The sequence below is a fragment of the Haemaphysalis longicornis genome, unplaced genomic scaffold, assembly GCF_048455015.1.
Source record: "Haemaphysalis longicornis isolate Haplotype H1 unplaced genomic scaffold, Haemaphysalis longicornis Haplotype H1 scaffold_6, whole genome shotgun sequence".
NCBI classification, from domain to species: domain Eukaryota; kingdom Metazoa; phylum Arthropoda; class Arachnida; order Ixodida; family Ixodidae; genus Haemaphysalis; species Haemaphysalis longicornis.
This window is the reverse complement of record NW_027526407.1, coordinates 137,930,944-138,003,032: the sequence shown is the minus strand read 5'-3', so window position 1 is coordinate 138,003,032 and position 72,089 is coordinate 137,930,944. Positions and strand designations below refer to the sequence as shown.

Below are 72,089 nucleotides of genomic sequence, written 5' to 3'. Positions count from 1 at the left end.
CTTTGCCCGTGCGCGTACGAGCGGTGAGCGGCACGGGTACCCGGGTACTTCGCTGTTAACCCTATCCAAACGTTTGACAAACGCATCGACTGATGAAAGACCACTTACCAGCGAGCTGTCCACACCTGTCGCCGTATCCAAATGCTGTTTGCGGCCGTTCCTCGTGTGACAGGGGCACATGAAAATCTTTCCACCAAATGGCACTACTAGTCCTTCACAAATAAGAAAAAAAGGACGGCCCAAGGCGAGGCTTGAAGCTCCGGCCGCGCCGAGTCACCGGCCGCGCTGCGTTGATAGCACAGAGGCAGAGGTTGTATACATCCGGGCAGCCAGTCGTGCCGCCAGGGCAAGTTGAGTCGCTGCAGTCGGGTGCGTTGGCGCGCTGGCACGGGAATTTAAATCGTCTATGTATGCGCAAGCAAGCGAAGCAGATGAACGTTGCAATTGTTTGCAACGGCGAGAACTGCCTCTTCGTTAGCAGCAGAGTTTGACACCACCTATCGCCAAAATAAACAGATTGAGACAACACGGCCGCGCTCTCTGCCTGTGATCGCGCTGGTTGAAGCATCTATACGGGTATACGTACGGTATTGGTTTTGTAGCTGCGTGCAACCGTTGCGTCCTGCTTACTCGTTCTAATTAGCATTAGGCCACGGTTGAAGTGCTGGTGCACGGAGACAACAGAAGACTAACATGGCGACCGCCCGCTTGAGATGATTACCTCAGATAGGGCGTTTATTGTGGACGTGGTAGTATACAAGGAACCGAACGCCATCTCACAAATGGTGTTAAGTCGTTCTAAATCCTCCCTTTTGCTACCCGGATGGGCAACGGTACTACCGTGGAGGTTCGTCCACTTATTTAGATCATGCCTAGGGAGTACATTTTTTGCTATAGGTACTTTTCAGGGCACATTACTTGATTAAAACTCCATTTCCGGCTAGTTTGCGTTTACAGTGTAGATGTCTTATTTTTCAGGGTCTTCTTGAAACGAACACGAGTCTGCCGTGTAACGTTCAGTTTGTGACAATTGCGGGGGTGCCAATGTTGGTGGGTTTACCTGGAGCGCCTGCCTGCTCCTCTGCTCTTCATGTGGTACTTTTGTGTTACCTTGCATCCTCTTCTGAGTTCCGCTTCCGTTGGCGACTTTTGTACGATGTTTCATAGCTATTTCATATGCAAACTCTTGGGAGTCCATCTCGTTACACATCTTTTATGGAGCCTAAGAGGTCGGGTGATGCTGCTACGGTCTTTTAAATGCAGAGCATTTGTTTAACTCACGATGTCACCCGTTCTTGGCGTCCGTAGTTGTCCGCATCGCTCGCCTCGACATGCCTGGCTCAGACGTTTCGCTATCGGCGGGATCAACATTCGACAGCGCGCCCAGGCACGTTTCAAAGACACTCTCTCCCCTCTCTCGGACTCAACGTGCGCCGAGGCTGCCAATTTTACTGCTGACGAGCGCTCTCTCGTCAGCAGTTGCCTCAAGTGCAACAACATTAACGTAACGTCGTGCGCCCCTGAAAATGCTCTGCATTTGATCATGCCCCTCGCGAGGGGGATGTTTCACTGCGTCGCCACGCGAACAGTTTGCCACGCTTTAGTTTGCCACGCTTTAGTATCTCCCCGTCGCGGACGTGGAGAGAAGGCGGCCGGCCGCGACTCTAGCCACCGCGGCGCTGCGGTTGCGAGCTGCGCTAGGAAAGCGAGTGTCGTCTGCTAGCGGGGAGCAGAACGCGTTCCGCTCGGCATCTCCGGTCTTCGCCACTTCTGGCTGCGCACTGCAAAAGAAATAATTTTTTTAACGATGCTTTTCTTTCTTCCGTTTCTGTTCCTGCCTTGCTTTACTACTATGACACATAACCTAGGCTAACCAACGTTCATAGTCGCAAATACGTATACGCTTTATTGTAAATGATATTTGCAACTTCCGCAATTAAAATTCTCAAATTACTTCTCCTGGCCTATTATCACGTCTCAATTACGGCGTCACTATCCCTTTTATTTTGCGTCGTTTTGATGTCCTATGTTTTCTTTTTCTTCGGCCTTGTAAACCAGATATATGCCATGACAGCGTAGGCGTTCTTTGCCTTTCAACAGGACTTTCAACAGGACTCCCATATAGCACAGTTAAAGGAAAGACCTAAACAGCCGCTGCCACCTCGGACACGTTTAGGTAACAGCTGAAGTTCCAACGCTATAGGAAATGTCGCATCGTATAGCCATTCTGTTTGCGGTTTTGTGGGTGCACGAAAATCATCCGGGAATCAAGGGGAAAATAGTGTTCATTTTTGGACAGACGAACGAAATATTTCCTCACCGCACCATATCAGGACGGTGGGCGATTAGCGTACTAAAATTTTGGACACTTTCAAACTCCTCAATTATATAATAATGTACCATAGCTAACTAAAGATATTGTGTAGATACCCGAAAGCTGAAAGTACGTACAAGCATCGCTTAACGTGCCTCCAGTCAATCGTTAAACCTTCAAAGATCCAAGTCGCAAATAAAAAAGAAATCCACGCAACGCATGTGCAGCTTTCCCACTCATGGCAGTCCTTTCAACAGCGATTATCGTGTAGTTGGGTAGCGTAATTGAAACTTATTTTGCGCTGCTAATATTGGGGGTGAGAACTTGCTTTGCGCAGAGTTTCAAGTCTTGCACCTTTTGCAGCTAGGTTCCTGAGCCATGGAAACTATCCCATACAAATGCATGGGGAGTAAGATTTGACAGCGAATGGCACATAAAATATTCAGAATCCTGGAAAGTTCTAGTGGTTTCATCTCCACGTTGACGTCTTGCTTTGTGACAAATATCATTTTCCTGAAGTGGTTTCCCTAGGTTCCTGAGAGGTCGGAATTTTGAGCGAGAAAGCTGGATATGGATTTCTCGCGCACAATCTATACGCATCTATAGTACACGAACGATATAAACGTATACCCATACGCGGTTTATGAAACACGTGTATACTGTTGCTCTCCTTCTTCATGACCGAAGCGTCTATTGTCTTATCTAGAACCGTTCCTTTTTAGCGATTTTGAAGTAACCGCTTTGACACAATCGAAGCTCGGTTTCACGCACGCGCAGTGTGTCTAGAGGTCTTATCAGAGCTATTCGGTTGACTAAAGGGTGCATGGTGAAATTTATTAGTTTTTTGACAGGACGCTACCGATGCCACTAAAAACATTTCACTTAAAACACTTCTTTTGAGTTGTGGAAGCAAAATCAGTATTGTATAATGGAGAGCATCGGGCCTGGCCGCGGAGCGAGCAAGAATATATATAGGAGATGAAACGGTCTTTTGCGGCAACTGCGGGTGAGCGTCCGGGTAATGTCACAATGTAAACCAACCCTAACTACAAAGCTTTGCAGCTGCGACGTGAACGAGAGGCTAGCAGTACCTGATGGACCAACTTATAGTGGCCTCAATTAATTCCGGGGAAGCGCAGTGACATGGCGCTCGCTACATCAGCGCAGTTTTTTCTCCCGCGACAGATGCCGCCAACTTAATCTAGGCCAAGCACTTGTGATGTTCTCTGGCCCCCCTACAGAGCGTCGTTTCTTCTCTCGTCTTGTTTCTTATTTCATGGGCATGGGGAGGAAGGTTGGGAGAGGAGAACGACTATGTCGGTATCTTGAGCGCTGCCATTCAGTAGAAACGGTCACTGTTTACGCCGATGCACTGCGCCGGAAGACTTGCCGCTCTGGAGATTACCGCGGCATTATGTGAGGGCAGCTCGTACCCGTGTCAACCCCTGCAGTCTTTCTATTGCACACTCAAGCCGGCGGTCAAACCACGTCCTCCCTTTAAACAGACGCGGCGCCACCGCTGGCTTCACGGCTTCCGACGAGGAATGTCTGCGTTGCTGTGCTTTTATTGTCTTACTTCTGAGGAGGGTCCACTTTTACCTTGAGCTCTGCCTAATTGGTGAGCCACATGAGGCCCTTCAAGCAACTCACACAGGGTATAAGAGGGTCCGCGGATAAGCGTCATGGTCGCCTTTTACACCCTCAGCTTACCGATCCGGTCAAACGAGCAAGCCGCCGTAGCAGCCATCCGACAGCGCGCTCCCACATCCCGGCCCAAGATCGAGACGAGGGAATCTCCGCCTCCTGCATTTCCAACCTATGCGAATCAGCGGGTCCTCAGCTGAACTTCTGGGTCGCCTCAAAGGCCCTGCAGAGCACTCGTACCTTGGTACCAGACTTTCGGGCCCTGGCCCAGCAGCGTACGAGCAACTCCCCTCGCACCTTTGCTGAAGTCTTGGGGCCCGCACGGGCCAGCAAGAGTGCGTGCAACCCTTGCAATCCGGCACCAGAACGAGAGGTTCCCAACAGCCGAAGACCACCCGCCTACCACACCCCCTCCTGTCGAATCATAGCATAGTCGGAATCGAATCATAGTCTGGTGAGGCCATATACACCAGCCCAAACTAATTGCTGTTTAAATTGTTTAACCAATTCTGTGTTGCCTCTTTCCCCCTACACTCTCTATGGACCACCTTTGGTAGCGAGACGCTTTTCGGGGCGTAGCACCAGTAACAGATAATGAACGAACATTTGTTTCTCTGTTTTCCTACGCAGCCAGTGATTTTTTTCCTTGTGTATGCTCGGCTTTCTTGCTGTTTCATACATTTTCAAATGTATCAACGGCTCATAGCAACGAAACACAAGAAAGAGTACTCTTTTTCGATGGCAATGAACGAGATACACAGACATGGTTCCACATAAGAACAGTTAAAATATTCCTGTGTCATACAAAAATAAACCTACGAATATGGAAGGTCGCGAGTTGGTGCATTTGTAGAAAAGTGTGAACACCGTGAAACGACGGAACAGAAGAAAGAGAGCACTAACAGCCGTCTGTACACTCTGTCTTCTGCTTTCTTGTTTCTCTTGTTCGAACTAACTCGAACAGTCTTGTTGTTGTCTATAGATTATTCCGTACTTACGAAGCACCGAAAAGAATTTTTCATCTACATTTATACAGTTCGCTCTCAAGTGTGTAGTCTTGATGTTTAGAATACTTGTGTTTGTGAAATACAAAGTAGAAACCTTTCAGCAAAATATGGTAACGAATTCTTTAGGCCGCCTTCTGAAAGAAAGAATAGTACTACGCTACTTTGCTCTCTGGAATACCCTAAGAAGACAGCAATAATTAAACGAATACACACTCTTTCATGCACATAGTGATGGTGCACAAAAGACTTCAAAAACAGCTGCTCAGGCGTACATGTGAATTTAGGATAATTGAACCATGTTTTTTTTTTCACGCGAGGCATTGAGCAGCGTCTAATACTAAGATAAAATCTTCATATTTCAAGTCAAACAGATGCTTTCATGTAAATTAGAGTGAAATCCAACCTAGCCCCAGCAACTTACGGCTGTGAGTGCGGCGTAGGAGTGTAAAACTGCGCTATACCGCCTATTAGGCAGGCATATTAACGTGCTATAAGGGTTTGCAGTAACTCCTCTCAAAGCGTGAGTTCCGGGCATGCTTGCCCGCATCTGCGCATTATACAGAACATAACAGCGGGAAATATTAACAAGGGCTCACAAGAGTATACATTTCTAAACAAAACGTTTTGCCTATATTATACGTTCTTTAGCATATCGACAAGGTTTTAATTTCGCAAAAATTGTGGGGATCCTGGCGCTCGAGCCATTGCCCGATTGCTAGGTTTGTGCCATTGCGCGGCGCTTTTCCCCCTCTATCCTCAAAATGCCGGCTCGTCTCGGCGCCACTGTGTAGAGCCGAGCCGTATTCTCAAGCTCCTGCCTGAAGTGAAGGCTGCAGCGACCGTTGCGGCGATAAAACACTGTCACGCAGCGGGCGCTCCGCCCTGGTGTTGGAGCTAACCTCACCTCATTGGCCCGTTTGAATGGTTCCCGAACCCCACTCTCGCCGGGACGTGGACGCGCGCCCTGCGCGGGGGTCCGTTCGAGAAGACGCTCAGGAGGACAGCCTAAGGTGCGTAACGATTTCCTTCACTGCCCGGTCGCAGCTCTTTGCGACGGCTCTAAGCCCGCAAGCCCTTCCGGCTGCCGGCCCGTGCCTTAGGTTGATCCTTAGTCCCTTCTCCCACATATTAGCCGTACCTGACACTTGATGATCGCGCCGTGCGGTACGTGCCTGCGAACGGAAGGACAGTGTCTTTTCATTGCGAGCCCATCGGCCAGCACCACAGAGTTTGCCCTTATTGCTGAGCCCAGCGGTTCGGCGTTGTTATGACTCACTGGCGCCATGTTTGCGCGGGTCAGTCGCCCGCCGGTCGACCACCCCACCGCTTGTCGACGGAAACGAAAGGAGGCCGACACGACGCCGCGGCAGCCACTGATTGACAGCGGCTTTTGAGCGGTGTTGAGTGTTGTTGCCCCAAAAGGGATTAAGGAGCCGCCGGTTCCCCCGGCCTAAGCAACTGAACGCGTGTGCGCGTGAAGCCCAGACGGCGACGACGGGACAATGGGACCCAGTGGCGGCGGCAGCACAGCGAAGAAGGCAGTGGCAATTGTCACGCCATTAACCCTTCCCGGAGTGATTCCACGAACCTTGGTAATCTGTGCTGTTAGGCTCCCTGGGAACGCAGCGCGCGGCAGACACCAAAAGGATACGCGGCGCCCGCGCGTCTTCCGTTCTTTCCCTCTACTACAGGCTCCTGACGAGTGGCAAGGGGGTGTGTGTGTGCGTGTGCTGTGCATCTGCCGACATACCTGAAAGGCGTGTCCCTACCCGAGGGCGGTGCTTCACAGCGAGGAACGTACACATCACCATTGGTCCGCATTGTTTTGTATGGGGATCCCTAACCTAGGGAACTAGGGATCGGGGGTCAACAAAAAGGGCGTGCTGCGGCCCGCCAAGATCTGTCTTCTGTCTTCATCTCGACATCTCACTGTAAAAATGTAAATAAACCCGTTGAGTTTGCTCTAAGCTCTCCCCTAGTCCTGGCCCGACGAAGCGACGGCGACCGGCCCCGCTACCAGCAGACTGCGGTCGCTACAACTCGAAACAGCGCGCCGATGACGCGCACACTTGCGCGTGGCGCCAGATCGCCCATCGCCCCTTTTCACCCACGAGGATGTTGAAATGTAACTGAAGGGGTTGGCGCGAATAAACGCCTTCTTCTGACGTACACTGGGTATATTCCTTTGTTGCCCCTTATTCCACCTGCCCAACAGAGGCGGTGTTGAGCTGGCGCGACGGCGTCTCAGTTTGCTGAGCGTTCTCAAATAGCTCGAACCCGAGGTGGTTCCTCGCAGTGTGCATGAGTGCATGCCTTGTGCAATGCTAGGGTGGTGCATATTGTGAGGTAGAGATCGCAAAATTCACCCTAACCATAGCCGTAAGTGGAAGATTTTGTGGAGTATTCTGCGGAAGTCAGTCTTGCCGAGAGAGCCCTTCATCGAGCAGCAAAGCAAATGGACTGATGAATGAATTCGTTACACCTGTAGGGCATGTTGTATTCCGAAGAAACTAACTTGAGGTCGCTTTGCACAGCCAGCCCCTTCCCTGTTCCTCTATAAAGATCTGGCCGTAAGTACACAGCACCTTGTAGCCTGCAGTGAAGCCATCTTGTAACACATTTCAGATACGAAGTTTAACTGTTTTGCTTCAGAAAGCACTGTAGCATTGTGTGGTATGCTCAATCATCTGAGTCATGTGATATTCAGAGTGCTCAAAAAGAATTGAGGCACCACTTCGCACATCTGCGTTTCGAAGCAATTCAGGGAAAGAGAGAGAGAGAAAGAGAGAGATAACCACTTTATTAAAATCGGGCCCTGTTAAACGGGGCGCGTGACCAGCAGCCGCAGCTGCTCAGCGACCTTGGCTGCTCTGTCCGTCAGGGCTTGTTGCGTCGTCAGGTCAGAGAAGCTCAGCGCCAAATCCCATCTCCAGGGTGGTGATTGGGGGTAGGGGGTCGTCGGGACAGGACCACATGTGGTGCTGCACGGTATCCTTCAAGCTGCATGATGTGCAGTTGGGAGAGGAGAATAGGAGGGGTGAATAGCGTGAAGGAGAGCTTTGTTGCGTAAAGATTCTGTTTGTAGGAATCTCCAGAGTCGTTCTTCCATGTAGCTCAGGGAAGGGTGGGTGGGGGTACCGGAGGTGAGAGAGGCGGTAATACGTGGTGATGTCGTGATAGCCCAAGAGGCTGTCGTGAGCTGACCTGGCTCCGTGGGAAGCAATGGGGCTGGGGTATACCCGGGAGGTGAGCGCTCGGGCCGTTGCATGAGCCCCCTCATTGCCTCCAAGCCCAGTGTGGGCAGGATCCAGATCAGGTCTACTTGGGTGGTGGGCGGATTTTGTATAAGACGTTTTAGGGCCTGGGGTCAGATGGCACCCACAGCAAAATTTCGAATGGCCGTTTTAGAATGGCCGTTTTAGAATAATATGAATTCAGGGGTTGGCCGGTGCGACAGGGCTAGTGCGATTTCCGCCTCTTCCGTCGTCGCAGGTTCCCAGGTACGAAGTGCGAGGGAGTTGATTTGGGGGGTGTTGGGGGCATTAATGATTTCCAGTCCGAAACAGGTCCTGTGCCGGTACTCGGCGGCATCTACGTACACCGTGGCAGGCCGTATGGGGTAGCGTTCTGCTAAGGCTCTAGCTCGTTGCTGTTTGCGGCGCTGGTGAATATGAGGAAGCATATAGCGGGGTAGGGGACGTACTTTGAGGTAGGAGTGGGTTTCAATAGGTATGGGGAGTCTTGAATCTCTAATAATAGGCGCATTTAGCTGTAGGCGCTGAGGGAGGTGTTTGCAGGGGTTAGTTTTGGCTAGGCGGCTTAGTTCGCTCCTCCGGTGCGCCTCTCAGCTCTTGGGCCATGTTGTACACACCTGTTCCTTCTAGTCTGGCAGTAGGGGTGCCTGGTGGGAGTTGCAGAGCAGCGTTATATATTGTGCGGATAAGGCAATTGATTTTGGCAAGTTCTGAATTAAAGGGGAGGAGGTACGGGAGAGCATAGGTGATCCGGCTAACAACGAATGCTTGAACGAGGCCGAGCCTATCTGCTTCCTTAAGCCCATGTTTTTTGGAAGCGATGCTGCGAAGGAGTCCGATGGTTTGCGAAACATGTGAAGAAAGGCGCTTGATGTATTCTGTGTATGAACGATTACGGTTTATGACTAGGCCGAGGATTTTGTTTTGTGGGGCAACTGGCACAGGCTTTGGATCTATGTAGATTTGGATGTTGGGAGTTGTGCGGATTGCGTGGTTCGGATTGAGGAGAAGTAGTTCTGATTTATATGTGTAGCATTGTAGGCCGGCTATAGTGGCTCCCTCAACCATGGCTGACGCTGCTGCTTGGAGAGTTTCCTCTGCTTGTGCGTCACTACCTCCGCTTGTTCAAAGTGGGAAGTCGTCTGCATAGAGGCTAAAGTGTAGGTTGGGAATGCAATCTAGAGCCTTTGGAATATGAAAGAGGGCTATATTGAAAAGGACAGGGGATAGCGCAGCTCCTTGCGGAGTGCCTACTGAGGGTAGGTGAAGCTCGCCTCATTCTAAGGTGCCTAATCCAGGGATGCGCGGAACGCGTTCATTGCTACAGTTTGCACGATAAAACGGACGTAACTTGTTGAGTATGACGTATATAAGATTTTCACCATAAAAATATGAAAATCCTGACACCATCGACAACATAATAACACCGGCACACGCCCATGGCTGCAACGCTTGACATTTCGCAACTCGGGCATACAGCATCTTAAGCAGACTGCCTCCTAAAAATGAAGGAAGCACACACTAACGCGTTAGACTTGAAGGTAGTGGAGCAGTTCGCAACATTAACGACCATCATGACCGTTTAAGCCCCTGATTGCGTCCGATTTGCTTCTTCTTCGCAGCCTCAACGGCGTTTACTCCGTCATTGTTGCTATAACTGTGAGCTCCCATTTTTTTGAAACCGATAATCATTGGATATCACCTGAGGGGGTTGTTACGCCATTTTTATTGGTGTTTTCTAAGATAGAGATTGTATAACTACATTTTGCCTGATATGCTATGTTTTTATCCTTCCACTCCTGCTTGGGCCTAATTCTGGCCTGCAGTATTGTCTAAATAAAAAAAAATAAAATACACAATGACGTATCTTTCTCGTTCCGAGCAAGTGTTGCGTAGATTACGCCGAACACTGGAGTGTCTTTTTGTCAATCTTGGCCATCTATTTAAGTGGGTATGCTTGGGTTGACAAACGTCCGCAGGAGACTCTGGTCCGTCCTCGCGACGCACGCACGCAGGAAAGCTAGGAATCTTCTTGGTTTTGGTAACTGCCGAGCGGTCGCCGCGAAGACCGCACTCACGTGCGCGCACTGGTCGGTATTGTTAACTGCGAACACGGAAAATTACGATTTGCTAAACAGCTCGGCTGTTAAAAATTTGTTTGCACTATTTAGTTATAGTTTTGTCCCTCTCATTGCACCTTTACGAATTTGATTGTTTGTAAGAGCTTCGATGGATTACTTAACCCTTTTACATTGAAGCGTTCTTATAAGCTGCTCGGAAATAAAAATTATTTCGTCAAATAAATGTGTGGCCGATGTTAGGCGCATGCCAGCCAAAAGGGGCAGTTGGTTCGGAAGGCTTGCGTAAATGAACTATCCTAAGTCGTTTCATTCAGAATTGAAGAAAATTAGAGAATGCAAATTGTACAAAATGAACCACCAACTTTGGCAACATTCCCAACATGGTAGGTGCAGTTCATTATTTGGTGTGAACAATTATCCCAGGCAGAAATAGAAAGGTTTTTTCTGTTTCCTTTCTTCAAACGTTGTTTAATTATTTATTGAGGGGGTTCGGTGTCAAAGTTAGACATATGGAATACGAAGCTCGGCGTAGTTGAGGGCTCCGGATAAATGTTTTCCACCTGGGGATCTCTAGCACGCGTTAAAATCGGGACACACGGGCATTTCTGCTTTATTACCTCCATCAGAAAGGTGGCAGCTACTACTGGAATCGAACCCGCATCTTTGGGCTCAGCAGCACCACGCCTGAGCCACTGAGCCACCGCGGCGGGTATTCCTTCAAATGTAAACACAGCGCTCACATCAAGCGGCAAGCCCTGTGTGGGTTGGCAAGGGCGCCCGCATAGCGCTCACATTCCGGCGGCAGTTGTTTTGGTCGCCGAGGCGTCGGGGCCCATTCTATTCTGGTCTGTCTGTCTGGTGGCTCGGTTCTCAGTTGTGTAACGGATTACTCCCACGGCGCCTGAATGAACGTTTCCGTCTGGGCAAGCCCCTCCGCTGTCGGCCTAAAAATGAGCGGGCTTACGCATGACTTACGTGAGCATGTTTAGCTACTAAAAGCGCGTTGAGTGAACCTGAGTAAAGGTTTTCCCCGAAGCCTGAAATGCGCGCTTCGCGCCTTTCTGTGGTGGCGGAAAGCAAGACAACGTCAACCTCCGCGCCGCGTTGGCGCCAAGGAAGCGCCAATTCGCGCCGCGTCTTCCGTGCGTCACGGGAATATCAAATTTCTCCCGTTCATTTCTCGTAAACGTTTTAATTTCGGTGCCTTTTGGGGATCTTACGGCAGGGGCAGTAACTCTAAACTTTTTCACTGCAGCAGTCTGAAGCTTCAATTTTGAGTTCATGTTTTATTTCTGCGCGCCTGCTTTTGTAGCGTCATTAAACCGGTTACCCCTCCACACAACCTGCTATTGCATAAATAGGGACTGTACTGATTTATAAGTGCAGGGGGAGGTGTGAGAAACACAGTGGTGGCTCACCACACTACACTGAGAGACGACCGGCAATCGTAGGTACATTGTCTTTTAGCGGTTATTGCGAAACACCAAGCACTGCAAACAAGTTGGCTCTAATAATATAAAATCTAGCTGCAATTCCTATGCTATCAACGAGCTCTCGCAAGCGCTTTCCAAATAATATACTACCCTCATAAACGGCACAATTTGTACGTGGACATTGTTGCAGACGCTATCTTTGATGCAGTTGGGGTGCCAATACCCTTCCTCTTGGTCATCAGGCCTGGAGCTTTCTTGAATTGACGCTTCCTCGCAAAATACAAGAATGCTTGGGCCAACACAGAATATTTAAACCGGGGGTAAAAGAATGGATGGAAGTGTAATATTTAGCATTACTCTCAGCAGTTAATTGTGTATAAGCGCTCTTTAGCAATTGCCGGCTCGATCAAAGGAGTCACAGTCGTCTTGGAATAAACATCACGTGATACGCAGCAATCCCGAAGGGGGCGTTTTCGGGTATGGTGTTTATAAGGGTGATGTTCGCTTCTGGATGCGCAAGTCGCAACACAAGCGGAAAAAAGCCAACATGGTTTTGACGGCTCACGGTACGAGGGAGTTGTCTGAGCAGAACGCACACCGCTGACAGCAGGAACGACGCGGTCGCCTCGAATGATGTCAGCCCAGGAGGCCTGCGCAGCAACTGGAATACGTGGCGCGTAATAAAGCGAAAGCTTTCTTAGTGGTACCGACGACGTCCTGTCAAGAAACTAATGCGTTTCCCTTAGACCCGTTGGTCGACCGGAAAGTTCTGATAAGGTATGTGGGCACATGACGCGTGCGTAAAACCGGCTTCCTTTCGGTCACAACGGTTACTTGAAAAACCGCGAAAAAGGTAACGGCTCTGAATTCACTTAGAAACTTTTTTTTTTGTCAGGGAGACAGGAGACTAGACTACAGGCACTGTCTGCCAGACGGAGGTCCTCAGGCCCGTCAGGCAGTTTGTTCCTTAAGCAAAAGCAATGCACACATCGATCATAAAATGGAGTACGAAGTCTAACTTTATATCAGAAACTGCGCAGCGGTATACATTTGAATCTTTCGTAGATACGGTTGCTCACTGCGCAAAAAATCGTCGCATGGGTTCGTTCTTCGTTTCCGATTTGGGGCCTTGAATGTTTGACGATCTATTCAACGCACTTTTAGAGATGGTTTTTACGCACCCTTGACGCAGTTTTGATGTGAGAATAAAGCTTCCTCGCATCTATCAACTTTCTTGAGGAAGGGATGGTAAATGTTTTGAGCAGGTCTTGAAATCGAACACCATAGTTTGCAGCTCCCGAATTTCTCCCTCGGCAATAGAGAGCTTTGAATTCATTGCTACGACGTAGCATTGCGTATCAAAAAAGATTTCCGTGGTAATATTCTCTCCGGGACATCAACTTTGATTTGCGCGTCCGACATCATTATCAATAAAACCTTGCCAGCCACCAACCTTCTTGCCACTTTATCAGGGCCACCGTGATTTCAGCCGTAATCAATGTAGCGTCTTGAAGTATGTTTTGACTGGTCACTGTTTAGGGATAGAAATGATCCCGTGGTAACTCGTTCACTCGGTACCGATCAACCCATGAGATATTTATATTTGCAGGGCGCGAATAGTCATAGGTGCCCTGAGGAGTTTGCTTCTTCTGGCCCTTTTGTTCGTGCTAAAATTACTTTGAAAGCAGCGTTATACATCGCGTCTGCATAAAATAGTAATATCACTGGGCCGTCATTGCATATCCCTGAGTTCTATTCCTGAGCCTTGCAAGATCTTGTGCCTTGATCTTGTGCCAAGATCTTGTGCCACAATCGCCAGCATTCTACCGCTTCTGTAACGCGATGTGCTAGCTCGCGTAAAACACTAGGCATCTGTTTAGAGACGAAGGTTAATTTCCCATACGAACTCAAGTGTGCTTTTAACAGGGAAGCTGTTCTTGGTAGACGACTTCGTGGGATGAAATGCGGTAGCGCGATCACTGCGATGTAGATAGTCCAGCGAGAGTGTCGAAAAGTGAAATGATTAAAATTAGTTACAGCTGCTACACGGGTAGACAGGGCAGGGGATATACGCAACGTGCTACAGAGGAAACGAAGTGAACATCACAAAAGTTCACAAAACACAAGGCCCACCGCACTGAAGTGTTTTTGAAATAATGTCCACGGCACACCATCCACACACCAGAGTTCACGTTGAGAGAGCCAACATAAAAAACTCCCACCTCCCCTCGCGGGAACCCCTGTGTAGATGCGACGTATAGGGGGTTCGCGTTGCAGCGTTGGACAGCGGAGGAACGGCGCTAGAACGATGGAGCGGAGCGGCGCCGGCACCGCGTTTTATAGCGCGCATAACGGTGAGGGGACGCGCCGGCGCCAGTGCGTCTGCCGTGGCTATGACGCAACACAATCCAACACAATCTACTTTAATCCAATCCAATCAAATCCAAGTCAAGCCAAGCCAAGCCAAGCCAATCGAATCCAATCTAATGCCCCTCGCGAGAGAGTGTTCTCTATCGATGAGGAGAGGGGGTGAGCGGCGGAGAGCGAAGCTGACGCGGCGAGGAGAATGGGGGAGGGGTGGACGCCGACAACAACGACGACGACGCCGACGCCAAATGCAGGGACAAGGCGGGTGAATGAGATGCCTTCGCATCTAACAGCCACAACAGTTCACACACATCAGTTCAACTCTGTACTCATGCCTATCTCCATACATAGAGGCATGCTCAGCCAGGCTGCATAATCTGCGCCCTGGCCTCCCTTTCTTGGACAACACGCAAGTGTTACACCTTATGAATAAGGCACGAGAGCAAGCGCCAAGCGCGTTGATTGATGTATTGTAGGGTTTTAACTCGCCGACGCAACGCAACCGATGATACGCGTCGTAGTGGAGGGCACCGAATTAATTTTGACCACCTGGGGATCGTTTACGTGCGCTGAAGTCTCATACACACGGGCGTTTTTGCTTTTCGCCTCCGTCAAAAAGCGGGCGCCGCGGCCGGCAATCGAACCCCTGACCTCGTGCTCAGCAACACAACGCCTTAGCCACTGAGCCTTTCATAAATATTTATTCATGACATATGTACATGATGGTTGATGACTATGGGACCTGGCGGGTGATATTAGCACCCCTTTAAGCGTCCATGTTGCACCGAGAGGGTTGTACTGCCCCCGCAACATGATATGACTATTTACAGCGATACATCCAGGGGGAATTCGCGTGACAGCCTATACTTTGGCTACACTAAAACGTCCCATCCCCCAGAGGCACATTGTGTCTTTCACACACGCACGAGCACCATTGTACAGTGTTGTTTGTTCCTCGCGCACATGCATAACACATTCACGGTTCGTCGCGCACATTTGTTCACGGTTGATCGCCGACACGCATACCGCGCACAACAAGATGCGTTCCTCGCACCCACACGACACCGGGGAAGCGCCACGACTCCTCGAAGGATTCCTTGTCCGTGAGTTCAAGCTGGGTTTTAAGGCACTCACATGGCTCACCATTTGCAAGAGTGGTGCGCGCTTTCCGCGGAAGGAGTCGACGAAGCACCTGTTTTGCCAGAGCTCTTGCCGTCCCAGCGCCGTGTACAGGAGGCGTAGTTTCCCACGCGCTCGTGCACTTGTCTCTTCGTCGTACTTGGAGCTCAGCGGCAGGTGCAGGTTCGTGGTCCACGAGCCACCGCGGCGGGTAAGCGCTAAGTACGCATGCCGCTAGTTATAACAATGGTTTAGCGAGACACTTAGATAGGCAAAGCTTCTTTAAACTACTTAATCCGGTGGCAATGTTTAAACTTCTCGGCATTGTTGAGCAGGGAGATAACATTAACTATATTTGAGGCAAGACACCGGCACATAGTGTTACTTGCATTGTTCTTTTAAATAAATATACATGGCTTTTCGATTTGCCCTATACCAAATAACAAATACGCTGTGAAAACTAAAGCCTTCGCTGTGCCCTTTTGTGTCAGTGTTCTTGGTCCAAAAGTAACAAAAGGTTCGAGTGTATGGCGTGAGCAGCGGAACACTGCAAAAATTAGAAGTTGCTTAGCTCGGCTATGCCAGTATATAGGTAGCGTGAGCTAAGGTTCAGCTGGTTATTCTTAGGTTTTGTGGTTGTCTAGGATTAGCTGATTGTCATGCTTACTGCTGCTAAAACGACTTCCAATCCAGCCCAATCCAATCCAAATTCAATCCAATCCAATCTGATCAAAATCAAATCTCACTTCAATCTCAATCCAATCCCCACCCAATCCAATCCGAATCCAAACCAATACAATCCAATGCTCCTCGCGTTTTCGCAGCACGGCCCTCCAGGAGCCACGCGAAACTGCTCAACCTCGGCCAGGGTAGCCTACGCTACAAAAATGAATAGGCGTTAACGTGAATCGATCTGCTGGCTTTGTGAAGATCTGTGAATCTCAGCCTTGCGACTAGGGAATGCCAGGCAGCTTCGAGGTAAACATAAGCGTTCGGGACGTTAGGTCAGCAAAGCTGGACTAATGGTTTATTTTCTCTTTACAACGCCGAGCGTTTCATGTATCAGAAAACAGGAGCAACTAAAGACAACACCGGTTATTCGCGCAGCGGGGGCATATAAGTTATAACCTCGCTGCCCACGCCGTTTTTAACTCTCATGAAGCGTTAGCGAGAGAGGAAGCATGTATTCAGCCAGCGAAACAAATTTCGCGATGCGGCTGAAACTCTCTGGATCATTCATTTATCATTTCGCAGTAGTTATTGGCTCCCTAGTTTTAGTAAAGACTGCAAACGTGGGCACGCAATTCACACCTTCGAACGATTCGCTGATGATTACCGTCATTCAAAAGGAAATATAAGAAATAATATTTTAATCATTCTAATCAGGCAAAATACCGTGTTTATTGCTCATTTATTGTTTTTCTCGTAATTTAGTGACAGAACTTAAGTGATACTCACAATTAAATTACAGGAGCACTGACACGAAAATTTTATGTTGCACTTTTATTGCCTTTATCGGTGCTTAATGGTCTGGCGAACCTGAAACAGCACTTCAAATACTTCAACGCGCGATAGTTAATTACATTGAACGGCCTGAAATTCGTTTGTTTCAAATTCCCGCGCTTTCATCCCGAACAGCCCATATGACAGAATCCCGGCCTGACCTCACCGCTTTGTGCGGACGTCACCGGCGCCCGCTTGAGAGGGTGTTGCGCCCGATCGCCGCTCGTGGGGCCGCGCGCGTGAAGTGACGTCACGAGTTTTTGACAAGCGCTGTCGCGTCACTTCTTTTGGCTTCACGGGGTGATGTCACGCTGATGTCCATTCGCTGATTGCCGCTCCTCGCGCTGCTCCGTCGGCAAGATAAATGACATTCAACTGAACTATGTTCTCCGCGTCGCAGGCCGCTCATATTTCAGCCAGTGTATTCTGTTGAGTGAAGGAAGCGAAGTCTGCAATATTATTAACCCCGAAAATTGGTGTCAGTGCTCTTTTAAAGGAACGTTGTAATTTCTCGAATAGCCAAGACAACGGTGGCTTCTGTGGGGACGCATAAAAGTTGGCTGGCGCTCGGGGCGACGTTTTAGTGGCGAAGCACCTTAGGTTCTCGCTTTGTCCGTGGCTTTTCCATTGGCGTCCGTGTACACAGTGTTGCGCATGCGCGAGGAGCAGGGTATTGGATTGGATCGGATCGGATTGTAATAAATTGTATTGTATCGGTTTGGATTGAATTGGAATTGTATATACCGTATACACGCGTCGTCACTCACTGCCACGGGGAATTTACGGTAAGAACGGTACCCAGTGCTTCGCCCACTCGTCATATTCACTTCGTAGAGATACGTGAATTCTTATTTTTTTGCTTGGGTTCTACACCACTCGGATGGGTGTAATATCTTAGCCTATTTGGGAGCGCTTTGGTGGTTCCGCCATTGAGGATTCAACAGAAGAAACGGAGTGCGGTCGTCACTCTGGGGGCAGCCATCTTGGACTTCCGCGCAGGAGTGCAAGCTGCGGGGAGGTAGGCGCAATTTTTTTTTACGTTTTTCGGCTTTCGCCGCGTCGTCGGGCGCGCGTCGTCGGCCACCGAAAGGGAATCTCGCGGGCCATTGCATGAGGAGGAATACGCGCATGCGCCGCAAGCCACACATATCGCTGGGTGCTTCACGATTGCCCCCCTTTTTTTTTTATACCTGGAGTCAGGCTGTCTGCTAGTTTATAGCCATGAAACGGGCCGTTGGCGCAGCATATAAGCGTGCTGCAACCACCTGAGGTTTTGTCACGGAAAAGAAGTCTGCCAGGGCCTCTTATATCACAGTATTGAGACTGCCCACCGCATATAAATAGGACGCCATCCGGGACGCGACTAAGAGTGTACGTAAAGTAACTTAATACTTCGTCATTGCGCTAAACTTTGTGTTATGATTCAGCGACTCGTTCAACAACACGTCGAATTAGCGTAATAGTCTAACACGAGTAGGGTAATCCTAGGTGAACAGCCGGAATGGTAAAATCATAAACGTCACGTTCATAAGGTTCCGTGACACAACGATCCCTTTTACGCCAATAAAAATAGTATAACACCCAGCATATGTGCAGTTCGACTCCCCGTTTTTTTTTAAATTTGAAACAATTTAGCCAGGAAAATGAAATACTTTGCTTGGAACTGTATCGAACTCTGACGTAACCGCTTATTCGTACGTGGCCTACTGCGCACAAGGTCACCTACAGTAAGGCATACAATTCCTTGCATAGCAAAGAGAGCCTATAAGCGCCAAGTCGCAAAACAGAGGCGTCCGCAAGCGTTCGTATTGTGCTGCCAAAAAAGAGGGCGAGGGTGAAAGATGGAGAGGCATTCGGATGCGGAGGCGGCCGGACTGAAGGGGCGCGAAGGAACGGACCAAGATAGGGGCAAGATACAAAGAAAAGAGAGCAAGAAAGTTGCTGGCGGGAAGCGCAAGCTCCTCGCGCCGCCGAGAGTGTTAGAAGCGGCCAGATGGTGTTGAGAGCGTCGACGCTGGCCGAGAAATGAGGTCGCTGCTATGGATGTGCGCTCTCCTCGCCGCCTGCGCCAGTGGGGCTGAGTACGAGACGTTCTGTGAGTAGTGCGGCATTCCGACTTGGGTTACCGTAGTGTGGTTGTCATTAGTGTGTTTGTGTGTATGTGCTTGTGTGTGTCCTCGTGTGTACAAGTTTCGTTGACTGCTGTGGTTAATTGATGGCGTAGGGCGTTCCGACTGTTAGCGGTAGCGAACGCGGCTAACGTATGTACATGCGCAGTACGCCTCTAAGGTTATTTGTTTGTTTAAATGCTTAGCTTGGCTATCAAATTTCAGAGCAAGAGCTGCTTCTGTTAGTGTTAACACCTCAGAATTTTTCATCATGAAAATTGAATTTGTCAGTTGATAAACAACATAAGAAAAATACCTCACACTTCGAGCTAGGAGTACATTGCTTAAAAAAATCATTTTGCGCGCCGACGATTCTATTGGAGTAACGCAATTAACGAAACAAACAAAAAAAAACAACTCCGTAAACTTTTAGAGATTCAGAATATGTATATTTAAACTTCCTCTCACGCTTGTTCATCTGCTGGCTATTCTGCCAAAACTCTAAGGGTCGCTCCAATCGTATGGCGTAATAAATACGGCTTAGAATGTTCGAAATAAAATTTCGTGGTTTTACAACGCCGAAGGCATTGATGGTATTTAAGGCACGCCGTACTAAAGTACCCGCTTTAATATACACGGGTGAATCCTACCGTACGTAAAAAAATAGCGTGAAATTAGAAACTATTTTTGATTTTTCCTGCTTATATTCAAGTTTAATTGCAAAGCTCGCCGCATTCCTGAAAAATTTTCGCTGATAGGTAACGGTAGGAAGTATTCAGCATTAAAGTTTGAATTATATGTAGCCAGGGTATTGATACCTATTTATTTATCATTCTTGTAATTTTTAGGACAAAATGCAGTTAGATTGCGCGTTGGGAGAGCAATGCGTGATGGTTACTTTATGACATGTTGTGGTAGGAGTGTCGAACCTACCTGAAACATGGCGTCTCAATTCCCTCCGCAACAGAGCACACAGTCATTTCGCTCAAAATTATAGGTTTTATAGGCACGTATAACACAATCATGAATGGTTCTGAATAATGATGTTTAGGAGATAGCAATTATGGCCATCTGTAATTTAATTCGTGATGCGTTCCCGCAGAAGATAGCAGCCCTTTTTTTGAACGCTTACGTGTTCAGGTGTTTTCGTCCGCATTCTGAAGCAATATCTTTGAATGAGCCATTCGCGATCCATTCGGGTTCACGTCCACTGCGGCGGATGTTTTACTGCTCTAGTTCTCCTGGAATTTCATTAAGTAGAAACTCGAAAGTCAAGCGAAGCTGTCGAAGCGCTTGAAACGTGTTTTCTTTTCCAACGCTAAAATAAAAAAAATCATGCCAAAGAGTGCCAAAGTACAAAATAACATTACCAGTGGAGCTTCCATAACACTCGGAGGAATCAGAGCACAGCCGAAATTTTCCCATAGAAACCAGAGAATTTCGTCATCATCATCACCACCATCATCATCATCATCGTAGTCGTAGTCGTCACAATCATCATCATTATCATCATCATGTACGCATACCAATCCTGGGCTAACTGCGATTAACTTTTCCGCGCAAACTTCGTGATCTCATCTGCCCATCTAATTTCCTGACGCCCCCTTCCACTCCTTCCTGCTCTAGAGATCCAGCGTAATACCCTTAATGGCCAACGGTTATCTAATCTTGCCTTTGCATTACATGCCCTGCCCACGCACATTTTGTCTTCCTAATTTCTGCTAATATGTCTTTTGTACGCGTTTCTTCCCTGACCCACTCTGCTCTCTTTTTGTTCCTTGAAGGGCCTCTGAGGTGGATTTCAAGGTGGTTTTCTTTGTGTCGGAAATCTGCTCTGTAGTTCCTGTAGAGGCATGTCCAAAATAGTAGCATATCCGCTCACGTTACCAGAAGGTCTTACCCCGACGAGAGAGAATTATTTCTTGGCTCAGCGGCTTGCGATGACGCAGAAGTCTGACCTCGTCCGAGGCGGTTCTACCGGCCGGTTCTACCGGCCTTTGTTCACAGCATCGTCGTTACCAAGGTTACTTCACCAAGTTGGTCGCACATAGGACAACGACGCTTGGTAAAGACGATACTCGTTCTTATGCTACCTGAACAGAAATATTTTGGTCTGTCTGTTGGTCTCTCTGTCTGTCTGTCTGTCCGTCACTCCATTCAGCCAGCCGGTCAAAGTGAAACAGATGCTGTGCTTTAGTCTTATATACTCACCTGAAAATCTTACCGTCTAGTTCCGGTGTTAATGTTAAGACTTGTGAACATTGTGGAATAAGAACAAGACACTAACAAATATTAGAAATAAATTCAATACATGAGGGATTTTTGCAGTGTTCTTTTATTAAAAAACTTACGGATGCTTGATTTTAGCAAACAAAATACTACATCCATTGCAGAAAACCATCGCCTGCTGTTGCCCGCGCTACTTGACGCAATTACAAAAAATCAAACGGCAACTGCAACGAAAAATTCCCTGTTGATTCCTTCCGCGTTCCACTTGGAACGCTCGTGGAGTAGGGCAAAGGGGTTCTATGAGTGTTGTAGTCGGGTTGCTCGATTCACGCGCGTCTCCGCCATACGGCCGCGCTGGCATCGATGCACCCGACTTGGAGCAGTGGAACGCAGTAAATTTAAATTGACCTCAGCAAACCTCAGGCGTGTATCTTGGGTGGAACGAGACGGCAGAGGAACAGCGTGACAGGTGAGCGGGAAAGAGAAGGGATCCATTTACTTGCCAGGGGCGGCAGTCGGCTATCGTCTTGCCTCGACATTTGCAACGAAAGGAGCAGATACGCTGCCAGTTTTTTGTAGCTAGCTTCCCAGTCCTTACGGACTTTTAGCGGGAGGTACGTCGTATACCGTGATAGCAAGAGTCGACTTTGCCTGGGCAAGAGTTTTGTCGTCGCTACCTAGTTCCCTGCGCCCAGGAAGTGTACGCTCGTATCGTGATTAGATTACAGCAAACGCGCTCCGCTCAAAGCTTCATACAAGCAGAGTCCCTAAAAAGCATTGAGAAACTCTGATACAAGCAATCTAGTAATCTTAGTTCAGAAAGCGCGCGTGAGTGAATTGCGCAGCCTCATTACTTATTCTCCATTTTCCGTGGCCTAAAATTCCACGCTGCTGGCGCGAGAACTTTGAAAGATGCCTGCGTGGGAACATTTTTCCTCCTCGCAGCAAATAAAGAAGTTCAAGGGAAGGTAAATCTTCTTTTATCTATATTTAAACAACTCTTTATCCGAAGCGCGCTTTTTAACGTCTTGAATTTGGTAAGGATAATCTCTAAAACAAAATAAAGACGCTTTTGTTTTGTTTTTAAACAGAACGCTCTAGCCTTCTATTGCACTTTCGTTGCACGAAGCCATGCGGAACACTTTTCCTGAATTCATGCCAAGTTCATACCTAATCGTGCAACCTGGCTATCTCTAGCTCTTGTCTGCATTTTTGCGTTCGTAGTTCCTTGATTTATTCTTCCTCGCACTTCTCGGTGCCTCAGGTTGTTATCGCTATCCTAAATATTCCAATTTCTTTAGTTCTTTATCTTCGTTTTGTCCCCATTGTAAGCCTCAAAATGGTAGAACTTTGGTTGGGTTTTTATCGGTGTTCTTGTCTATCGTGCAATTTTGTCGATGAAGTTCTATGTTAAATATTAGGCGTGAAATAAAAAACAGCAAACTATTTGGGTACAGCTTTAGGACTCAGTCTTGGATTTGCCAACTTCTATTATAGTGAACATACCAATAAACTGTCAACATTCCTGCCTTGGACACAGACGCGTTGACATCGATATGACATCGATGCTGCTGGCCTTAGGTTATCTCAAGGCCTCTGAAGGGTGGGTCCACAAGCACATCCACCTCTAGCCTACGCACTAGATTTATAATCGATCGAAATCCGTCAGAGCACATAACTTATTTACTTGCACGACGGGGACGATGTTATATAAAACCATTGCATTAAAATATCTGTAGGTAACCAAGTCACAATCTGTTCGCTGCCGTGGTTGGTGAAGACAGCGAAAAAGTCCATGAACTGGTCACACATCCACCATCCACCTAAGTTACCTCCACCTGTCGTAGATGAGCGCTGTAATCTTTTGTGACCATGACTAATCAAAAGGAAAGAAAAGGATTAACAAACACAAACCCTCACATACAAAGTAAGCTCCCGCCATACATGTGACGGGACGCTTTGTCTTGGTTAGAGAGGTAACCGTTCCTCGTCTCAAGGTGGTATGTCATGCCATTATCCTGTACTGTGTCCATTTATACTCTACTGTCTCTGAAGGCGACCTGGATCTCCGATTGTATTCGTCTTCTATCGCCACTTTAAAGGGGCCATGGGGTCAAAATGCAAGTTTGTTTTATTCGAAAGATTTTGTGTTTTATAGTGCTCCGACCGCTTGGCAGGCAGCAAATTATACCGTATTCATTGAGGAATTAATCAATTCAGATTAACATTTTGATTCTCCCACCAAATCGTGCGTTTTCGTGACGTCAGAAAGAAAGTCATAAGCGCACGTATACAGACGAACTTCCACTGCGTGATTCGGCTGCAGCGTTGCTTGCCGTCGGTCTTCCCAGATGGCGCTACCATACTCATCCACGGACCGTTGTCTGGCGTTGCTCTTTTTTTTTTACCGTATTTGCACGTGGCTTGTTTTTGCTACTGTAGAAAGTAATCGTTTCGTAAAACATGGTTTATTCGCGGCAAACAGGGGGCTAACGACTCACGTAAGACACGTTCGCTTAAGCCAATCAGCCAGTGCGTGTAAGACAACTCGAAAGCTGCGGACAGCTGTGCAGCTAACACAAGCATAGTGCGCGAAGTACCAACAACAGTACGCATCGGTACTTCCATGTTTATGTGTTGTTTCCTATCCTCCACTGCTTATTCCCCATTTTTCCTGCTATAAAAAAATATGCCCTCCATTTAGGCGCAAATAAGTCGTTCGGCAAGCTTAAAGGCTCCGCCTAATTTGCGTTTGCTTTCACCGGCCTCCGTCAATCGCAGAGCTGGCTGGTATGACATCATAGATTCTGTTGCGGGAAAGGAGCTAGTGGCTCGCATGGCCAATCCCTCTTCTCCTAATTATATAGCTTTTTGAGCGAAGTGTGTGTTAAAAGTGGTGTCAGTATGATTTTAACGAGGCAATCTTTCGAATGAACCAAACTTGTGTTTTGTCTTAATGGCCCCTTTAAGGGATAGACAACCGTAATAATTGTCTCAGTCTCAGCCTCGCAATATTTGCCCATTGGAAGGATGGATTTTGTGAGAAGGTGAGGATCTGCTCACTGGGCTCAGGGTTTTTAGCAGAGATCAGTATATATGACTGATGGTACATCATTAATCACAATTAATCATCTGCCTGTTACAACGACGTTAGCGATGTACCTGAGGCATTGTCGAGTCTGTCACGTGGTATTGGGAAAGCGAGTTCACGTCTGAATAAAAACGATGAAATGTTGAGCGTAAGTAGCGGCATACCTTCTGGGAAGAATGTGAGTAGGTCGTGTAGGGTGCACGTTTGAGAAATTTATTCAGTAAAAATTAAAATTTTATGTTCAGGTCAACCTGAACCTAAAAACATCTCGTTATTTTGTGATGACATTCAACTAATTGTCAATTTGAACCGGTATTTGGCAGCGTAAGTGTGGGTAGAAACTCTTTCTCAGAAACAACATTTCCTTACTCTCTTCTTTCCGAAAACAAGGCCGAACCAACAATGATGAACGTATCAGTGCCAGCCCATTGAACTTCATCACCAGTACCAATGGGCTCATGATTTTATCAACGCGTACAACAAGCTTTCCTACTTATGTCAAGCAATCCGTTTTTCATAATATTAGCATCAGCAGTTCCATTCTGTGCTTTATCCTCAGATGCAACTCGCAATGTTTTCACCTTATTTTCATTAGAAGAAACTTCAGATTTCTTCTTCTTTGTAAAATAAATCCTTGTAACGGAAGTATTTCAACGCTAAAAATCACTCTGTTGTTGCCTAAACCTAACACCAATTATCCAGGTGCCTATAGCTTCGAAAACATTTGTATCTATTTGCTGCTATTACGTTTTTCTACCATAATACTGTGCACTATAACAACATATTATTCGGTAAAAATAAATTACTGGCCTTGAAATGATCATGTTGTTGTGCATGTTATGTTCTATTGTTTGTGGCCTTGTTTTGTATGTATTTGTATTTACTTACCTATACCCACCCTGCAAAATATCTCGAGAGAGACTGCAGAATTTACAAATAAATAGACAAATAAATAAATAAATAAATAATTAGATAAAAAAAATAAATAAATAAATGCGTGATCACTGTTTATGAAATTTGCAATACAGTTATGGAAAGAAGCCTTGGAGAGTTGGTTAATCATGGGAACATAAAACCAGGCTGAGGTAACGGAGGAGAAAAGGGCAGAGAACACTGGCTCTGACTACAAACCAAAATTTTTTTGCGAGCAATTAAGAAATACGCATCCCATGCTAATGGCACCCAGCAGGAAAAAGACAATGAAGAGGAGCTACTTCTGGCACCACCTATCAAATATAAATAAGGCTTGCTCCTACATTCAAAACAAATTCCTGAATGCCCGCAAAACGCTTTTTAGTTGACCGCCAGCGCCTTTGTTGTACGCTGGTTTCTCGCGCTCGTCGTAGGCGCTGTTTTGTGTCGCCACCCATACAGTTTGTTTGAATACCCGTGTCTGGCTCGTGTTGAGGACCTCTCCTGCCGTCGTTTCTATGTGAGCGTAGGAGGTAGCCTTAAGGCTTCAGCTTTAAGTTCGGCCTATAAACAGCTATGCGGTGATGCTTAGAAAAGCTCCGCCTAAATACAGCGTAACTCTGCTGTCAATGCTTCTAAGCATTGCTTACAACTTCTATGAATAACTTTTAGAGCACCCTGTTGTGAAAAATAGGCAATTTATCGCCACTCGGTCGACTCTATTTCAGCGAGGAACTTGAGTCTTTGCATACCTACGCTGAGCTACCCAAACGTTAATGTGGACAATGTCTGTTTTGCGCTCGCATCATATAGTTTAACTGATGAGATTAAACACAGCCCGAAAGCATTTTCCAAACAACGAGTATTCTTTAAAACCTGAAAAGAAAAATATAAATGGAGATTATAAGACTTTCAGTTGTCGTTATAGTTATCTTATTCACATCCGAACTACGAGAGTTAGAAAACACTTCCGCTCTGAAGCTATCAGAAACTTTACTATGGCATTTACTATGGCATTTTTAACAGATTTTTCGCGGACCCGCCGCGGTGGCTCAGTGGCTAAGACGTTGTGCTGCGGAGCACGAGGACACGGGTTCGATTGTCGGGTGCGGCGGCCGCTTTTCTGATGGAGGCGAAAAGCAAAAACGCCCGTGTGTACGAGATTTTGGCGCATGTTTAGGATCCCCAGGTGGTCAAAATTAATCCGGAGCCCTCCGCTACGGCGTGCCTCATCCCTTGCGTTGCGTCGGCGCATTAAACCCTTCAATCAATCAATCAAGCAATCAATCAATCACAATCAATCAATCAATCAATCAATCAATCAATCAATCAATCAATCAATCAATCAATCAATCAACCAACCAACCAACCAACCAACGAAGCAACTAAGCAATCAATCAATCAATCAATCAATCAATCAATCAATCAATCAATCAATCAATCAATCAATCATCCAACCAACCAACCAACCAACGAAGCAACTAACCAATCAATCAATCAATCAATCAATCAATCAATCAATTAATCACTCAACCAACCAACCAATCAATTCATCCACGAATCAACCAATCAAACAATCCACGAATCAACCAATCAAAGGATCAACCAGACAATCAATTAATCAATCTACCGATAAATCAATCAATCAATCTGATTTTTTACTTGACGAAGTGGGCGGTTGTATGTGAAAAACTTATAAAGGACCCCATATTATTTTTGGTGCGTTCATTTGCCTCATATTATGTATCCCACGCGTGTGACAGGGACACGTGAACTACATCTACATTGCGCAATGGTCTGTAACCAATTACCAAGCAAAACAATATTCTGCTCCCACAAAACCTGCTGACGCTTACGAAACCACCGTAATACCGCAAGAACGTTCACCTCTATCTCACGTGGCTTTTCATTTATAGCGCGACAACTACCACGTCCTATGTTAGCTACCGTGCGCAAGCACGGTGAAAATGGAGCAGAGATAGGCATGAACGTTCCGCTACGGAGAAGGATACTTGAAAAACCCGGGAAAAGCTACGTCACGCGTGAGTGCGTTACACTCAGACGAGAATTTTACGCACCCTGCAACCGCGTCTCAGAAGCGGCGAATGAGTGCGGGCGGATACGCCGTTTACAACCGTCGTGTCGCAATGCCGCGAAACGGAGGCACAGAGCCAGGAGCAAGCGATATCTACGTATTGATAGTCATCGCACGCCCCAGCGCTCGGGTCAGTTATTTTGGCTCCGGGACGTTACGCTCTCTTCTCTCTTGGCACCCGAGGCTGGAGAGACGCTCAGCGGGCCAATAAATTACGGCAAAAATGCGCTGTCGAGTTCCGGGTAGAGGAGCTGCTGCTTCGGTTGCTCCCGGAGTGAAAACAGACGACGCTTTTAAGGAACGCCCGCCACCCACGTGCAGATTCTTTAGGCGTACACCAGTTTTCGTGTATTTGCTTTTACAACCGGATTGCTCCGGAATGTGCAAACATTTTCGAGCCAAGCGATTTGCGTTTTTCACAAGTTTGAGAGGCGACTACCTTAGCTAGGATGCTCCGCGGAAATCTGTACGCGATCGTCTTTTTCCCAGTTTTACGTTTGGTTACTCAGTATGCTTGCCGTTCCAGTTCCTTGGAAGCGATTCGGAGAAGATAATGTACGTGGAAAGTAACGGTGACAATATCTACCATAATTATCCGAGAAAGACAAGAGGGCGTTGATTCCAGGCGGTCGACTTCGTGTTTTTATTTGTTGCACCCGCTAGGTAATTTATATCTGATGATGTGGCACTAATGGTTCACTGTAGGCCGGAGTAGCCTCAAGTTTGTAATTGTAAGTTTCCTTCGAATGCTATCTTGTTTAACGAGAACTGGGAATTTAGTGGAACGCCGAATAGTAATTGAGTGCTGTTCTGAAGTTTTATAGGAGAAAAACCACTAAATCGGTGAAAAGATCCCCTGTTGGCCATAAAGCAGACACATTTACGATGCCTAAGTCAGCCCCCGCATTTGGTCATTAGGTCTAATATAATTTTCTATAAACTTTAGATGGGGTTCAACGATTCCCGAGAACATCCTGCGTCATTAGGAGTGCTCTCAGAGGAAATATACGATAGTATTACACACTGTCGTTACAGCAACCCGCTTCTCCAATGAATTACACTGCCACTTCAGTATTCCAGTGAAAATCCACTGCTTTTGTATGCTTCATTTTGTATAAAAAGCAGAAAATAACAAGGTGTATGGCAAAATAATGTCACAGACAAGGTCTTACTTTTTGCCGAATGTTTATTTCACTTCTAACGTCTAAAACAGTTACAGATGTTCCAGAGTGCTTGTTTTCGCATTGTGTGGGTTACGTTTTTTTTATACCTATGCTGATAAGCCGGCTCGCAATCATCATAGCGAAGTAAATGATGCAAACGCGAGTTAGGCTTCCTACCGACAATAATTGGACAAACTACGTATGCAGAAAATAGGCCTCCCGCCGACATTGGATATGTACCTTCCAGATCCACAGATAACTGCTATTAAGCACATCAAGTCGTGGTGTACAGTTTTATTCATGCTCTTTATTTACTTAGATTCCTCTATTTCCTTTCCTTATTTTGCGACTCATCTCTTCAAATGTGCCTCTTAGACCACTCTTCGTTATTTTTTTAAAGTGAAATGTTTAGCTTTTTAGCGACCTCATTTGGCTGGGCAATACTACTACTACTACTACTACGACTACTACTACTACTACTACTACTACCACCTCTATTACCTCTTCTACTGCTACTACTTCTACTACTACTACTACCGCTACTACTACTACTCTTACACCACTCTTCCTTATTTTTTTAACTCTTTGAGGGTCACGGCCGTACATGTACAGCATTGGCAAACACTTTCAAAATGGTCAATGACGTACATGTACGTCATTGCTATTATGTTTAAAAAGCGCACCTTTTTCGCCAAGTTCTCTTGCTTGGCATGTGCTTCCACACTTCGGAAATACGTAAAAAAATTTTCTTGCGCCGATGGCTCTTGTTTTTATTTTTTTATGATTTACTTCAGCGGCGCGCCGGCTATGGCTTGCGTATCCGGTAACGAGGGGGCGCGGTCGGTATCGCCCAACGGGTGCCTGGGCGCCTCTCACTTGTTGCGCCTGCCACAGACCAAGGTCGCCTGCAAAACTGATGAGGCTCTTTTCTCCATTTTTTGTATTTTATAGGAGTGGTGCGCCGTCTGTCACTCGCGCATTCGGCCGCACGCGCGGGCGCGTGTGCCGCGGCTGGTTTCTGTAATGTCCTTTGGGCGCTTCCCGCCTTTAGCGGCCGCGAAACTGATGTCTATCTGATTTCGATCCACTCAAAAGGTGCCGGCTTGTTACTCTCTCGTTTTTATTTAAAATTTTTCTTGTCTTACTCACGAATAAAGCACATGTATGCAACAACACAAACAATTTTTTTTGTCACTTTATGGTCACCCTAAGAAAATTATGATATTTTTTTCTCGAAATAGATTCATCCGAAGAATTTAAATCAACAGTAACAAAAAGCGACCCTCGGGGGTCGCATTTGGTGAAAAAAGTCGACCCACAAAGGGTTAAAGTAAAATGTTTAGCTTTTTAGCGACCTGATTTGGCTGGGCAATACTACTACTACTACTACTACTACTACTACTACTGCTACTACTACTACTACTACAACCTATACTACTACTATACTACCACTACTACTACCTCGACTACTACTACTACCTCTCTTACTAGTGCTACTACCACTAATAACAATATTTATTAGTCAAAGAGAAATGAAGTACAAAATAAGGCCTCCGTAAGCCGCGTCGTGCTTGCCTGGGAGAACCTGGCCGGGGAAAAGCGGTTTTGTACATTCTAATAAAACATACTACGACATAGTATCAACCAACAACAAATTGCCATCCGGCATTCACGAAATATTTGCAGATCTGTAGCGCATGCGCATTAACGCCTTTTTCAGTTTTTGTTTGGAACCATACGAGAGAAAGTAGGGAGGCAAAGTGTTAAGTATAGCTGGCACATAATAACGGCGTCTTCTTTTCCTGCACCTTGCGGAACAGAAAGAAATTGCGTAGCGTTGCTTTCGCTTCTGTCTCAGGGACCGGGCAGGAGGGCAAAAGGTTTTGAACGTATTCATCCAAAAGTATTTAAAAAAAAACAGTTTCGTTGAGGAGCCGGGTAAAATTGGGCAACGTCAATGTTTTTAACACATTGTCGTCTTTGATGATACACAAGTCGTATACGCCGCAAAAAAGGCAAAACGGAATTACCTCAGTCAACTTAACGTAAAGCTCAGTGGCCATATGCCTTAATACCGTACCTAATGACACCATAATAAAGGGAATGTACAATGGCTTTTTTTAACAAAAACGGAAGAAATATTCTTAATTTATACAACAAACATGATACAGAAGGAATTTTGTACACGCATAAGCTAGGTGGGAATTCCAAGAAATGTATCTATCCAAATACCAACATAAATACTTGACTGCCGAAACATAATTTACAGGCATACAAGAACAATAAGACAGGCCGTTGAGTGTAGAAAAAAAAGATTGAGTTAAAGCAAGATTTTTCCAAGGGATTACGAAAGAAAATGAACTGCGTATTTTCGTATTCACATCAATGGAATTGGCAGTAAACCAATTTGTAGTTTCCACTGCGGAAACTTGATGTTACTTTATGACATTAGAATAATGAGATGAATAAGAAACAGGAAGGGTGTCATCAGCGTATTGAAATATTATAGAGGATACACCAGAGACGAGGTCGTTAACAAACAAGTTGAACATCAGTGGACTAAGTAAAATCCCCTCAGGCACACTTATCCTTATAAAAAGAAACATTACTTGAAAATTACAAACACAAATAACGTGAGTTCTGTTTAGCAAGACGTTTTCAAGTGTAAATCTAGAAAGTTGCCCCGAAATCCAAGTCTTTGTAGTTTGGTTAGCAGGCGGGTACGGCACACGCCGTCAACGGTTTGCTGACTTCAGAAATAGTCCACATGCAATCTCGTTGGGATCCAAAGTATAGTTTGATAATTAAAAAAAATCCTCCAGAAAAGTGTGCGTTACTTGGCCTCACGTAAACCCATGCAAAAGTGGGGAGAAATCATCGCAAGTTCAAATAAACTGTCATAACATTTAAAGCGGTACTGGCAAAAATTTTTCTTACGTTTTTTTCGAGACTGTACGTGCCTACAAGCCCACAAATCATTGAACAGCACAATAGATTGTCGAGCGCAGCATATATAATTGCTTACAGCTCCGTTTACTCGTGTCAGTTTCGGTTTCGCTCAAGTGGACACCCAGACAGCTGCCATGACGGAAAGGCCTATTTGACGTCACTGTTCTCGTCGCACCCCAGCCGATTCCGGTCTGGTGCGCGCGGGCGCGCGCCCTGCCTGCCAGACTGTTTCAGGCGCACGCGACGTCAGTCCCAAAAACTGTGACGTGTGCAAGAGATGCAAAAGCGCGCGTCAACAGCACTGCAGCCACTTCGATAGGTCAAGGGAGGCCTGACGTCGGCCATTTGGGTCGAAGCGCAGATGACGCCATGAGCTCGCTCGATGACGCAGATGAGCTTTGTGATGCGCACAAGGATTAAAATTGATTTTAAATATGTTCTGCTAAACAGTTACGGTGTAAATTTCCGAGTGATTATCTTTATATAAAAATAAATCTTTTTGCATAGTTACCTTAGTTTTGACATTTTGTGTCAGTACTCCTTTAACACGTGTTTCTGCAATATCTGCGAAAACAAAGCGAAAACAAAGACAGATCTGTAGTTTCTAATTTTATTGCGATAGCCTGACAAAACAAAGAAAAAACTATTGCCCTCTTCAAGTGTAAGGGGGTGACGCCGCTCGCAATGATATGGTTTAAATGCGAAAGAACAGCTTTAATGTGGTCACACTTTCTACGAAGCACTTTTATCGAAATACCAACATGTCCAAGCGACGTGTTGGCCTTTAGCGTAAATAAAATTGACTTGAGGTCACCTTCACTGAGCGGTAGCGGATAAGCCGAATCGCCAACGCTTTTCTGCAACATACAAATGCCGGGGATTTCCCGGGAAGCACCTGTGACCCGCGGACAAAAATCTTTTGAAACCATTGGTAATACTGGGTCCATCACCACAAAAACGTCAAAAAAGTATTCGTCCTTGCTAGACGGTACATTGAGCGTCTCGTGCCGTTAACTAAGGACCAAGTTTTCCTAGAATCAAAGCGCCCTTGTTCAAACTTATTCTGCATGTGGTTGCGTTTAGCTAGACGTACTATCAGATTTATGATTTGACTTTGTTTAAAACTTGTCCTGAGCATTGCATTTTGTGGGGCACTTTTCGCTCGAGCCCAAAGCATTTTTTCTTTATTGGCGACAAGTATTTGTTTTGCCATTCATTTTATGTTATTGTTTCTTTGCCTCACCTGAGAATACTATTCGTGTTGCAGTTTTCTTCAATTCATCGAGTAAGATTCAGAACGTTTCGTGCATGTTACAGGGAGATATGTTATTTTGGCGGTCAAACTTCGGCGAACACAGAAGAACGTGGCGCGAGCAACTGCTAGGGCATCCCAACGCCGCCTTGCGGAAACAGCGCGCATGCGCGTTGCGTGTCCCGCGCATCGCGTCTTCAGGCGGCAGCGCGTCGTCGGGTGCTTGCGAGCGGCCGGCGCTCACGGAGCAGTCCACGTAGCCAGTAGCTGCCGTGAACGCCAAAAAGAAATGCTGTGGCGTGAAAAAGAGATCAGATATTTCTTTTACACGCAGAAAAAACGGTTGATGCAGGGAAGCAAGAATGAATCGCGGTCTTTTCCTACGAAGCGCCTTGTGATTCTGCAGCCGTCAATATCGCTAGCGCGAGCAAACACTGGGGGCTGAGAGAGAAGTCGCAGCCGCAGAGGCGTAGCAATTACTTTAACCAACGTGGGTGAAGAAACTACAGCTCAGTTTCTTGAAGGTCCTATTGGGAGCAAATAAAGCATCCCTACAGCCGTCGTCACTGGCTCAAGGGCATTTTGATTTGTCCGAATAGTTCCTGTAACTCACGCATGTAGCGACGAACGGGCCCACGATTTGCTGCTAGCGTAGAGTGTTGTGCCCTAACCCGAGTTCTGAAATGGACCCCCGTCTTTTGTTTTATTCTTCCCGCTGTAGAACGCGCTACGCTGTACGTGGGCCGAATGTTGGTACCACACTACGTACGCGATATCGCCTGCCACAATACGTCTGTTGCGTTATTATAGAGCGCTACTGCTCTCCTCGGCAGTATATAAACAGCGCAAAAATATTTAGACCTGAAGCTAAGCGGAAAACATGAGATTTATTCTGAGCTGCCATGCCGCCCCTCTCAACGCATTTTACGGGTGAGAGCGGTAAGCGTTCTGGTTGGCTTCACTCCACAACTTATATTACTCTAACTGCCACCCAGACGAGGAAGTTGCATGTGTGTTTTACCAGAGGACCAAGAACGGGACACTACAACTTATTCGGTGTTGTTTCCTGATATAAGCTGTGCTGGGCTGTGAAATAAAAAAAATTCCCCGCATTTCCCCGAGGGGAAGAATGTGAAAGTGCGAATGCAGGAGTTTAATTTGCGCGGTTCGGTAATGTTCGCGAAAGAGAGATCACACACACACACACACAACTACAAAGAAAGAAAGATGCATTTATTCACAGACACCTATTTGTGTTGTCGTTGTACTTGATTGCTAGAGCGGATCTCAGCTTTGAAATTTCGTGTCAGTACTCCTTTAAGCGGGTGCATTAGCCCTTCTCACGCCCGATTCCTGGTCAATCCCCCACGTGGGTATGTGCCATGCACAGACACCTATTTGTGTTGTCTTTGTACTTGATTGCTAGAGCGGATCTCAGCTTTGAAATTTCGTGTCAGTACTCCTTTAAGCGGGTGCATTAGCCCTTCTCACGCCCGATTCCTGGCCAATCCCCCACGTGGGTATGTGCCATGTCAGCGGCCAGGCAGCGCGCGCCCATCTCCCCCCGTTGCCAAGGAAGACGAGGAGCGCGCGCACCCGCAGCTGTTGCTATGTGGACGGCGGCGGAATGCGGACGGCGGTGGACGCTTCAGGCTCGCTTAAGAAGTGCATTCGCAATTAAAATTCTTTGAAATAGAGAAGCTAGTTTCCCCGTAATGCTCCCTGCTGGGGGGCTTAACTGCACAACTTCACATTGCGGGTTTTAAGAAAGCCAAAGTAAAGCTAGTTATGCAGCGATACATAGCTAGCAGACGACAGAAAATACACAAATTAAGAAGCAAAGTAGGAACTACTCTTATTGACAACCTTGCACAAAACGCACGAAGATACAAAAAAAAAATCTTAAAGGGGCCTGAAAGGCATTTCGAGCACACTAAATGCACTAGCGCAACCGTTAGATTGGGTCGTCAACGTCCTCTGTGCCAAGTATTACTCTTTTACGCGCAGCGGAAAGCTCACACTTTTGTTGCAAAGTTTGTCGTTTTTTTCTCACCCTTTCCTTCGTGTTTTTGGACGCCGCCATCTTCACATGTCTACATCATCGATTCCCAGATGTTCGTCATGAGCTAGACATCCTGCTATTGGGCGGCTTTTTCACGCACTTCCGGCAAAGAGATGAGTCGTCTGCTCAGCGTCGGCTCGCCGGCTGATCTGCCAGCGGAGTGCCGGAGTGCTTGGGCATTTTACGACAACCGAAACAAGTGTAAAACAAATGCTTAACCGTTTGTATTGAATGCAACACGGCCATAACACGACATGGATATTCTCTTACCTGAGTACGTTCCATAAAGAAAGCGTTCAAGCCCCGTGGCACTTCTTTCGTGCAATCGCAGAGAACGCCCTGAGCTGAATGCCCGGGTTTGACGCATACATTTTATTCAGCTTCAAAACAATCCAGAGAGGCGTTTCTAACGAATACAACGTCACAACATGCGTTGAAAGTCTGAACCACGATTGACAGAGGATGGGTTGCCTCCTGCCCGTCGTAAATTCGGTACTCACCTCGCGCGCGGTTTGCGGGGACGAACAGCAAGTCACTTAACTCTGGCGCACAAGCCGATGGCTTTTAGCCACGCACACTGCACATACGCCATGCGAGGTTGAGTCGTACGTCGCTCGAGAAAGGTTATCCAGACCATGGGAAGAAGTATCCACCCGCAGAAGCACAACGTCGCATTTCATCGCGAAACAAAGGCGTCCACAACACACACACCATTGCCTCCTGTTATGCCAAATGCATCTCGCACTTCCCAATAGGAGTGGGTGGTACGCCTGCAGTGCCCACATGTCGCGAGGTGGTGCCCCAAGCTGAACCGGGATCACGGAACCGTAACTGACTTCTGGAGCGGTTTGTGCCTTGTTGCCAAGACAACCGATGTTTGAGATTGTCAAAGAGATGGCGCTCGCTCCAGCGCTAGAAGCTCAGAGCCGCGGCGTAGAATGTTTTGCCAACGTTGCCGCTCTCCACCACGCGTCGCCCCAAGCTGAACTGGTCACATGATTGAAGCGTTTTGTGCACGGGTTCTGTATCGGTTCAAAATGTCTTTTTCACATGCCGCCGGCAGGAATTACCACCGCCGCAAAATAAGACCCGGCACCAGCGGGGCCACATCTGATACGGCGCTTTTCGGATAAACAGTGCGCGGTGCATCAAGGGAACGAGCGCACGACCCTCCCCGTGCGGCTGCGAATTCGCCGCCGATAAAAAGTCATGTGCCGCCAGCAACGTACACCGCGAAAGGGCAAGGCCAGGCAGCCGCATACATGCGGCCAGATTTTTCGTTCGCTTTTCGAGCCTTGAGTGGAGTGCGGGATTCATGGTGTCAACAAAGCTTGCCCGTAGCAGACGACAGTCTGTGCAGCGCAATAGCGGAAGTACGTCACCGCTGCGGAGCGCAGCATCATAAGAGGCAAGGCACGCGAGCCGTCAACAGCGGAGAGTAAGTCGAAAGGAGGAGGAAACTCGGAGCGGCGATAATGCGCGGTTTTTGATTTACGATTTCTCAGCTAATACTCATCGCTTTAACAAAATTCTTGCGGGAGGATATTGCAAATACATTGCTTTATTTGGGTGCATGTACATCCGTGCATCGGCGGAAGGTATTTCAGGACCCCTTTAAAAAACCTAATCATCGTAACGCCGATACTCGCATGGTCACAAAGGAGGTTCATAATCAAGAGAGATTCGCGCTTATTTACGCCCACCGAGATGAAAGTTCTGTAGATTGCGATGTCCGCTGAAGACAATGCGAGTGGTGGTCGCACATCGTCAGGCCTTTCGAGAGTCGAAAACGTTCGACAGCTCGCGGTGACGGCCTGTGCTAGGGATCTTCACGGGTGCAATAGGAAAAGACCGCGTATCCTTCTTGCGTCCCTACATTCACCGTCTTGTCGGGGTTTAAAAGAAATTCGTGATGTTTTTTTCAGCGCCGCAGTATTTATTTTCACCGCTCACGGCGGCCGCTGGCAACGTCGACTGCTTCGTTAGCGCCGGGAGCTCGCAGGTACTAGACGACGCGCAGCCGCCTTACGACGCGATGACCGCGACGAGATCTATTGTCTTTGCCCCGCCAACGAGCATGCGTGCTGTTTGCGCGAGGCGCCGTCAGTATGCACTAGTAGTAACTCTCGCCACGCTGTCCCGTGTTCACCCTAAGCATGCATGAAATAGGGTGCCCGATTCACGCGTCCGCCGTACAGGGTGGAGACACGTAAGAAAAGGGTAGGAGAAGCCATAAAGTCATGTTTGTAAAGCCGCACCCGCCAGGTCAATAAGCTCATTCAGCCCACGCCCTTTAACATTCTCTTGTGCTGTTTCCGGGTTGATAACAGCTTCGCACGGCGGGCGGCTCCGGAAAACGATAGCCGACGACGGGAGCAGTGTTTGAGCACGTACAGCACGGCGGTCTTAGTGCGCCACGTCTCAGCTGCGATGAATTTCACTTCAGGTGAATAAGTTGCCGCAGTGGTTTGCAAGACGCCTCACTGTTGCGTGCCGGGTTGCCGAGTTTCCAAAACTTGCCGATGCTGCCAACGGGCATTTTCTCACTGGCAGACCGACAAGGATGGAAAACCACTTCGCGCAATCTACGAGATATCGCCGCAGGAGAGCGGCAACTCTGTTCGCCGACGACGCCAATTATTAACCATCGTATGTTGCCTTCGAAGGAACATTAGGCCACAAAGAAAGCGGTGGTAGAAGAAACGCTGCTAAATCAGCTATAGGCTCTATGCTATAGGGCACAGACTGCGGTCGACGATGACGCCGTGGCGACTGCGCTGTGTTGCCAGTTTAGCGAGGCAGCCACAGTTAAAGCAACGCAAAAAACGTTTTCCTAGATTTAGCCGCCGCAGCCGTAAAAAACTAGGCAACACTGTCTAAGGGCTCATTAGAAATGACGTCACTTTTTTCTTGCACACCTTTTGTAATACATTCCGATGCTAGGGGCCTCTCCCCGGTATTCTTTCCTCCATGACCCTAAATGTGACCACCATACTGCATACAAAGTTGTGCCAGTCGTAAAGGGCGATTTGCTTACCAGGTGCCTTTGAATCAACGACTGAAATAGTTGTTTTGCTGTCGGCTCTGCCCTTGGGGGAAGACTTTGGTAACAAAGAGCATGCAACAAAATAATGGTCCGCAAGTTCAGATTCAATTATAGCAGAGCGGGTTTTCAAGTCGGGAACACGTACGTTGATGTGGTCTAAGCAAGCCGTTACGAGCTTACGGGACAAAAATCATAATTCCTGTAATACATGTTCAACGGTTTGAATGCAATACATATCTGCCTCAGCATAAATACCACTGCGTTATTAGATCTTCCTGCGATGTTGAGGGCGCAGACCACCTTCTGTGTAGATACCGGGCACCAAAAACACGAGTTGCTCTTAATTTGCAATTGCGTGTTGATATTTTCGCTAATTCTCAGCGCAATTTGGGGAGAAAAGGTTTCTGCTGGCTTGATGCAAATCGCTCCTGTTCGCACAATAATGACGTTGACAGTAATGTGATTGTGCAGTTTAGAGTGTGGTAAGGTTTAGCCGAAACAGCAAATTATCGAATCGGAAGCGCACGCCCGAACCGAAAAATACCGATCTGGAAGTACACGCCCGGTACATGGTAGGGCCAATGGGTTGCAGACAATTCATCGAACGCCGTTACATCAAAATCCTCTTCATTAGAGCCGTTTTTCTGAACACCGCTTCAGAGAACGCAGTGTGGTTAGAGGACGTTTCATCCAGGACATTCCATCGATTTATGTCACGCACATAGAAGAAGGGCCTTTAGTGTGCTCAGATAAAAATAAATTAAATTGTTGACCCCCCCCCCCCCGCTATCGTCACGATGACTGTTTTTATGTGTTCTTGTGAAGCAAAAAAAAGCATTTTTTTCAAAGAAACTCACTCCACCGTGGGTATTTTGCCTATGACTGGTCGATTATGTTTTCTTTTCGGTGTTCGAGCATGTATTTGCCTCAAACTGTTTCTAAGTACACCCGAATGAGCAGGATGCAATACTTTATCGAAGCGACTCTAATTTTTCCATCTGCGGCCGGCAACTGTGCGCTTGAGCCTTCCTGCCTTCCACACCTTCACCCCTCCCCACCCCTCCCCCCCCTCCCCCCCCTCCCCCCCCCCTTCGTGCACCCGAAAGAACTCGACGGGTGCGTAAACTGACCAGAGTTACTTTCCGAATTTCTACAAATATGTGGGCTCACAAAGGTTCGACTAAATGAATGCAGAAGAGTTCCCACCGGCCACCTCGAGGCTGGTGTGCGTGTCCGAAAAGACCTACGTCGTGGAAAGTCGCGCCAGCTTCCTTGTGCACTGCTGATACGCGCGTCACCTTGATTTCCCCCACGTTCTGGTCCATTCAGTATTCACACAAGATGGGCGGCCAGGAGAAAATAAATAGGTAGAAAGCTAGCACAGCTGGCTTTCTAACGTTGTGTGAATCGCACGCCCCAGCATTTGACGCGGTTTTTTTTTTTTGCGGCATGAAAGAGCAGCGAAAATCTTAGACGACTGGCTGGAAACACTTCTGCGAGGCCAGCAGCCGCTAAAGCAGATAAATGTTTTACTGGTCAAACAAGAGGCCCTCAAGCGCGTCTCCAATGACCGGCAAAACGTGCAGGTAAAATACTTTTTGAGGGCGATTGCTAACCATCTAAAACAGTGAGTGCGTTCTTGTACGCTTTTATGGCATTGTACGATGTAGCTACGTATACAGCTCATTTCTATCTTGCAAAATAAACTTGTACATTTCTGTACCTAGGTTGATTAATTTGCAGTGCGCACCAAAAATTTGTGCCTTCTGGCAATCTGTGCTGTCAAACACTTGGTAGAAACAGGATTTCAGAATACCGAAAAGAGGGTAATAGAAGGCAAACTTTTGTAAAGATAATACAAAAGGTCGCGCCACCCGAAGCGCGTTCCTTCTGTTGCTCATTGCCGACAATCGCCGCAGAAATGGTCAGTCACGATGACTTCTGGTTGAAAAGGCACGGTTTTTCTATGCAATACTAATGCTACGGAATATGTGGCGCTTTATGTAGTTCTGGTTCATTGAACAATATTAAAATTTTCTAGCAGCAATTGAATCGCTCCCGAAGCTTCCAAACAGCATTCGATGAAACGGTCGACGTCACTTTGACGAAACGGGGTTCGATGAATCAGCTTAGATGAAATGAACATGCCTTTGATGAATCGGTGTTCGAGGAAACGTTGTTCCGTGAATTGTCGCGTATTCAGAATCAATGGAGGTCACACGGGATACCTCGACGCAATTGTTTGCAGCGAGGCGTGAAACAAAAAGCATAGATACCGTTTTGTTTGTTAACGATCGCTCTGTTCACCCCGTGGTCAAGCAAACAACGACAGAAAACAGGAAAATAACGAAACGCTGATCCGCCCACCTCAAAAGTAACTGTAGGCTGAACGCCCAAGTAAATATGTTGGGAATTCGAAAGAAATATTGTCTAACTTGAAGCCGCTCATTGGTGCTTCGTGTTTTGCGATGCAACGAATGCTTTGAATTTTTCTGCGCTCGATATTCGCTAGTTTTGCAGTTACATTGATGTGTGTAATATTGCAGAGTTTCTAGTCACGAAGTTGGTGGTAGATTGGAATTATTAGGGTGATATTGCTGAGATCCTATTGCCTTCGTGAGTGGCCTACCTATGAGGTGACTGCTGCGGCGCTAGGTGAGGCCAGTGGGCCGCATGCGCGTCGTTTTACGTTCGCCGGACGGAAAAGTGGGGCCGGCGCTACCGCCACATTCTTCAAGTGTTTTGTTTCTCTGAAGGCCAAAATACGTGTCCTTTTCTTATGGTCTAGTAAGGCTCAGTCTGCGCTATGAAACTTACAGTGTCGCGTGTGTATAGAGGCCATTTAGATTTTAGAGACGCCGCGTACTCTAATGCCGGATCCTTCGCTCCATAAGTCATTTATAACTTTCGTATTAATTTTAAAAGGCTCCGTTCGGACAATGGGGAGGTCACCTTGACTGCAGTGCAACTTAGCCTGCAGTCGCGGTGCACTTTGTATTCCCAGTGACTCTTGTGCCCCTACAGTGGACAGGTGGTTGCTTCATGGAAACTGTGAAAAAATAAGAACACATGTGTCGCCTCGTTCACTTTTGTTGTGCGGTCTTACGCTAGCATTCTTTTGTTAGGAGCACTCTTGCTGCTTCGGAGACACCTTTTCATGACTTTCGGTCGCTGCTTCGGGTCTTGTGATTCTATTGTTTGAACATAAACGGGCTAAAGCATGTGTACCATATGCTACTTGAACAGACAAGGATGCTAAGCAAACAGGACTATCGAAGGAATAGTGTTTCGGCAGTAGGGCTGATGCCCGCGCTGTTCTTGTCGCACGAAGTTAAACGTACCAGGTGAACTAGCTACTTACACTATTAAAATATGTTCTCCGTTGGACCCCACTACCGTCGGGTAGGATTGGCAGGAGGAAATAAAGTACCAAGTCACGAACAGTGCAGATGCGGATGGGTTTGGTGCGGAAGATGAATCAATATTTAGGACGAAAAAAAAGGAGGCAACGAACTGGCGAACACGCGTGGCGACTTCAATTAGTTGGCACTATTTCTTGCAGTTCCCACCATTTTTTAAAAGTTGGATGCGCCTTGCTAACTATCTCTGCCGTGAAGATGTATACAAATGACGTGAAAGGTGACGCAGGAAACACGTGTATTGTTTGCACCTGCTGCTGTAGTAGTTAGCCGCTACGCGTGACAGCTGCTTATTCATTTACGTGTGCTTCCGATGACCTTGTCCTTTTTAGTTTTAGTAATTGCAGCGTTTCTTAGATTGATTTTGTTTAATGACGCATTTTTGGTTATTAAAAATACGGTTAACAAAGAAGGGAGTATGGCGCTAGATTGGAACATTTTAAAACCGGTACAAAAAAGAACATAGACCACCATTTAAAATAAAAATGGCTGAAGTCGAAGCATTCGATTACAAGAAGATAATGTAATGCCAGTCATGTTTTTCTGATCGAGGTGACGCTCGATGCTGGGCTGCTTCTCCGAGTTCTCTTTTCGGCGTTCTGCTCCCAGTAGTTGAGAAATTATATTGTTACTGAAGTCGACAAGCAGCCCAGCTACGAGGAAGCTAACGAGATAAGATGGAGCCGGCGGCCAGTGAATGGGTGGTAACAAGGGAGTGGAGCGGCTTGATTCACAAGTGATGTGCTGATTATTGAAGGTTCCAAGCCCTGACCTGAGTTCACCCGTGTGTAAAGGGGTGTTTGTAGGCTGGCTTATATTTTTGCTTTTGAACCATATCCTTTAATTGGGGGAGTGTAACAGCCGCCTGAAGCTCACTGTGGCAGGTATGTTTCCGAGAGCCGCTGATGAGACTAAAGGTGGAGGAGATGGGGGCGGGGGATAGGAAGGTCCGTGAGGGGAATTAAGCTCATAAGGTAGTGCATCTACGTAATGTCCGCGATAGCAACTCAGGAGCTAGAAGCGGCCTTTTATCGAAGTGCGGCTTTCCTTTCTCTTCAAACATCCCCCCCCAACCACACACACACAGACACAGACACACATGTTGATCATGGAGAATACAAATATGCTTGTAAATGTTGGCACCGAATGCAGGCCGCTACCGTTTCGAGAAATGTGCCTCTAGGTTGAACACCATTTTGTAAGTATCATAATTGAAGAAATTATATATATATATATATATATATATATATATATATATATATATATATATATATATATATATATATATACACTATATGTGTGTGTGTGTGTGCTAGGCTGTACGAGAATTGTTATTTATGGTATTGTATTCTTTTTATCGTTGTATTGTAGTATTCTTGTACTCTTTTGTAATCTTAAGTACTCCCTTCGAGATGTTTTAACCTTGCGTGCGGATATCTATGCGTACACGTTTAGGCTCTTCCTTTACAAGCCATCAGTTGATAGTGAGAGCGGCGTTTACTGCCTTTTTTAAAACGCGTCCTTTGATTTGTTGGCAGTTTGCTCTGTGGAAAAGGTCCTTTTAAGTGATGCTGAACTGTTTTGATTGATTGATTGATTGATTGATTGATTGATTGATCGATTGATTGATTGATTGATTGATTGGTTGATTGATTGATTGATTGATTGATTGATTGATTGATTGATTGATTGATTGATTGATTGATTGATTGATTGATTGATTGATTGATTGTGGCGTTTAACGCTTAAACACCTGTGCTAAGTGGCGAGCCATAGTCGAGGGCTCCGGATTTTTTTTTTGACCGCCCGGGTATTTTTAACCTGTTGCGAAGTCGCAACATACAGGCTTTCTCGCTTTCACCTGCATCACAAAAGCAGCCACCGCAGTCTAGACCAACCCGTGTGCATGGGATCAGCAGCACAACGCCTTAGCCACTGGTCCACCGCTGCGGGTAAATGATGCTGATCTCGAATGAGTCCTTGCTGTGGAAGTATTTGGCTCAAAATAAATCGCACAGTGTAATTCGCGTAGCCTTTGCACCACATGTAGGCTGTTTGCCACGATGTGTTTTCACGCATTTGACCTTTTTTGCAGGGGGACCACGGAACCCACACCAAAAATGCTACACCAACCTGGGTTATCAGCCGTGCCGATTGGCACATTCTGGCCAGCGTTGGCACTTCGACATCATCACCAAAACTTGTGTGAAGACCGGCGCCTGCGCTGAAAATCGCAATAATTTTCTTTCGAAAGAAGAATGCGAATACGCTTGCCCTGGCTGTGTGTATATGATTTATGCTTTTTCTTCGGTTTTGTAAAGACCAAACAGAGCGCATTGTGAAGTGCGCTCGGTTTTCGCTAGAGAAATATTTCCCAAATAGGTAATGCAGTAGTAGATCATTGCTTTGCACAGCGCCCATCTTCGACCGTGTACTAGAAGAGGAAGTGGGGGTTTCAAAAGCGCCGTAAGAGAAGCCGCAGACATTTCTCCGACTCAGTTCAAAATGCGGACTATACCATTTGGTTCCCATAAGTCGACGAGTAGGTATTAGGGAAAACGACATCATACGACGCCATGTGGAGAAAAACTAAATGCTATTCTCGCTCGAGCAGTATTACGAATTGGACTGAATATAAGAAACGTTTCTGACATTCAATTTGTTCACGTGTTAATGAAAGCTTTATTGCGTACAATACAGGTTGTTCAAGCCGTATAGAATTGATGTTACTCCAGGCTTTAGACTTTTCTTACGACTACTGACGGGTGTCGTCTGTAGTCGCATCTGGAACTACTATAAGACATTTAGTTTTTGCACTGGAGTAGATAAGGAGCGCTACGAATTGACAGTTCATATCTTGGGGGTAACTCCTGCTAACTAATTTTTTCGAGGAAGTGCCCTAAAATACAAAACAAATGGGTGGAGCTTGGCAGTCCGTTGCGACCGTGCATATTAGGATCACGTGTGGTTCGAAGTAGGCTGATATTTGTGACTGTCTCTAATTTTGCTGAGACTGTAGACGTCCAGGCGAACCGATAAAGAATTAAAGGGGTGGGTTTTCTTCGGGCTATTCTGAAAGTTTAATCCAATCGTGACACGTTGTAAATGCAAGGTAGCCAATTTTTGCCAACTTACATGACCTAAACGTGGTCCAGATGAGCCAGTTCTGTAATGCTGACCACTAAAATAGGCGAAAACAAAAATTCTTTTCACTCAGTTGAACGCATCACACCAGAGGAATGCGAGCGAACATGCTGGGGGAGTTTAAGAGTTTAAGAAGCTTTGTTTTTCGTTTCTTAGACTTCTAAGAATAGTGTGTTTGAATCGTTTCTAAATTTTATGTGCAAAGTAAAACTAAAATGCACTCCGAGCGCCACCTGTTTTAACTACGCAAAATTAGAATGCCCCCCCCCCTCCCTTCCCCCCCAAATTCAGGGACTACCAAAAATGACGTGCTCTGCACGGAGTATACATAGGGAGTATAGAAAGCCCATTAAGGCGCTCAGAAGCAGAATAGTGCCAAATTCTCGCCATTAAAATTTATTGTGCATTCTCATTTGTTAGTAACGTAAATGTTCACTGTATTTGGGAGTTCGGTAAAGAACAAGTAAAACTGAATGGTACATATAACAGTGAAAGTGTATCCCCTATCCCCCATTTTTTTGTCGGGGAAAAATTTGTGCTTGAATGTGCAAGAATGTCGAGATAACACCTATACAATACTCGTTAAAATTAGCCTTACGGAGCCAAATTTAAGTCGGCCTAACGAATTATAGCAGCATTAGAACGAGCGCTCCACATGAAGAATATGAACGTCAGAATTATAATTCATTATATCTGGAAGGAACGCTAAATACACAGATTACAAACTGGTACGTGCGTTTTTGTATAAAGGGATCTTATAATGCCGATGCGGAACGGTTGTTGTATTACTCTCATTTATTCTGGCTCAGACATGTAATTGGCATTCTGCTAATAAAGCGCTGAAGTGAAAATACAAAAACATCAGTCACCACAATTTCCGTTGATCCTTATTGATGACATTTTTACAAAAAAAAAATTATATGCCTGTACTTAAATCGAGGAAATGACTGACTTTAATGATTGTATTTGTACTACATCAACGATTACCATTTTATCTGAACGACGCTTGCATGGGAAATCTGGCTTGGTTTTTACCTTATTTCAGATTCGTTTTGCCTCTTTCCTGTGAAAGAAGGACCCTGCAAAAATACGACTGTCAAACAGCAGTGGTACTTTGACCCGTACTCTCATCACTGCAAGAAGTCGCATCATTGTGTATTCGGAGAGAATGCTTTTCAAAGACGGGAGGAATGTGTATCCACGTGCCGAGCAGGTAACTACAAAACTGAATTTTTACGTTCTAGATGTTATCAACTTGGCTTTCGATACCGTTATTTCCTGCCCTGAAAAGTTGAGCTTTGGGCAAGTGTTAAAACAGTGCGCAAAAGGATCATTGAGTGAAATATTTGAGGATTTTAGAGGAGGGAATGGCGAACATGTACGCTCCAAGAAATGTTGCAATAATATGCTGCACAAGGCAAAGCATTACATAAAAGTATAGTTCGTTGAAAGTAAAAAAGGTTGATATGCCATTAGAAACAGTTAGAAATTTTGACTGACGATTAGGATACTCCGAATGCGAAATTAGTGCGGAGGACGAACTTCAGTCTTCTGGGTGACGCTGTGTATAGCAGCTGGGTCTGACGAAGTGATCGCCGCATCGGCAAACGCGTGGGGGCGCGCGATATACTCTGGCGTTGCCTCGGAGTACTTCGCCGCGGGGGACCGCATTTCGCCATAATTTCGCCCCGCGTTTCGCCATACTTTTATCCTTAGCCTTCCTGATTACTCTATCTTTGCTGGGCTCTTCGTGTTGTCGGTTATCTTATAGCACGTGGCCGCTGAGAAATATCTCGCGCGGTTTCGGCATACCGCCGTCCGCCTAATACTTTCGCCATACATTCTCCCGCTTTAATGCTCGTTCTGGCTCGTTTGCCTTCGGTGTCCCCATCGTTCACTCGGTTACGAGGGACGATTGCGCCGTGAAACCATAGAAGCGGGCCCTTCAGTGCTGCGCAATAGAAGAACATGGCCCTGTTATAATTGCAGTGACTATTCCCATCCTATAGACGAAAGTTCGCTATTGTCGTGCACTTGCGCATTTCCCGTGGTCCCAGTGAATGATTCTGGTGCTTCCTTGGAAGTTCCGAGTTTAGAACTGCAATGAATGGTCACTGCAGAGTTTGTAATATCAAAAAACACCGGTTTTATGGGTAGTGAAAGACTCAACAGAAAAAAAAAACGGAAGAGAAGTGTGGGGAAGCAAATATTTGAGAAGATGTTTTCGCAATGAAACATCGTAAATAACAAACAACGAAAACGTCTGCTCCGCGTTCAAAAACACCGTGAATATGATTTTAACCCCAAATGCTCGTTTCAAAGTTTTGGGCACAATTAAATGTGACTTTGTGCGTTGATAGATTAGAATTTACATTTTGAGAGATGCGGTTTTCGCAACAGAAGCCCGCGAAATACGTTGCCACAGTTAAGCAGCATAGCTTCATTAAGCAGCATAGCTTCATAGCTTCATAGCAGCATAGTTTCATTCCCGTTTATTTTTCCGTAAATACGCTTTTCAGTATAAACGCTTTCAGATGATCTCTAGTTTAAAGTAACCGCGTTGAAGTTTTAAATTCCAACAATGAGCCTGAGAAGGCTGAGATGATGTACCTTTCGAACAAAAACATCGCGAAAAATGTTCGGTTATAATTAAAACCTAGTCTAAGATAATAGATGTGAAGCAAAGGAAGTCAGCTCTTATCCACGAAAACAGTTATTGTGGTTGTATACTCGAGAGAAAGTAGATCATAGTTACCGATGTATTTAGTCTTTGGTTAGAAATGAACGGTAGCCATGTCAACCTTAGGTACGCGCGATGAGAAACGTTCATTAATAGACTTGTAACACTGGCATCTTCATTGAGGGTTAATATTGATTAACGTTGCTTCTAACATTGGCCTCGTTTTAAAGAGTATATCCACTACCGATGGTCTCCAAAGACGTCAGCAAAATATTTGATGTCCAGCTTACAGGAAAACAAAATATTGAGTGGTCATAACTTTAATTTTATTTTATAACAGGAAAGCTGCTTGGCAAATCGTCATTTTTCGTGTCTGCAGTTACAAATACCAAGAAATTGCAGAGCGTGCGCACGTGATCGCGGGCTTCGCGGTGACTGCCCGGCAGTTAAGAAAACGAAGAAAATGCCTAGACTAGTGTGCGCGTGCACGTCGCGACGGCTGCCCAGTGTCCTCTGTGCACGTTCGTCAATCCAAGCACACCCACTTATGAAGATGGGCCAAGATGGCGGCGACCGCACGGCAGTTATAAAAACCAAAAAAATGCCAAGCGCTCGTATATTCGCGATTTGCGGCGATTACCTAGCATCCCCTGAGCCCGTTTGTCAAGCCAAGTATACCCACTTAGGGAGATTTGACCTAGATTGAAAAAAAAAAAATCGAGCGTTCCCCATAATCGTGGCAAGACTAGCACGGAACGAGAATGACATGTTAGAGCGTACGCCTCTCCGAGGTGACGTCCAATGACTGTCACCTCCAAAAAAGAAAGCAAACTGACATTTATAGCAACAATGATAGATTAAAGGTCGTTGCGACAGTGAAGAAGCAAATTGGCTGAAATCGTGGACTTCCAACCTTCGTGAGCGTCGTGAAGGCTGCCTACAGCAAGCTTCTAAATAAATAAATAAATAAATAAATAAATAAATAAATAAACCTTCATTAAACTTCTGTTTCTATTGTTTTACAGTGGACGTTTGCGACGCACCACGGCCATCGGAACTGTGCCAGAGCGGTCAGAGGGCCGTGTGGTTCTACGATCCAGTGTCTATGACCTGCCGTTCCGATGTCAACTGCCACAACAGAGGGAACAACTTTCCAAGCATGCAAGAATGCTTGAAGGTGTGCGTAAGAAGTGAGTATTGATCGTATCCGTTCTCCTACTTGTTCAATTTTAAACGTTACCTCAGTGTGTGGAGACCGAGAACCGAGGGAGAAATGAAATATAAACCGTTTCTTTGCGGTGGGCGGAAATGCAGGAGTATACTTACAAAACCCACCATCAAATCGGTAGCGACTCGGTTAATATGAAGAGCTCATATGTTCTTTAATTGTTTGGTAAGGCTGATACAGTCAAACCCGGCTATAACGAACCCGGATAGAGTGAATTATGCTATATATCGAACAAAAATAATTCAGTTACGGAAATACATGGGAAACATATTCCTTATAACGAAGTTCACATCCGATATATCGAACTCTGGGCGCCTAGAATGGCCGCCGAAATGCATGATCTCGGAGCGGCGCTTGAGATGTGGATTGGCCGCGACTACGGAGCAAGATCCGCAACTGAGACATTGCATCTCGCACGGAGCGACGTGACGCCCAATACTTTCCGTAACTGTTTCCAACGCGCGGGACTCGCGACGGAACCCACCCAGTCAGCCAGTCAAGACCAAGACAGCAGCATCGGTGAACTGTGGGAAGAGCTCGCCAGCGTTCCCGATGATATCGCGAGTGAAATCCGTCCGACGCTCATAATGAACCGCTATCGGCTGTCGATGAGCTCCGCCAATCCTTCTTAGATGTTTCAGGACGCGGACTCTAACTGGTGCAAACAATGTTTCGTGTAGAGAATGCTATGCTAGTTGAAGCCGCCAAAACGAAAGTGAAAACAAAAATAACCGCTTTTTTGCAACGTAGGCATTTAAGGCGGAAAGTAGCTTTATTAGTTGCAAAAAATGAATTATTTTGGTATTGTAATGGCTACTGAACTGTGTTCGTTTCTGCATACGCGGATGGTGGATTTGGTGAGGGGGGGGGGGGGGGTCCCGCGGATTGCGAACTCGCAATAGGCTCGTTATAGGCGGGTTCGGCTATATCGAACTATTGGATATATCGAACTAATCACGGTACATATTGCAGTTCGCTATAAACGGGTTTGACTGTAGTCACCATTTCTTTCAGACAAGGTGGTATTGATGTAATAAAATATGTTATTAGGTGTAATTCTTATGGCTCAAATAAAAGAAAGCCTATGTGCTGCTTCCGCACTTTGTTCATTATTAAACGGTTTTATAATTTTAGTGACAAAATTTATTGACACATCCGTTCCCGTCCTTCACACCTTCACCAAAAAAATAGACCTTACTTTGGATCATGTCCGCATTAGTACAGAAGTACTGTTTGTTCAATTGTTATTTAGAAGCATAATTCGTGCTCCCTTAAGAGTATCTTGAAAAGCTTGTTATTTCACATGAGCTGCACAGAAAAGAAACGCGTCCATGATATCGCCACGAACCATTCATTGGGTTTGTTTGTTTATGTTTTGTTTTTACTGCCCGGCTGCGCCCGTCTGTGCTATGTCTCCCAAGTGAAGAGCGTGTTCCATTCTTTATTTTTATGCCGCACCGGTTATCTCGTTCTGACACGGGGAGCGATTCGCCCTAACGTCACTAGCCTAAAATAATCTTCTTGATCTCCAATGTTCTGGATGTAAATCGACGGTTCTACAAGCACTCGCGCCGAAAGATAAAAGCCTGCATGCAGAGCAGACCCAGCGGTACTCGATTCGCCGACACCAGTCTGCGCACGTCGCTTTGTTGACTGCTGTTTCGCCGCCTGTGTATTTGAGTTGTTAGGGGAGCACAAGTTTTTGACTGATTGTAGGGTTTAACGCGCCGACGCAACGCAGGCGATGAGGCGCGACGTAGGGGAGGGCTCCGGATTAACTTTGACCACCTGCGGATCTTTACCGTGCGGCGAAATCGGAGCACAAGTTCGCTCCAATAAACTTGTTTTTCCTTCAAGACAGCTGCGTCGTCCTTGGCTACGTGACAATATACGATACGCTTTGTAGCTACTGGTATTTGGAAATTTAAGTGAAAATGAAGTCGAATATTTTAGTTAAGATTATTCACAATTCAAATGCTGATGTTACGGCTAAGATATTAAGCTGGGGTGTATGCGAAAATTCTTCCTATCCTCTTTCTTAGTTCAATTGTTATCAGTTGCCAGTTAAAAACTAAAATTGTGACATATTTGTTTTTGTAACCAAAATAGGAATTGTTACGTAAGCCACCCGCCGCGCTGGCTCAGTGGCTAAGGCGTTGTGCTGCTGGGCACGAGGTCGCGGTTTCGATTCCCGGCCGCGGCAGCCGCTTTTCTGATGGAGGCGAAAAGCAAAAACGCCCGTGTGTACGAGATTTCTGCGCACGTTAAAGATCTTCAGGTGGTCAAAATTAATCAGGAGCCCTCCACTACGGCGCGAATCATCGCCTGCGTTGCGTAAGCGCGTTAAACCTACAATCAATCAATTGTTACTTAAGTATGCACACTTTCCACAAATCATCACCTTCAATGAGGAGAAACCCTTACATCACGTAGCTCCCTATAATGAATAACAGACTGCATTTCAATCATTCACAAAACCTATAATTCTTGCTTGTGGATGCAAAGAAAACAGCTAAAAAGTACACAATTGTAAGAAAGTACTTGCACTGTGAGCCACAATTTGCATTTCGACGTTTACATATTTTGTTAGACACAAAAGCATACCTATTTCTGCTGGTGGCGTGGATTAGGAAGATTCTTGGACTTCTAGATGAACCCAGTACTGAAATTTGAGCCCTACAGAGCTGTTCTTCACTAGGGGCAGCATTGAGTGATCCTAAACCAAGCAATGTTTTTAATTCCTGGCATCAATAAAAAATTTTGTGTGCCTGTTACGCAAAAAAAGGCAAGAAGGGCTTGCCCACGAAGTCGGTAAGACTGTGAGTCGGCGCGCCGAATTACAGGCTGAATCGGCTGTTGTTCTGCCGTAGCTACTGCTCGAGCATCCGGGGAACACGCCTGTATGTCGCTGTAAAGGAAGCTGGTAGAGCGACAAAGAACTAAAATGTTGAATCCTTCGAAAAATAAACATTTTCATTGTGTACGTGGAGAGGCTGTAACAGATTCTTTTAATGCGTACTTGTTTCTAAGTACGTCAAACATTCAATATAAAATTGCAAAACGTTGGAAGCTCTCCAAAACCCACGGCACTAAAGTTTTGCTTTTCCTGCACTAGGAGTGGTGGCACCGCTTACAATCAGCCCGGTGTGCTTGACGCCTCCTCCGATCCACGGATGTGCCCCTGTCACCGAAAGGTGGGTCTACAACGTGCACCTCAAAAGGTGCGAGAGAAGATTCGCCTGTGCAGTCGCTGGGAACAGCTTCAAGACGAGAAACGACTGCGAACACAGCTGTCCGACGGGTGAGCAGATGTAGGGTGTCGGGAATAATGTTTGTTCAACTCTCTGGGCGATGTCTGGCAAAGTGTGGGCATGTCCACACTAGGTGTTGAAGATCTGGTTTGGCATCAGTGTTGCAGTAGGGACATCGTGGGCGCGTGTTGGGGAATTTCGTCATTTTCTGGGTAATGTGAGCACTGTAGGCAGCATCCATCTGCGTATAGCTTGTTGATGAATACTTCCTCGGGCTGCTGCAGGAGGCAATGTTGGCAAGATACCCAGCGAATGTAACCTGTTGGTAAAGTTACGTCTCTTTAGTCGGAAAGTTATTTTGATGCAACAGTTCAAAAGATGAATCTGAATGAATATGAATTGAGTATCGGCAAGGAGAAAATAGGAAGGAAGACGTCCACGCAGATATTTTCAGTTAAAAAGTGTTGACAAAAGTCCTCACGCGGAAGAAATGTGCGTTTGTGAACTGCGCAAAAAGATATAACGGTGCGAAAGCACCGGCTGGGACGAGTTTGATGAGGACCTAGTTCGCGCAAAGGCACAGCACTGGTTAATGCTTCGATATAGGTTCTTCTTTTACAAGTTAAACACACCTGCCGTTATAGTTTTCTGTGAGAGGAGGTAAAGTTTCGATGATCCTGTGATTTTAACGGTTTATACTCAATTTAAGAGTGCTATAAGCTGGCAGGGGACAAACAGAAAAAATACAACGAACAAAACGAGTGAACGGAAAAACTATCGCAAATGAACTTTATACGTTACCAACGCCTCACTCATTTGGCACTTCTATCTTTTTACTGTACATTGTCAGTTACAAGCGCGCTTCCTTTGAGTATGAACAACGGTCTGAATAGTGTTGCATCATGGCGGCCATGGGAGCAGTCATAGTTGATTTCACCCAACTGGCCAAACCGATTCCGCTCACTGACTAGCAAGAATCGCCGTTTATAATTGATAGTGATTCTGGCTATTATGTGAGGGGAAGCCTTTTAGCCGATTGGGTAAAAATCAATTGATTGATTGATTGTGGGGTTTAACGCGTCAACGCAACGCAGGCGATGAGGCGCGCCGTAGTGGAGGGCTCCGGATTAATTTTGACCACCTGGGGATCTTTATCGTGCGCCGAAATCTCGTACACACGGGCGTTTTTGCTTTTCGCCTCCATCAGAAAAGCGGCCGCCGCGGCCGGGAATCGAACCCGCGACCTCGTGCTCAGCAGCGCAACGCCTTAGCCACTGAGCCACCGCGGCGGGTTGGGTAAAAATCAAGACAAACTGCTTCCATGCAGTACGGTAATCTTCTCTGGTGTCCTTCCACATCTGCAAGTGATCAGCCTGTCTTGATTTTCCCCAACCGGCCAAAGCGCTTCCGCTCACTGATGAACCTCAGTCATTAACAATAATTACAGTGACTCTGGATAATCAGCTAGAAAGGTAGTCTAAATAGTGTTGCATCATGACGGCCGTGGTAGCAGTCGTAGTTGATTTTGCCCAACCGGCTAAATCGGTTCCGCACACTGACTAGCCGGAGTCACTGCTAAGTATTGATAGTGACTGTGACCAGCCAATTAACGTGAGAGTTTGGGCGAGTTGGTAATCCATCGAATTAATTCTAACAGCGCGAACCATTAGACGAAGCTCGAAGGAGTGTGGCTACGCGGGCAAGCGCTTACTTCCAACTGATGACTTCTTTAGGAAAACACACGTATATATAAGTATTCACACATTATTCGGGTTCCGCAAAAAAACATGGGAACCGGACATGCACTGCGTATTACAAATACAACCATAGTATCTATACAAAAACAGCAAACAAAAAGGCGTGATTAGCGCATGGAGAGCAACTCCGTGGAGAACAGATAACCCGCTTCTTTCTCTGAAAGACTAAGAGACGGCATACTAACGCATGCGTCGCAAAGACCTGCCATTTCGGCGGCTTCTGCTGTCTGTCTTTTTAATTTATTGTTGTTCCTAAAATGATGTACAGTCATTTTACAGAGGGGCGCAGTCCTTACGCAGGACACAATCCTACGTAGGACACACTCCTTGAAATGGGCACTCAGGTGTGCAGTGTGAGCACTGTGAACATTCCTAAGGTGTTCACGAAGGCGAACGTTAGGCACCTTGAAGTGTGGACGACGTACTTTTTTTTAGCAGGAGAATGGAATGACGTAGACGACGTTTTGAACTGAAGGTGCAAACTTAGTTTTATTTTTTATCTGGCGGCCTTGCTTGTTTGAGTTGGCAGGACATGTTTCCTTGCAAAGTTTTGACAGTTTTTGGGGCACTGGAAAAACTTTGTTAACTTGGAAACTCGCCCCTATGCGCTTGTCCGTGTTGCCACTCGCTTTCTTCTTTCGTCTAATTGTTCGCGCTGTTAGCATTAATTCTGGATGAACAGTGAGTAGAAGCGGTTGATTCCAACCAGCCCAACATGAAGCCTTCCTAAACGCAAAGGTTGATGCTTCGAAATGTACATGCATACCTAAATTGTCTTCGCAGTAGTAATTTTACTTCGTTTCCCTCGTTTTTCAGAGGCCTTCTGTTACTTGCCGAGACCTCACGAGGATCCATCATGTGTCCATCATGGCCCGCTAAAGCACACGTGGTTCTACGATCGGTTTACACGTGAATGCAGGATCGGCGTCACATGCGCTCATGCAAGTGGCAACACGTTTCCAACTAGAGAGCTCTGCAGTGACATTTGCAGAAGCAGTGAGTAGTGCTCATTTTCTCACGTGTTCATTTAATCATCACGATTACTATCCTAATGGGTTAATGGAAGGAATCATGCCAGCTAGACATACAATTATTCTTCTTTCTGCCAGCGCTTCAATTCTCTGCAGAAAGAGAAGCAAAGGTAAAGTGACAATATGGTTTCACTGGAGTGTAGTTAGGTTTGCCCGAAACAAAGCTCGGCAGCTTGTAATTTGGGATTGAGCGTGCTTCGTGGTTGATTTGCTTAATTAATTGTGGGAGGAATGGAAATGCATTCCAGAAGACGAACACCGGACTCTCCCTTCGGCTCAAATAAAAGCACCTATGTTGATAACAGAATGAAATTCCAGCTCATTTACCACTTCCCTTTGAACTGTGTATTTTTTGAAATTTAGAAGAAACGTAGAAATACGGTACAGCTGTTATAGCAGCTAATTGTCATTATATTCGTGGCGGTATAGCTACAATAAAACAGGAGTAACATTCGTTTACCTTATCTATACTCCCTGCGCAAATAGCCGTGTATTGACTGTATACTTTAACAACTTTTTTGCAAAGTAATTGTTGGAACCAAATAAAGCACGGCATGATGATGGAGTGTCTCAACGGCAAATTTCTGTATAGTCCCGTAAAGATGACTAAAAAATAATGGATACAGAGAATCACGCGAGAAAGGGGAAACAACATTTTGTTCGTGTCGACGCGAAGGGTACACCTAGAGTTGTCGATTTTCGGTAAGATAGCTTTGTACAGATTCCACGAAAGAAAATAAACGAGAAGCTCAAGGTGCTTCTCATTTAGGAGGCACGTCGTTTTTGATCACCGAGATGCATTTAAGGCGAATAGGAACGTTTGATTGCGCTTGAATATCGAACGCGAACGCAATCTTGCTCGGCTTTTTCGTAAAAAAATCGCACCAGTGCATGGAGTCAAACTGTGCACTTCGAACCGAAAAGTGCTATACCTGTGCTGGCTAGCCAAAACGCTGTTTCTCTCAGTAGCCTGCATTAAGAGATATTACGTAAATTTCAGCACGTTTAAAGAGGGTTGCCAAGGGGCCTGTATGATAATTACCGTTTGTGCAAAACTTAGTAACATATAGCGTATTGCAACAGAAAAAATCACATCGGAACACCAGTTGTTTTCCAAATAGAAAAAAAGTATCCTTATTTATGTGATGCAATTAATTTGCTTCTAATTAAAGTAACGCATGCCTAACGACTAGAATAGAAGTCCCTACTGGAGACGTTTTCCCATGCTGTGTACTGCGCGTGAAAAGATGATGACGCTGATGAATTTTCTTGAAACGGTTTAAATATTGTTCTTTCTTCCAAACATTACTGCTTTAACGCGGTTAATAAAAACCATGCATTTTCTTTACCCTATTTTTCTAGGGGACGTTTGCACACAGCCTCCGCTCTTGTCTTCTTCTTGCGGTGAGAAACACCGCACTGTTTGGCACTACAGTCGTAAGTCGAGGAAATGCGTAAAGGCAACAAACTGCCACACGAGAGGAAACAACTTCCCTTCATCGCACGAATGTCACAAAACCTGCGACCGGCGTAAGTAACCAACTGCATGAACTAAACTTCTGTCTTCAATACGCTAACCTATTATTGAAAAAATGCCTTTTGAAACGTAAGCGATGAACGCACAGAAAGGGAAAGCAATTCCGGTTTTAATTTCTTACAAATTTTCTCCCCTCTTCAGATGAGGGGGCTGTAGAAGTTTTCGGTAATTGTATATTAGTTGACGTGCAAAACGATTTTGTGGAACTGCGAAAGCTGCAAATTTTAGCAACGCATTCTTTGTGGTAACCTTGGCCATAAATTATGTTGCCTTGCATCAAACGCAGAGGCGTCGCTGAAGTGAACCAGACTGTATGGGTAACATTTTTTGCTGAGCGCCAATGTATTTCAGGTTGAATTAATTGAATTTCAATTATGACCGGGGGGTTCTGACAGAGGAAGTTTGAGGTCACATTACAGGGTTTATTTACTCTTTCTACGCGTAAAATAAAAAAGAATAAAACAAGCAAAGATTTTCGAATATTGACAGTGAGTATGCTTGAGTAGGCTTGAGTATGCTTGAGAGCACGTGATAAGCGGATTCCGATCCTATGCTTCCTGTTTTATTTTGAAACGACTTAGCGTTACGGTCGTTGGAAGTTCGACGAAGAATTGCAATCATCCGGAATAGGTACACAGGCATTCTGTCAGATTTGAGAAACATTGCCGTGCACCTTGGTTTTGGAATCACGGGATAATGGTACTTTTGGTAGCGTTTGTTACCAAAGTAGTTAAGAACCTAAATAAAAGCTATTGTTCCGCAATTAGTTTGTGCATGGACTACTGTAATAGAAGAGCACATAGGGTGTGATATGAGAAGCGTTTTTTTTGGTCCCAGTCTGCCTGCGCATATTTCTAAGAAAATGAAATCTTTGAGTCTGAATCTTTCAGCTCGATGATGCTGCAGCCATGCTTTCTGCCTAGTCTAAAGTGAGAAAAGGAATTTACAGGCACATTTGTTCAACAGAAACCGTCTTCCTTTAAACCATAATATTCTATAACTTTAATGTTTAATGTTAATAGTATTCTATAACTTTAATTGGAGGCCTTAGATTTAAGCATTGCTGGAAACGTGTTTGAGAAACTTCGTGAAGCTTGAAAAGGGCTTTTGTCACCCCAATAACGCATGCTTTAAAACGCAAAGACTGCTTCGCGAGAGAAAGAGAAAGACCCTTATTGGTACTGGCGAGATTAACCTTGGAAAGGCGCCTAAGTCAGCACTATAAAAAAAAAAGAATTTGATGAACCCAATTATGATGGATGAAAATAACGAAGGTACGCGTGTTTGCGTGAGACACTGATTTGTAGTTCGCATTAAAGTCCATACAACGTTTATCCAAATGGTTGTTTAAAAACTCTGCTATCGGTTGGTTAAAATGTCCGAAGGAGAGTGAGATTGGCGTGAAATTATTGATTTGCACTAATTTGAGAGCGTTGTCTCCTGTATTTTTTTCTAGTTATTCAGCTTTTAAAAATTAGCTTGGGGCTTCTAAATCACAATATGTTGAAGTACTTCTTGAGAGCAGAACATGACACCCAATTTCCAGGACGGAATAAGGAGGACTGCCTTCACTGGCCGAACCGAGGTCCCTGCTACGCCCTTTCTTTCAAGTGGTACTATGACCATTATCACAAGGACTGCTTCCAGTTTCTGTACGGTGGTTGCAATGGTGGACCAAATTTGTTCGATTCTAAGGAAGAGTGCAGAGAAGTGTGCATTCGTGAGTATGCTTAAATTATGCTTCACATTAGGTGCGTAGCTGAGAGCCACCAAAATGTAATGCCATTCTTGTTTTGAAGCACAGTAAACTCTTCTTATTAAGAACTTTTCTATGGACACTTTTGTCGTTATAATAAATGCTTCATTACAACATAAATTATTCGTTGTAATTTGCAACTGGGGCTAAGAAACACTTTTATAAAAGCTATATTCTGAATAAAGTAATTCGGTTTGTTGTATGGGGTTTGATTACCTGCGACTCGCCGGAACTGTGCTGAGTGTAGCGCAATAAGTATTGCTTTTCAGGTAGAAATCAAGTTTGTAGAAATACGATAAAATATTGGGCGAGGACGGGGTGTTTTGCACTCGTTTCCCCACAACAAACCAGCGGAAAGTCAAGGCATTATACTTAAGTAGGGTTGTCGACACGTTGAAGCTAAGTTTTTTGTATGTTATATGATAGGATACTGTATTCATGAAACACGCACGTTGATTTGAGGAAAAAACTCGGCCTACTTTAACCTGAAAATTATTTAGTTTGTTTGGTACTTTATGTTTTGATGGTTTCTGCCAAACAAGGCCTATGCAGTTGAATAGTGAGGATAATCGGAGATGATAATAACTAGTCGAACGTTATTGCGTTTGGTTCAGTGGTCCGAGGGCGATGTAAATGTGTGTATCACCGATGATTTTGTTTTTGCCGCTTTTAAAATGCTGCACTGGAAGGCAGCGCCCGGATTTTGGTGTATTCTTGAAATTTCTTGTGTGCTGTAGTAGCATAAATGGCGGAATAACTAGTGTAATATAATAGAGAACGGTAATACTGCGATCAAGAACGTATGCTAAATGAGGCAGAGACTGAATTATGATTTATTTTGTTGGAGAATACAAATACTAAAAAGATTACAATTATAAATTTTACCAAGTGCTTTTTCGCTGTAATTTTCGAACAAAGCAATCGTATGTTTTTTATTTCTGATGCCTCATTTTTCTCGTTGAGTTTGAGTACACTAGGTTGTATAGCGATCCCTAATTTGAAATTGAAAATATGAATTGCAAAAGCCAACTACATTAAGTTTCAAAAAGTAGAGTTCAAAAGCCTTTCACAAGTAGACAGATGCAACGGTTTGTTTTGATATTTTTTGCATGGAACAAACCAGTAAATACCTTTCGCGGTGGTCATCGCTTCTTTAAACACAAACCTGTTTTTGGGCGTTATTGCTAGGACGTATAAATAATAATTGTACGCACTAATAAAACCTCTCGTTTAGCGTTGCGTTTAGAGCAATCTTGCAATAAAATGCCCGAAAATAGGGGCAAAATTTCCCTACCACGCAGAATTTAAATAAACTACTGTGAACTCTTTTTTTGGTGTGTACAGTTTGAAAGATTTAATCATTTGTTTTGTAAAAAGAAGTAAAAAAATATTATACGGCCAGAAGTAAGTCGTAATTTGGAAACACTGGCAGCAATTGTCAGTCAAACCACCCATGTGCTAGTGGTCCTAATAGCAAACGTTGGATCATAACCACATTGGCCTAGTTGAATTCATTGGTAAAAAAATCAGAGACACACTTAAGACTGCCTCCACTGCGCAAATCCAGGCATTATATTTTATTTCGAGCCGCACGATCCTTATCATCTGCAGATATACCCGGCGTGAATATGTGCGTTTCTCGTGTTATAAAATCTGCGTCAGAAGAAAGAATTCTGGCATGTATTCTTCGCGTCGCAATGGTTTTGGTAGTATTGGATTATGGTGGCTTTGGCCTAAGCGAGCAATTGCCCCTGTTATCGCCATGCAGCATTTTTAATACCTTATGATCGTCCTTTTTTGTTTTACATCTCTACCTTACCACATTTTGTAACAATCGCCGAGGTAGACGCATCGGATGTCAGCGCGGTACAGAAAGACGCGGCAGTAGAAACGTGTCGCGTGGTGCGATGGTGTGTTGCCCATACCTCCGCCATGGTCATTTTATAGTGCCCCGTTTTTTTCGCTCCATAACTATGGTCAGAGGCTTGGCCAATCGCCTTGTTAGGCCTACTTATGGGCTATCAGTGGAAGATTTCCGTGCTTCTTCAATACTTTGTGCGCAACTGAGTCCTGCAGGGTTCACTACACGTCTCGAGCACGTATTTTTAAGTCGCGGGACCCAACCTAGGCTCATTTTTACTTAGGTTCATTTACTAGGCTCATTTTTACTCTATATCAGCCGTTGTAAGGAGGATGCGTCATTTGCCCGCACTTGGTAGACCGTAAGGTCGAATATCAGACCACGAATGTCACCCAACTTCTCTTTATTTACTTTTAAGTTTTTATGTCTTCGGTAATTTTTGAACCGTGGCGGCGTGCCTCGCCGACGGCAGATTTTGCGTAGTGGGGCGTTTATTATTTTAGCATTGTAATGCTGTAGCGGACGTTTGAGGGCCCACTCAAGTGGTGAGCCGAACAGTGTGGTTGTGAAATAAGAGCTATTCAATGACGCTCGAAATATATTGTTTTTGGCAGTATTTCAAGCACGTTGCAAAGGTAGCTGTTAGGGCAACCTATAATGAGAGTGTTTTGTAGCCGTATGCCAAGAGTTGTTACTGGAATGCACGTCATCGTACTCTACGGCTTGAATTACGAGAGGCCGTTATCATTCTATAGCTGAGCTGACTGTAGAGGCGCACAAGGTTTCCGCCATCGGCTACAGTTACTCTAAAAGCGTCATGCTGACGCGAAGAACATATTCGATCAGTTTGGTTCCTTCTGAAGTGTTTAGTTTCTGTTGCAGCTTTCAGCGCACATAATTGTATTCCTGAGGATTGCGGTTAATAAAATTCGGTAAATAATAGTATTTTGGTTCATTTTATTACACGCTGAATTTTAAAATACGTCGTATTTCTTGACATGCAAGTGGATGTAACCTAACTTTTGCCAGAATATTTCAGTTCCGTTGCTTTAAGCGCATTGCTTCATTTATGCCTTACTTTCTTCAGTTCCCCTTCAGTTTCTGGCTAGTTTAGTTCTCTTCATAATACTGAAGTATTTTGCGATGGAAGATTTTCTTACCCTGAACCATTTATCGTAAATCTCCTCTTGGGAATAGTTGTCGTAAGATGCACGTAAAATATTCGTGTTGTCGTTAATGCCCAATTTTTAAGTATGGTGGTGAGGTTTTCTCTCAACGTAATAGCCTAGCTGGAGCTAAACAATATTTTCTTGCTCATACTGAGGAACATTTCACGGCTAAATTTGGCAACGTGTTTTTTCCAAGTATACGTTGGAGCAAATTCACGATGTGCAGTTACCAACTGGCGCTCAGGCACTAAAAGAAAGAAAGTAAAAGAAACAAGATTCTTTCTGGAAAAATCAGTCTTTTGGAAAATTCACAAATATCAGTCGTAATTGTCAAATCTGCCCGCCGGTTGAAGTGATTAACCAGTATTTAGCACAGTACTCAGGCAGTTAAGTATTTATTGTATTTAAATATATTTATGCGAGAAAACACAATACAAAATATAGGGTGTTTCAGCGAACACTTTCAAAAATTCTTAAAAATAGGCTCTTCGAGAAAAAAAGAAACCCTCTTCAGAAGGAGATTGCTGGCTGCGGCGGACGCCAGATAGTATCAAGGATGTGCACATTAGTTAGGTGGGTAATTAAACTCTACTAATGAACTTCTTAATTACCGAAGTTTGGTGGTTATTGTAAATGGTGATTTTGTAGCCCCGGAGAAGGCAATTTCATATTAGTTTTTAAAACAACGAAAAAGTCGGTGTTTAAATCCCTGTAGCGCGAGGAAACCTGCCGATGTTTTTCACTCAAAAACGAAACTCGGCGCTCGAAGAGCGCTGGAAGTCTTGAGCGAACGCAACGTCGGCTGGTGGCGTGTTTCAATGAATGTGGCGGCCAATTCCAAATGTAAGTTCAATTTTCCCTAGCTAGGAAGCCTCAGCATGCAGCCACAACCGCGAAAGCCCTCCTCGCCCAGCAAACAAACCTTTCCATTGTCTGATGCGCTTTCTAACACGCAGCCATTATAAACGAACAGCAGATAAACCTCACGAAAAAAAATGAACGGATGGTGACGTTTCACATCTTGCACGTCTGGTAGCCACGTCAGATGTGGCCGAGACAATCATAAAAAAGAAAAGAGAAACTATCACAACGCGCACTAGGGATGTTGAAACGGGCGACCATGTTGTGGGCAATGGCTAGCCTCTTTCTTGCGCCTACCAACGAAAGAAAAGATAACGCTAGCCGTGGTGTAAGGTGATCGTTGATCATTGAAAAAATACAGGAGGCGATGGCGTTGATATCAGCGGATTCCCTAGCGTGGGGAATCACCAGAGCCTTCTTGAATTGGGCGGCACAGTCACTGCAACACGTCATCAGCGGATGTTGCGTTTGCACTAGACTTCTGGCGCACCATGTGCGCTGCGTTTCGGTTTCATGGGGGAAAAATATTTGATTTTCGCGGGCTGCAGGGCTCTACAGAGTGTATTTTCCTTTGCTTTAAAAACTGATCGGTTATCGTTGTCTCCGGGGCTACAAACTCGCCATTGGCAATAACCACCAAACTTCGCTAATTAAAAAGTTCGTTAGACAGTTTTAGTTTATTAACTACTTAATTCGCATGTTTCTCATAACTGCTGACGTCCGCCGAACGTGAGAATTCTTATTTTTCTTGAAAAGCCTACCTTCAGGAATTTTTGAAAGTGTTCCCTAAAACACCCTGTATAAAACAGGGAGTGTCAACAGTGGGTTGAATGCGTTGTGTGTAATGCGAATATAATGCAAGATTTTTGTATTCTATAGCAGACCGCATCGAGAAGTTTGAACCTTGACCTCCTGGATAAAGTTCGTGCGGTAAGGTGGTCGACTTCATTGTGCTGCAGCCAGCCTGCTGACCAAAAAAAACTAACAAACCGCAACAAAACTTGGCTGCACAACTTAGCAGAGCTAACCAACCATTTCTGTGCCTCCTGCTTCCGCCTAAGTATGCTTCGATGAAAAAAAAAATACCAACCGGCTGCAATATTGCGTAGCTACTTACTCTTCAAGAGGTGATTCGAAGTGAGCTTTGTAGAGGGTATATATTCTGCTAAACATATGAGGCTAGGATACGCTTGGAAACTGCCAGCGGTGTGTCGCAATGCACTTTTTTTTATTCACATATATCATTTTCCTTTTCTTACAGGACCCTCTCTAAATATTCCTGGCTGCTAGGTCATCTGCCAAGCGATTCCCGCATCACAATAATAAAATTGCAACTTTACCTGGTTTACAAGACTGCCTGTTTGTGTATAACACCGTGACAACTACAAATAATATGTCGACAGCTTTTTCTTATAGGCTATATCAAGGTGCCAAGAAAAACACAATGCTTTCATGTGATAATGAGTAAAACCAGTAGAATTTTCAGTACTGTAGGGAGAGAAATATGTTAGTGACATCAGTTAATATTTTATCTGAACAAGATCATCTGCTGATTTGTGACAAAATATTTGGATTCTGTAACCATAGGCATATACAAGTTCAGACTGGCTCAATGGCATAAAAATTGCTATATATCTAACTGACTCATGAAAACATGCAAAAAATTTGTTCTTTCGTTTTGATAAGTTTCCGGAATCACTACTCAGTGACCAAACTCTCACTTTTCATTGGGTATATGTAATTCCTTTAGAGCATAGACACACAAGCACCTCTTTAGGGATGTCAGTGACTATTTTCGCAAGTGCTCTTGTAAAGACTGAGTTTGGGAGGGTAAGCTAGACGCGTCGCCATTTCAGTTTCACTGTGCACTTACCAGAGGAATCATAGCCCACTGGCTTATTTCCTTTATTTGAGTGCAGGCAAATTTTTCGTAGCAACCAAATAGAAGTGATACTTCTCACATTGAGGTCATTTTTGAATATGCAACAGGAATGCAACCCTTTATGTAACACGTTGAGCTCTCATAAACACAGACGATACTAGAGTGCAGTCGTATAAACTTTAATTTTTGTTTTGTTTAGGTTAACAAGACCTACGTGATAAATTTTGCAATTATTCTTCTTGCATGTTGAGAAACGGCTTTTTCTTGTCTTGGAAGTAAAGTTAAAAATTGCCGTCACTGAATAAGCAAAGTGATTGGTCCCCACACTTGTACTGCTGCGCACGTGCCCATGAATAAATATTTGCAGCTTTTTACACGAGCGCGATGCTTCTTTAAAATGATTTGTTGTTACCCCGTAATGGCTGCAAACACTCATATGACCTAATGTTAGACCGCGTAATAAGACAAGGTAGTTTCCATTCAATTCAACCGCCTTTATTTGAGCCATCGCCGTTGTCATCCCATCGGAAAGGTAAGTACAGCGAAAACACAAGGGTGAGGACATTGGTTGAATTGAGGGAAACAATTAGCTCTTATCATATTTAAATTTTCAAAGCCATCTTTTTAACGAAACATTTTGGCCTAACGTGTCTATACGCAGGGTGCAATTCCCAGATACTACTTTTATAGACGTGATCCTGGGAGTGATGCGAGTCAATTATTGGGGTCCTCTGGCTGTTACACTAAAATAACATGTCAAAAAAACTCCGGAAGGTTTTACTGAAGTCCTTACCTTTCTAGTGCAAAAGCGGCAACGGCGATCGATAAAACGTATTTTAAACTAGCGGATGTTATTCAGAGATTGCGTGCGTTTCCACGAGAACTGCAGTTAATGTTCATATACCCTGCTTTCTAGCTCAAAATTTTGACCTCGCAGTAGCCTAGCAAAACCACATCAGGAAAGTGATATTTGGCAGATAGGAAAAAGTCGGCGTGAAGATGAAAACACTAAGAGCAGTTTCCAGGATTCTGAATTTTGTTTGTGCAATTCCCTGTCAAATCTTACTTCCCATGCATTTTAAATGCAGAGCATTTCTTTAACTCACGATGTCACCCGGCATTGTCAGCGTGCCTCGGCGTCCGCAACAGCCGTTCCAGGTGCACCCTCTCCCCCACTTCTCCTCTCCCGCATCACGCTACCCTCCTCGCTCTCAACAACAGGTCCGCACCCCTCCCCCTACACTATAAAAAAAATAATACTTACCGGCGCCTGGTTTCGATCCCACGACCCTGCGGGCGGAACGCAAGGTACATGGTGCTCTACCCACTGCGCCACAAAGCCGACACAGAATGGAAGGCTACGAACGCGCCTTATATCCTTGACTCATTCAAACTACGTCAAGAAGCTGCTGATACAACGCATTCACTACCTGTGGGCGGAACGCGAGGTACATGGTGCTCTTCCCACTGCGCCACAAAACCGACACAGAATGAAAGGCTACGAACGCGCCTTATATCCTTGACTCATTCAAACTACGTCAAGAAGCTGCTGATACAACGCATTCACTACCACTAACTCCCCAAACACTAAACGTTAACGCAATACACCCACCCCCTATGCGACGCATTTACTCGAGTCCCCCTCGCGGGGAGATGGTTAAATTTTTTTATGAGATAGTTTTCATGGCTCAAGAAATGATTCGCTCCACGTACAAGACTTGAAACTGCGCACAAAGCACGTTTTTACCCCCAGTATTAGCTGCGCGAAAGCACGTTAGATTTATCTAAATAACTACAGAATAATCACTGTTTAAAGGACTGCCATGAGCGGGAAAGCTGCACATGCGTAGTATTTTATCGCATCAGGCATAGGCGTAACTTGCTTTGTACTGCTAACTGAAGTTCCTCGCCAAAGAAATGGAAATAATCTGTTTCGTATTCTCACCGAAAACTAATAATTTTATTCCAGACTATTCGCGAAAATTATTTTTCCTAGCTGGCTTGGAGCGCCAGTGTGTATTCGCACAGACGCATGCTTGAGGGTTTTGCTGGATGGCATTATTTCCAAAGAAGGCAAAATAAAGGACTCAAAACTTGCGTAAAAACATGTCGAGATTCTTCGTTTGGCCTTTTTGAATGCGTGGGCGTCTCATCCGTCACCCTTACGAACACGACGCTCAGCCCCGTGTGCACGCCTTGTTACATTCTGGAGCCCACAACACGGCGTTGAAGGGGACGTCTCAAAGAAGTACTTCGCACAATTACACTAACCAACTGTGTGTGGCGATTGACGCTTTACTTTGCTACTAGAGGAGCTGTTGAATCTTGGAAGCAACAAGAAGCAAGATTTTGCTAAAATAGAGTGTGCTCACTCCTAGACACAAAAAATAACATTAGGCATCAAATGAAATAGAAAAAAGTGCGAAAGAATGTTTCTATACCAGCCTGTTCGCTGGCAACTGTAGGCCATAGGACAATAGTGAGCCTACAGACTCTGCTTGCGAGGTCCCGGTAATAACTACTGAGGAAGTGGCCAAGGTACACATGCAACCAAAGAGAAAATGTTGCTGATGATGATGGTGTAACCGTGGATCACATAAAAGAGGTGCGGGATATTACACTAAAAAATTCGCTAAAGTATTTTAAGAACTCCTTAGTAAAGGGTACCCATTGCATCTGAAAATGCAAACATAATTTTGATTTAGGAGAAGTGAGATCGCGGACGGCTGGAGAATTAGGGACCACTAACCTACACGGACTGCCTACAAACTCCTTAGCCAGGTACTGGAAAAGCTGCTTTTGCAAGGGTTAAAATTTGAAAGTTTGAAAGTGTGAAGAACATGATACGGTGGGTTGACTGTGTGGGCAGTGTCACCTACCATATTCGGTTGTCGTATGGACGCTCTGAAATTGGCCCGACGGCTCGCTGCCTGTTTTATCTGCATAACAGCACGCCTGGACGTTAGGTCGTTAAAACATAGCAGAGGGTAAAAGCTTCGCTTCTCTGCGGGTGCGATACAGTGCTCAATGACTTTGCGATCGTTACGCGATATCCTGGCGGGAGAAGCTGTAAAAGTGTTGAAGCTCTTAACGTTAAGAAAAAAACGCTTGCGTTTGAGAACCATTGGTTACACTTGTTACTGCTAGTTAACCATGTATCAACACATGGTGGTTGAGACGAAGTTGAGGTCTGCGAAAAACATTTCTTGATCAAATGTATTGTATCTCATTTCTTCAGCGCTAGAGCAAAACCTGTTGAGCCCAGTACCAACCCCGAAAATGTCTCGTTCCATCAATGGATGTTCAAGCGAAGCTAAACTAAAAAAAACGCCTCATGCTGTTGCGGGTTGAAAGTGTTTAATCGCTCGATCGTTCCACTGGTGAATAGGTTGCGGAGGAGAGATAGGGGAGCAGATTAAGAAGAGATCCCATTAAAACTATTACAAGGAGGCGTTGGCTACATTCAAGTCGACCTGGCATTTGCCCAAGACCATGGGCTGCATCGAGCAGGGCATTTTTTTCGGTGTTGCGGTGCAGTGGTGCGCCCGTTCACAACGCGATCTCACACGGAAATCCGTGCTGTCACCCAACAAATTTGGTTTAGCTGGATTTATCAGCGGGTAATTGCTTACATATAATTTTTAGCAGCAATAAACCGTGCTCAGTTGTGTGTATCACTTGTGTGGTGTGAATCGCTTCTTTTTTGGTGCCTTTCTTTTTCACATTTTTTTCGAGGAATTATGTGCCAACTAAATCATCAACAAATGCCTCGGCATTATCCGAGAGATCTTTCTAAATAATAATATGTTGCATGTTATTTTGTTATGGGCCACTGGAGTCGGAACTAAATGGTAGGTCATGCAACAAAATGGAAGAAAAACAAACTGCCTTCCGTCGGAGGTTTTGGGGTGGAGCAAACGTGCAAAAGTCACACACAAGAAGCACATTCACAAAACGCGACTGTGTGCAGATAACGGTCGGCTCAACGCTTTCAGCTCGGTTAGAATAGGAAAGGAAACAATACAGAAAACATTTATATACTGAAAGTAATACAAGGAACAAGCATTCATAGAAGCATGACTAATATTTGAAGAAAGATGCAAGAGATGGGTAGCGTGCATTGCGGTGCTCTTAGCTACGCGGTGAGCGTACGTGTGACGTAACTTGTTATGTGACGAGTAGCGTTCATTAATGTTGACGTTTAAAATCACGGCCTTGTCAATGTTTTCTAGACCACAGTAAAACATCTACACTGCCTAACTATTCATGAGAGAGAAAAAGTGTCTGTGCTGTTTACTTTCACGAACCAGATTTAAAGACCTTGGTGAGTTGAAGATAAGATTAGAAATATCGGGACAGGTATTGCAAAACAACTAAAGTGGCTGATTCATGGGATTTCACTCCAAACAATTTGACCATGGTGTGTGGCGCGTATGTAACTGCCAAACTTTGAATTTATTTTCCGGGAAAGGATCGACAGTGATCACACCACTGCCTGATCGATGGCCTATGTAGTTGTGCAACAGGCGGAGCACACACAAAGAGGCATATCGTTCAAACCAATTCCGCAGTACCTCGAATGGTTAAATTAACGCGAAAAAGTAAACTCGCAATAACTTGAACTTACCAAGAAAAAATTAATCGACCAATTAGGCATTCTTACGTGGCTTAATGGAAATAACCTGGTAGCATGTATTCCTTGTTACTGCTCCATCGTATCTGCGTCTATTTCTTCCCTTTCGTTTGTCCGTTTTACGGCGCGAATTGTGTCAGAAAGCTTACTGGCGCATACAACAGGTTCCCTAGAATAAGGCTTTTGCGCAGATGGCGTTGTGCACCTTTTTCACTCATGTGCCATCATATTCAGGTATCCCGCGGCATGTTCTATTCCACAAAATTTAAAATTCCAGTTCTTAGTTTTGTATTTAATTTTGTGAAGATTAGCTCGCAATGCTACTGCTTTCTCCCGAATTGCCAAGATGGAGCCGCCTTGAAGAAAAAAACAGCTTTCCTTCGAGTGCTGAGAACCTGCGGATTTGGATTTTAGCCTAGAAACCAGGGTTGAATTACGATCGTATCGCAGGCGTATTTTTTGTTTACTCTTTACTTTCGCAGCCAATATTTTGACCGGAAAACTACAACACTGATTTTTCTCCGAAAAATAGGGCAATGAAGGCTTTCGGCTTGCAATCAACGGAACGTGCCATAATCTTTGTCACATTGAGTTCGACATATGGTGCTTATTGAATTAATGGCGCCAGCGAGTGTATCTTAAATGCCATGAGTGCCCCAAAAAGTTAAGGCAGCAGTTTTTCTGTTTTCTGTCCGCGAGGATCGATGGCACAGTTCTTACTGTGCTGTCTGCGCTGTTCCTTGTTATTTTTGAAGAAACGTATGTGCTACAGGAAAGCATTGACATTCTCTGGCACCGCACAGTTAAATCTCCACTTGCTGGAACAATCAGTCTTTGTACCTTTTCTGCATTCCCAGCAACGCCTTGAAACGTCATGACGCGTCACTGGCTCTTTTGAAAGGTGATGTAATATTTACCTGTTTCATTCCCCGGAGGTACATCTGTCTTTATTTTGAGTCGCGATCTCTGCCCTCATGAGTACCCCACGTTAGCTTGGAATGACATGACACTCTGTATCAACAAAGCCCTGATTATAATGCTCACTTTAAGAAGTGAAATGTCGCAACCATGGCAACAATGAGGCATCGGGGGAACATAGCCCTGGCATTTATGCTGTAGTTTAGCAAGCTACGAATAAACGGAAGGAAGTTCCTGCCTGCTTGGCAAAAACCTTGTGATGCTGACAACATGGTGGAGCTGCTTTCTTTACTACAGAAGGGTGCATCACATTATTTTTGGGGTTCTTTTCACTGGAACAGCCTCTGTATGAGGTACACTTTCAAGGTTTCGCTACAAAATGCCAACAAAGAGCTCGTAATACCGCCATTTATTTTTATTTCGTTCTTATCTTTATTATAATTTTATCTGAGTTCTCAAAAAGGACCTCATTGAATGCTGTGTCGGGTGTAAGAGTGCATTGTGTTTCGTTTACTCATCTCCTTCTAACCGTAGGGTTGGGGTGACCTAGCTATCTGGAAAAAAAATGTTTAGTTTAGTTATAAATAAAGAAAGGATTACAGAGGGTATTGTCATTATCGGTTCTCTCGGTGGTATTTGGAAGCGTACCTTTTGACTCACCCCTTTATCGTTCAGCTAATACCGAGGAGAAAATTTTATTTCACCGGTTACTATAATCATAAAACACTGGGCAATATATGATCTTAGAAAGAAACAGTAGTCTAAAATAGCAGCCAAGCATTTTATATTGTTGTCATATATTATTTGCCGTTTGACGATCGACTCATGGTGTTTTACCAGTTTATGATGAAATGATCTGTCGGGTATTATGCAGTGGAAGTGGCCGCGTAAAAAAGTTATATCCTTAATTTTACTTCAACGATATGTGGTTTTACAAAGGATCTACGATAAAGATGTTTAAAAAAAGATTTTTCTTAAAGACAAGGAACCTTAAAGGAGAAAGCAGTGGTTCGTCAATTGTTTGTTTTTAGTTTGCCAGATTACTGTACGGAATGCCTGATCATCATTTGCCTTCTCAGAAGGTTTAAGAAAATTGTAACAAGGTAAGAAGGGTCAAAAATACTGATTAGATTGTGCCATTCTTTACCGGTTTGCTAACATGTGCCGTGACAACAGTGTAGATGGGTTAAAAGTTGGCCTATTTGGATATGGTCCACATTAAACACACTAGCTCGCAAATCAAAGGGTATTGGAACACAGGAAGGTACTACAAGCGTTTGTCATGTCTTTTTGCCCTCCCGATCCATTGATTTGCGCGATGTTGTGCTTAAGATGAATGACAACACAATTCCGTGCCACTGAAGCTAAATTATACGGATTGTTAATTGTTAACACACCTAAAAATCGAAGCCGTGTTGCCTAACGCAGAGATGGTTGAATAACGAAGCTCTTTTCATCCGAATACCGAGCCGAATCACAGTCCAATCTTTTAAAGGTTTCTTCCGTCGTCAGGTGCCAATGGCGGCAGCCGGAGATGCACGGACTTGGTGGCCGCGATGCAATGAATGTGGGAAACTGCGTCGGACGCCGAAACGCTTTGCGCCAAAGCCAACTTTTGTACGTGCTCTAACGAGGATGACAATGATGATGATGATCTCCTTGAAGCCCATATCACGAACCCACTCAGAGGGATCAGTCAGGAATAAAGGGTTGAATTTGCACCTGCGCTTTCATGTTTCTGTGTCGAAACCCATTGTTTAAGTTGACTTTCCTGCAGTTCTTCGGATGTAGTCGTTTGAATTTTGAAGTTTTATTTTGGTATTTGACGACATTGGCTTTTGACCAGAGAAAGCTTTGTGTACCAACCATCTTTTGCTTCACCTCCAATAATCATCATCGTCAGAGAAAGTTGGCTTTCCTGCAGTGTGTTTTCGTGCGGACGGTTACCATCAGCGAAGCAAAAAAGCTTCGCTATGAAATTCAAACTGCTTCCACCCTGTCAGAATGGCGCAGTCGGAGAGACTTCGGCTTCCTAACGCGAGGGACCCAGGTTCAATTCTAACCACAGAAGCCTTTCTTTCTTAAGGCCTTTGAGAAAAGGTGGCTTTACTGTAGAAAATTTGGCAGCGCGCCTGGCACCATCGGTGAGGCATAGAAAGTTTTGCTTCAAAATATTCAGTGGCAATTCGGCGATTTACAACGAGCAGGAGGAGAAAGAAATGACGTAAAAGCGAGGAGGTTAACCATGTGTAGAGCCCGGTTTCCTACCCTGCACTGAAGGAGTGAAGTTCATAGAATAAAATGGAGTGCGGAAAAAGGGGATAAGACAAGAGTGGGAAGGCGCACTCTCTTGTCCCGTTGTAGACACTACAGTCGTCAAGCAATTTCGTTTCGCTCAGAAAACGTAGAAGGGCTTCCGCCTCCTTCTGTGAAGTCGATGGTAAAGACCGATGACCTGGGATAGTCTCTACAGTAAGTGGTCAATTTTGCAATCGGCTGAGCGCGATGGAAAGCACGTTTCTCTCCGACGAGTATTCGGGGCAGCCACACCGCACATGCTCCATAGTAACTTCCGCCTTACAGTGGGCATTTCTGGTCGTCCTGATGGGGAACGAGTAGGTTTTGCGAAGGATACTCCCAAACACCATCTAAAAAGTAAAGTAAAGCTATGTCGAAAAGATTACTTCGACCACATGAGCGGCTGGCGTTTTCTTTATAGACAGTTAAAGCTGTTTTACTATGGCAGTGGAACGTTCTGATCTGCAATCCAATAGCGCAAAAAAGGAGTATGTGCATTCTCCACATCAACGCGCACTCATTACAAAACAAGCATGAAAGCCTCGATCTTTTAATTGAAAGTTATGGCGTCTCGTTTGGCACACTCATGGTTTCCGAAATTTGGTATACTATACATTTCATTCCTTATTCCTACCCTAACTACAAATGTTTTGTTTTGAGTCGTCCAGATCTGCGAGGCGGTGGTTTAACGTTAATAATCACGAAGATGCGGAATCCTCAGATTGTCGAGGAATTTACCGTTTCCAACATACCTTATGAAATGTTACCGGTTGCAGACGGTACAAAAATGTTTTCAGCGACTTATCCTCGCAAAATGCAGATCCGCAAGCTTTTCTTTGTTTTATGGAAACTTTTCTAGATTTTGCATCTATTAAGAAATACTCGCTTTTTGATGGAGTTGATTTCGATCTATACTTGAATTGCACGGTTTTAAAGATGTAATTACTGTCTCTGCTCGCACAACGGCATCATCTGACAGTATTTTCGACCTCATTATCAGAAAAATGCTGAAAATTTCGTTTGGAATAGCATATG

At 45.2% G+C, this 72,089-nt stretch overlaps 1 protein-coding gene across 2 annotated transcripts; it reads left to right on the top strand.

Moving 5' to 3' along the window:
- The first annotated feature begins 18,667 nt into the window (after positions 1–18,667).
- On the top strand, positions 18,668–62,674 carry LOC144141151 (papilin-like). 2 transcript variants are annotated; one of them, XM_077672697.1, is made up of 10 exons: positions 18,668–18,817; positions 43,144–43,329; positions 45,238–45,405; positions 47,898–48,062; positions 51,216–51,401; positions 53,925–54,104; positions 55,502–55,669; positions 57,223–57,396; positions 62,203–62,253; positions 62,585–62,674. In XM_077672697.1, the coding sequence occupies exons 1-9, from the start codon at positions 18,748–18,750 to the stop codon at positions 62,229–62,231; spliced, it is 1,326 nt and encodes a 441-aa protein (XP_077528823.1). In that variant the 5' UTR covers positions 18,668–18,747; the 3' UTR covers positions 62,232–62,253; positions 62,585–62,674. The 2 variants fall into 2 exon arrangements, with proteins under 2 accessions (XP_077528823.1, XP_077528822.1); XM_077672696.1 differs by lacking the exon at positions 62,203–62,253.
- The last annotated feature ends 9,415 nt before the right edge of the window (positions 62,675–72,089 follow it).

What these genes read in the sequence shown, in the direction of transcription:
- LOC144141151 (XM_077672696.1), top strand. Translation starts at nt 18,748, where the DNA reads ATGAGGTCGCTGCTATGGATGTGCGCTCTCCTCGCCGCCTGCGCCAGT. An exon ending in CTTGAAGGTGTGCGTAAGAA is followed by an intron (nt 48,063 to 51,215) that starts GTGAGTATTGAT and finishes TTCCTGCACTAG; the next exon opens with GAGTGGTGGCACCGCTTACA. An exon ending in CGAACACAGCTGTCCGACGG is followed by an intron (nt 51,402 to 53,924) that starts GTGAGCAGATGT and finishes CTCGTTTTTCAG; the next exon opens with AGGCCTTCTGTTACTTGCCG.